At 38.1% G+C, this 72089-nt stretch overlaps 1 protein-coding gene across 1 annotated transcript; it reads left to right on the forward strand.

The window, feature by feature from the left end:
* Positions 1-12982: 12982 nt before the first annotated feature.
* tafa4b (TAFA chemokine like family member 4b) lies at positions 12983-49158 on the forward strand. The gene is made up of 4 exons (XM_055221787.1): positions 12983-13097; positions 24282-24437; positions 39506-39630; positions 49015-49158. The coding sequence occupies exons 1-4, from the start codon at positions 12983-12985 to the stop codon at positions 49156-49158; spliced, it is 540 nt and encodes a 179-aa protein (XP_055077762.1).
* The last annotated feature ends 22931 nt before the right edge of the window (positions 49159-72089 follow it).

The raw sequence follows: 72089 nt of genomic DNA on the forward strand, positions 1-72089 counted from the left end.
CATGGGGAGTAGCAACCCTGCTCACTGTAATAATTAATCATGTCCCCTGTAACTGAATAAATGATCAGATTGACCAGAAAAGTTACACAGTGCAGCGTTAATATGACCATTCCATAACATTTACTGTGATTTGATTATGCCTGTATGTTTAATGGCTTGAATAATGAAAATCAATATCCTAACACATGTCTAATGCTGATGCAGAACAATGATGTGTATGTAGCTGGATCTGTGTATGAAAATGCCGGGTTGTCAGCTCCTTGTAAAACAGTGTGTGCGTGAGGCTGTTAGAGCTCATCTCCAGGAACAGTGATACGGTGTCATGCTCCAGAGACCTGCAGACAAATTAATTCACTTATTGACACTGCTGACACGTCCCAGTGACTTTGTAAAATGAACAATTGATCAAGCTTCCTCTATCTCAGCTCTGCGTCTCCTGCCCTCGACTCCATTTTCCTCAACCGCTTTCACCTGTTCCTCGCTGGCTGCCCTATTGACAAGCACGGCACGTATAGTAATTAATATCATTACACACAAGCTGGTCATCAGCCGCAGTGGAGAGATGATCAAGATGTCTGCATATTTGAGCTAAACCTCGTAAGTGCAAACTGTAAACTAACAACTGTGTGGGGTTTTTACTCTTTTGTCCATGCTCAAACTGTTCCAAAAATGTTTAAAGGCCCCATATTACGCTGTTTTCTGGTCTATGTTATAATTTTTCCACATCACAAACATACCTGGAGTTGTGTTTTGTTTCATTCACACATGTTTAACATACAAACCCGTATTTAGGCTGTGTTCTCACAAATAGAAAACACTCTGTTCCAACCTGTGATGACATGTGGTAATACAGGAAGGGTTCCACTGTGCTTTTAAACTCCATGCACCTTCACTGCAATCATTTGGACGATTTCAGCCCTGGAGTTGCCAATTTCTACTGAACAAAAGGTAAAATGTAGTTTCGTGACATCATAAGGTGGAACAGAGCATTTTGAGCTTTGGAGACAGACCAATTACACTGAATTGTTCACACATGTGCAAATAGAGTAATAAAGAAAACACAACTCTGGATGTTTCTGAGGAGCTGGCAACATTATAACATGGATGAAAGCTCACAAGAATCCCTTTTATGTAATATAGGACCTGTAGAGTCAGGGTTTTTTATCTTGGTCTAGTACTTGGACCATCTGGCACTTATATGTTTTATGAGATAGGTAAGTATAAGTCCATTTGAACCTTGTATGGACATTTCTCTTGCATTATCCCGTCACTTTTTGTGGTCTATGTTAACAATGCATGTTGATAAAATATCTCAGATGATCATACTAACGCAACTGTTACCTGTTAGTACTGTACTGTATATCAAGGTATTGCACTTACACACAATATGCCATAATCTGTGCCAGGTTCAGCCATCAGAACGATTCAGGTCTGTGATAATTAGCTGAATGCCCTCCCTGCTCTTCATCTCCATCTTACACTATACTGTCCTGTTAAATAAATACTTCGCCAACCAAGACCACATGCTTTACAGTACTTAACGTATGTATGGAACTATCCTGTGTCCACAATTTACAATTGGCATGATCAACAGGTGCATTATCAAATCAGAGAAACTCATGGTTTGGACTATGAAACAGTGTAGAGTTCTGCAGAATCAACACACAAAGCACGAAACTCTGTAAATCTGAGGTAAAGGCAGTTAGGCGTTTTTTTTCTGAATTATACTGGAATATTTGAGAAGAGATTTCTTCTGCATTTGAGAGACACGTGCTAATTAGTATCTGTGATTGGATGGTCCTAAACTGAATAGTTGTCTGATCTGCTCTGTGGCCTAGTTCCAGACCCTCTTGTATTTGAACAGAAAGTGTGAGGGGCTGCCTCACCAAGCAAGTCAAATAAAGCCTACAGGCAGTAAACAGTATGGAGAAAAAGTAAATTGTATTCATAAGTTTCAGGTAAATGATTCCTTTTTGATTTGAAGGATTTTGCCCATTGAAAACATGCAAAAGCCTTCAAATCAGGAAGGAATCCTTATGCCTGAAACCCGTGAATAGGCTGCCAGATATTTATCTTCTAAATGTCTCCCTAACTTGATATAAGGCTGTGTAAGAGACCTAGAGCTGTATCTACTGTAACCTGGGTTGTCTAAGCAGAAATATTACCAAGGCCAAACCAATAAGAAAAACTAGCCCCCTCACATCAAGGCTGTTTATTTTCCATTAATAATAACTCCATAATTCAGAGCACAATGAACGGGAGCCAGAGACTTACCGTCAGCACGGCCACTTCATGTGGTTGGCTCTGCTCCAGTTCTCGATCACATCAGAGCCCCCCCACACACTCCCACGTCCTCCCCTTTAATTCTTGTTTTTAGTACAGAGGAATTGTGAGTGTATGTCCGGATTCGTTGTTTATTGCTCGATTAGACTGTGCAGACTCACTGTTGTGGTTCACTGCTTTTCCTGCGTCTCCTCCTCTTTTATCCATAGCTTTTTGTGGATTTAGAAAGAACAGAAAAAGTGCTGAGAAGAATGAAAGTAAAAGTAAGGATTTAAGGAAAAGAAGTGAAGCTTGCCACTCTAAATGCACCCGGCTCGTGCGGTTCCGACAATGGAAAGTGCAGAATCGTGCATTTTGGAAGCTTTGATGGTCTCTTATGGTAATAGCCCATTTGAAGTGCAAGTAAATTCAAGTGAAATGCTGTTTTGATTGGGTTTGACAAGTATTCTTCACAGTAAGTTGTCATTTTCACAAACCACATGTTTTATTGCTCTAATACAGACAAATAAACTCAGTTGGTGACATTTTAAAATGTTATGATACATACTGTGAAGAAGGGCAATTTAATGTTTTGAAAGACACATACAAGCCTAAAGTCCATGTCTACTGTGTATGGGGTATTGGGTCCACAAACTTCCATTCAAACTTGTCTTTTAAGGTCCTATATTACACAAAATTTACTCTTGTGACCTTTAAGCCATGTTATTATGTTCCTCCACAAAAACATACCTAGAATTGTGTTTTGTTTCATTCACACATGTTTGAAAAATCCTTTATTATTAGTCTGCCTGTGTTTCCAAAGGTTAAAACACTTTGTTCCACCTTGTGATGTCATGAAGCTGTAGTTTTCAAGTTAACAGCTACCTTTTACCTTTTGTTCAGTAGAGATTGATAATTCTAGGGCTGAAGTCATCCAAATGATTCTAGTGAAGTTGTGCGGAGTTGTGATTCTAGTGAAGTTGTGAAACACTTCCTGTATTACCACATGACATTACAAGGTGGAACAGAGTGTTTTCAGCCTGAGGGAAGCGTAAATATGCAGACTTTGTGTGTTAAACATGTGTGAATGAAATAAAACACTACTGCAGGTATGATTTTGATGAAGAAACATTACACCATAGATCAGAAAACAGAGTAATATGGGCCCTTTAAGTTATTTTTACTGACAAAAATCCTTTCTGCAATTTTTGAAGCTATTTTTTTCCTGATAGAGAAATTATGAAACTTAATTGAAATTTTAGTTTCATGTGGATAGACCCAGTAACAATAAACCAGATCAAACCATCCGCAATGTGACTGTGAAGGTCAATCTGCCGTCTTCCCTTCCTCTCATTGTTTCAGCAGTACAATGTTGTGATTTCATGTGATAATTGATGTTTGTTTAAACACTATTTAAAAAGCAACAGACCATGTGTATTGTGTAAATGAATTAGTAAACAATTGTAATAAATAAGACGTAGTCACTGTCAGATGATTAGAGGACCTGTACCTGATTCAGGAAGAGGTTTTAGTTTGAACTTTTAGCTTCACCCACTTAGTCCTTTCTGTTTCTGGGATATTGAACCATGACACAGAAACAACTATCTGGGATAGTTTCATGTGGGTGTTTCGTGGAGGTGTTTCAATCTCTGCCTTGTATTGGCTGTTTCAACACATAAATGCACCATGACAGGGAATCAGGTGTGAAAGAATCAGGCAGTTAGCTTCCCATGATTTTTTTGTAACAATGCGCCTGATTGTAGTGATGGGTCATTTGGCTCTTTTATGGGATCTGAATCTTGGATCAGATCATTTCAAAATCCAATTCTAAAAACTGACTCTTTTGCTATTTATTTGTATAACAGAAGCCAATGTGAAAATTCATTTTTAACAAGAAACTAATCAGAGAGAGAAATGACCAAGGCTTAAATGTGTTTAAAATGGTTCAAACTGAGAGTGGGAGTGTATTCACCCTTCGCAATAAAAAAAAAACAAAAAAACATTTTCAAACTAAATGTTATTACGATGCCAAATATGCTTTTTGTGCACAAAGCTCTCACTCGGGTCGCCTGCTCTCCTTCAGAGCTCATTCTTGTGTTGGTTCAGTGTTAATCAGTATAAAAACGCATACAAATTAGAAAGGAAAAAGATTTAGCTCTTTTAAAAAAGAGATCTGGATCCAACTGCTCACATTAAGGAACCATTCCAAAGAGCCAACTCATTCACAAACACCACATCACTTGTAGCTTATGCATTAGTTATTACCCAACAAAATGCATTAAAAATGATTAGATTATACTTTGCAGTGTCATATTTTTCTTATTTAGCAGATTTTGGCATACCATGCATGATGGAAACAGCATTTATCTTGACAAGAATCAGTTCAAATCAGTTTCAGGCCCTTTAAGGATACTACGACAATTTTAATTTCCTAAAGGCGGGGTATGTGACATGTCTGGGTGAACCTCTTCACCTGTCCATCCATCTTCTGGAGCTGTGGTGCTGTATGGCCTTTTATGGCATTATTAGAGTGTGTGAGATTTATGGCGGGCTCCGCTGCTCCCTCTGTCCCTGTGTGTGGCCAAGGCTTTTCAGGACACTCCTTCTGATCTATGTGGCTGTGTTTGCCTCGCAAACTACAGGCCTGTAAACTGCTAACTTTTACCAGCCAGTGAACGCCCATGCTGACTCCATCTCAGTAACAAATATGAACCAAAACACAGGTGATTTCCTCCTGCATAGTATTGTATAGGGTGTTGAGTAATCTCTGTATATTTTGTCATAATCTGCTGATATCTTCTGCTATTTTGAAATGTGTTACCATTTATTTTGCTCTTGTTATTATATTGCAGTGTGGGAGCTACTGTGTCATTTTTCTTGTGGATCAATAATGTTTGTGTAAGTCAAAGACTAAAGTGCAATAAAAGTAAGCAGGGAATTAGGAGACAGTGAATCTGTACTGCAAAAGCCCAAATATAAACTGTGGTTAATGTGGCTAGACTTGCTGTGCATTAAAATATTACATGATGATTAGAATTAAAATGTATTTATTCAATTTAGCAAATGAAGTCATAAAGTACAAATGTTTCATTATACTTTTATAGACAGATAAAGCATAAAATAATGTGTCTGTTCATGATTAATTATGAATAACAGTGCTTTCCTAGAGAGTCAACAGAAAAGTTTGAAATAATTGGTTTAATTTTATTTGTAGATAAGGTTTACTTTTTGCATAGGCATTTTTTTTAGGTCTAAATTGTAAAATGTCAAAGAGATAGAAGCTCAAACCCAAGTTCCCTCCTCGCAGGCTGCTGTGGTCTGTGGACCTCCATCCCCGTCCAGTGGAACAGGTGGATTTGGACTTAAGTGTAGAGCCATCACTCAGCTGTAATGGCACCTCAGGCTCCAGTCGATACCCAGCCCACGGAATGCTTCTGGGCCTCTACTCTCACCACTCTGCTATCTCTCTAACCAACAGACCACATGATGTCATGGTGTGTCGGCTGGTTCAAAAAAAAGAAGAAGAAAAAAACATGATTGAGATTGATTTTGAGTATACACACATTCTGAGGATTCATTTTACTGTTCATTTCAGTAATGACATACATGAATAAAATAAGCTATTACATTCATTCAAGAAATCAAAATATTCCAAAACCAATTTAACATACTTACGAACAATTAAAGTTGCCATTACTGTCTTAAAAATGTGAAAAACAGCTAGTTAATTTTAAACGGTTTGCAGTGGTCCAAAGTTATTCAACACTTTATTTTAAGCATCAGCACATCCTAATTATTCACCAAGATGAATCTATAAATGTGTTTCACAACTTTAAGAGACGAGAGCGGGATTAAGCTAACACCAACTAACATGTACAGGCTCTTATCTATATTTGGAGCAATGTTTTTTTCAATACGTTATAAACACGATTTGTTTTGTGTGTTTTTTCCAAGATACTAATGAATAAATGTACAAGGTTGAACTCTGAACGTAAGAAACCTTAATCCACTTAGGATCTATAAATAAGTGTTCCAAAAAATCTGAAGTATTTTTTTTTTTTTACATTCAAATATGGCGGAGAGTGTATGCCAAAAGAAAATGGATTATACACAAAGGCAGGCAAATATAAAATCTGAACAATCCTCTCCCTAACCCAATGTTAATACTGTGCATATCGGCAGAAATCTGAAACGCTTCACGCAGGATTTCAGTGCGCTTTGAGCTTTGGCCTGTTTCATTTCCAATATCTCCTGGCCTGAGGGGGGGACACTTTGTTTTACACTGATATGCACTCGGTGTGTGTGTGTGTTCTGTCTTTGGGCACATGATGAGAGCAGGCTCCATTGGGTGGTCCGTAAGCCTCTTGCATCACTCTTTGAAATGTAACCCAATTTTCTAGGTGCATACATTTTGAAGAAGAACAAGACGATAGATACTCAATATAAAGTTTAGAATAAGCCAGGTCTAAATGGATTTGTAAAATTCCGCTTTCACCCTTTTTTCTCCCCCCAAATCAAAACAGTATGTCATTAACTAGGCAGAATTTAACAAAAGTCATTTATATTCCAAATAAAGTGTATAACATTAATCACTGTGGCATTTATTGAATTACAGTTGCTCTTACTGTAAAGCAAATTACATTGACAAAGCCGATTATTGTAAGATGGGTCGTTTTTCGATAGTTCTGACTTGTAGTTTAATGCCATACTGAGGAGCATTCCAGTCAAATAACCTGCTTATCTGCACAGCTTTATGGAGAGAATCAGGTGGATAAGTTGTGTGTGTATTTAATTGTATAAAAATGCACGTTTCCTTTATATACTTTTCCAGTACCTTGAATGGTCCACCTATATTGTATTGAATCATAGATCATATTACAAAAAAGTGTTTCTTGCTCTATACTGGTTTTTTTTTTTTTTTTTTTTTTTTGTCTGTGTATTCCCGTACCCGTAGTTGTCCATGTATGATCCACAGTAAAAAAAAAAATCTAATCTGTCAACTGGATTGTGCTAGAATAAGTACCTAAGTATGACGCAGGTACAGTTCAGCCTTATTGCAGCTGATTAGACCTAGCCTAAAAAACAATAGCTGTGTAAACAATAGCTGCGATAGTTTCAACGTAGCTCCTCCCTTTAGACAGATATAAGGCAGTGTCCAGGAATAATCTGCCCAGAACTGAAGAAGCGGCTTGGATGAGCAGCAAAAAGTCTTCACTCCTACAACCTTTTGTCCAGTTGACAGATTTGAATTTTTCTTTTACTATGCTGTTTTCATGTTTCACCCAATAAACTACATAAACATTACACTTGGGTCGCTAATTTCAATCTACTTTTAAAACAGCACATCATTTCCTGCACTGCATTTTACTCATCGGTTTTCATCTGAGATCTTGGCGCCATTTATACTTGGTGTTCTCAGATCATTTTGTTGGTGTAAATTGTAGCCTATTAAACATTAGCACGTATTCTTACTATCTGATGTGAGGTTTCTTAACAAGCAGCTACGATTCTTTTCTTGAATAACACAGGAAATAAAACTCTTTAAGGATAAAACAGCTACAGATAATTTACTCATTAATTAACTTGTACTATTACTATGCTTAAAACTCAAAACTAAATCAATACATTAAATAAACAGTTAATGTAGTGATCATTTTTTCCTTGTTGCTTGATTTGTTTTTATAACTTTTCTACACAAACATTTGCATAATTGTCTTAGTGGATCAAATATTCACTCATCAAACAGAAGAAAGCTGGTTCAACACTTTCCATATGATATAACTCTGTATTTAGAGTTGTGAATTTTCAACACTAAATAATAGTAGTTTCTGTAAAAAAGGTTATGCAAACTTGATTTTTTGAACTTTCTATCATGTTATTGTTTCCTCATCAAAAACATGTCTGAAGAGGTTTTAGATGTTATCATGCATGTTTGATTAATTTAGCGATCTCTTCGGGGCCCTATTTGATTCCTCCTTACGGTTAGCTGTAAGATTGTGTTCAATACTCCGCCCATAAGCCTACGTCACCCATGCTCGCAGTGACTTTTTTCATTTAATTTGATTTATCTTTATTTATCCAGTGAGTGCCCTGTTAAAATACAAGCAATACAAATAAAAACAAACAAATAACTATACAGGTCCATTTAAAACATTAAAAACAAACAAGTGTAGGTGAGATTATGAATGTTTGTCACCAGATTAAATCCATTATTCATACAAGTGTATCCAGTTTTACAGTTTTGCATGGAGAACAAAGGGAGGTGGGGCTCAGAAAGTCAAAAAAGTGAAACTTACAAAACATATTAATAGACTGTTTTCAGCAAATGTAGCATTTTTGAAACATTATGAAATGAAAGTGAACATTGTGATCTAAACATGTTCTGTGTTATAGGTTACTACTCCAAAGAAGTAAAATACAACTGTTGATACTGGTCTTAGTATCAGTTAGTATCTGATTATCAGATTTGTTTGGAAAAGATGGTTCAGGCTGGAAGGGCATCAGGCATAAAACATGTCAAATCACTAAGCAAAAAGACTTGTTCTATTGTGCCCTCATGCCACACATTAGTAGTGATGAAACAAATTATTTCCTAAACAGTCTGTTTGTAGAAGCAGATCAGGTGACACTGTGAGTGTGGCTTTTAGGTCACTGTGTTCCTGAAGTCCTTCCCAAAGTGAGACAACAAACATGCACTCTAATACACACGTGCACTCTAATACACACGTGCACTCTAATACACACGTGCACTCTCACACACTCTCCTACACACACTCACACATTCACTATATTACACACGTGCACTCTCACACACACTATCATACACACACTCACACATGCACTCTAATACACACATGCACTCTCACACACACTCTCATACACACACTCACACATGCACTCTAATACACACATGCACTCTCACACACACTCTCATACACACACTCACACATGCACTCTAATACACACACTCACACATGCACTCTAATACACACGTGCACTCTCATACACACACTCACACATGCACTCTAATACACACTCTCATACATACACTCACACATGCACTCTAATACACACATGCACTCTCACACACACTCTCATACACACACTCACACATGCACTCTCACACCCACACACGCACTCTCATACACACACTCACACACGCACTCTCATACACACATGCACTCTCACACACTCTCATACACACACTCACACATGCACTCTCATACACACATGCACTCTCACACACACTCTCATACACACACTCACACCCCTACACACTCTCATACACACATTCTCACATGCACTCTCACACACTCTCTCACACTCGCTCTCATACACACTCTCACTCATGCACGCTCACATGCACTCTCATACACTCTCATACACAACCTCACATGCACTCACACACGTACTCTAAGAGACACTGTCACACATGCACTCACACACACATGCACTCACACACACATGCACTCACACACACATGCACTCTCACTGTATGTACATGTGCCCTCTCACATGCACTCTCAAAAACACTCTCACATGTGTACACTCACATGCACTTTCACATGCACTCTTGCACACACTCTGTTCATGCTAATGAGAATATGGGAGAACAAAGCTGATCAGAATGCATGTCATGACTCAACCCTTTAAAGAGAATTAGAAATGTGTGAGAGTGTCATGCGGCATGCCCGGCAACTTCACACAGTCAGCAGTCAGCACAAACGGTTTGCATCACTGCTCACTCTGCAAGTAAAAACCATAAACATGTATGCAAGAAGTGAATTAAGATGCTAAATATAGAGCCAAATATAAATCTCACATACGTTTTAACTACTTCACAATGATCCACTTTTGAACAACAGTTCATAAATCATAGAATATGCAAAGTGTTAACAAAGTGAATACTTTGTTACTTTTTACTCTTACAGTTGTTTTTTTTTTTGCATTACTGTTGAAAATTTGACTCACTTAAGTAACCAGACATTTGAAAAAAAAAAAAAATATTGTTTTTTCAATATTTTAAGATCTGTCATAAGAACAGTTTCAGACTTGTTCTATATAATGGAGTAACTGGATCAAAACCTGGTGTGTAAAGTAACAATATGCATAAACAATAATTTTCAAATTGACCAGCAATGCATTTAAAGAACCATTACATGAATTCTTTTTTACCAAGCATTCCTACACAATTAGTGATTGCAGTACTTGATCATATCAGCCCTACATGTTGCTGTAGTAGTATTTTTTCTGTAGTAATTCCAGTCATCTAATGCGGGAATAAATATTTCATTATTCCATTTGTGTAAGATTGTTAGTGAATTTCTCTAGATCCTCATTTCTTTCCTTCTGGACTTACTCGGCACTGTTGCGTTTCCTGGCCACTTGGGGGCAGAAGCATCACGTCTGGAGGCAGAGTCGCTGACGCTCCCTGGACATTCCTGATCTGGAGTTCCACACTGAGCTGAATATCAATGCTTCATGATGAATAATGAAGGTTTGGGAGAGAGGAGAGGGCCATTTTGTTATTAATGCCAATCTGTTGTCTTTCATTTTGTCCGCAGAGTTTAGTCCGCTTGTAAAACGAACCATGTTGACGCTCTTTTACTTTGGGAAGGTAATTTACTGTGTGTGTGAGCGCATTAGGAGCTGTCTCTCAAATGTAATTAGGGAAACTCTCTCCCCATGTCTCTTGCTTCCCTGACGTTGACTGAATTTATGTTGTCACTCCAGTGTGCTGCGAATAAGGGCTCCGCAATTTTGAGAAAAGGAAAAAAACAACAACCAAACAACCGAATTACATTTTTTTCTGTCAAGAATTGTGATTATTATAATTAGATTTGCGACATGTTTAAAACGTGAGAATCCAAGATATGAACTGATACATTAATCCAATAATCCAATGTATTTCAGAACATGTTTGCACAAGTCTGGCAGTATTTTCAGTAAAAATACAGGATATCTTGTTATTTGCAGAGGACATTCTATTATCTAGACTAAATTGCTGCAAATTGCACCATTGCTCAAATTGCTACTTCAGTTCTATTGCGATATATTGCGCACCTTTCTGCAAATATCTTTACTGCACGTGAATGCCAAGTGATGTTTGCTCCATGGTTGATTATCCATACGTTTATCCACGCGGTTGGTTGTTTTTTTTGGCGGGATTTCCTACGCGTTCTCGTTTTGCGCTCGTGTTGGGGCCATGTTGTGCGCGCGCGGAGCAGTAGGTGTCCACGCGCTCGTACGCCAGCGAACGTGTGACCGGGGGAGGTTGTTTCTGATGTGGGGGGTCACGTTCAGCCCGCGGGTAGGTGAACCAATTGTAAACAATGGATCTGACAGAATCTAGGCCTTCACATCTCTGGCACCACGTGTGCGCATGTTTTTGTGTGTTTGTGTGTCTGTAGTGGGTATTTATAACACTGTGAGGAGTGAAATGTGTGCACATGCTCACATCAAGGGGGTAAATCCTTTATTATTAGATCAACAGAGTGGTTTAAAGTTCAGATATGGGTTAAAATAGGTTCAGATTTAGGATTTAGGTTAAGACATCACTGTGTGCCTGTTTAAGCAAAATCTAGACTAAAAATGCAGGTTTTATTGTTTCATTTTGGATGTTTTTATTGCACTAAAAAGAAAACATAGCTGTCTTTCTTCTGCTTGTCTCCATGGAATTGTTGATCCTTCCTTTAATGTTGTTCTTTCCTTTAATATTCCACAGTATGGCACATCCTTCAGAAAGTTACAGTGTTGCTTTGAGGTTTGGTAAGTAGTAACTACGGCTAAGGTTAGGCTCAATCTTCAGGAAATTAGCCAATGCAAAGTCCCCACGAAGCTTGGAAATCTAACGTGTGAGTGCGCGGGAGTGTACATGTGTGTGTAGACCTCTCCACCTGGGAAAACAGAGCGATGCAACTCCAAAGACTGCACACAACAGCCCCTGACCTAATGTCTTTGTGTCTCTTTTCTCCAGGGTTTTCTGCTTTTTGAGCTGAGGAAGAGGAGAAGCAGGTATTGAGAGAGAGGAGCAGAGGAAGGGCGCACGGAGAAGAGAGAAAGAGGAGCGACGTGAATGAAACCATGACTGCTGGTGCCCCCTGGTCATAGAGGAGATCAGGACTGGACCAATACAGTCAACAGGTAAGCATATGGATCATAGCAGCTACGTACTTACAGCACATTCTGTTATGTTTGTGTAAAAAATAATAAACTTCAGTCGAACTAAATTGTGAAATGTGAAATTAAAACAATTGCTAGCTACACAATGAAATCAGAGACACAGCAGGATGCAAGCTGATTAAAAGATTTCATGGCCATAGAAATGTCACTTGAAAAGGAAAAAAAAATAATAAGGGAAACCAAATTTTCCAGAACTCAGTGTGGTCACGCAAAATAATAACAATAATTAAAAATAGTGCAAATCAAGTGCGAATTGTGTTGATGGGAACAAAAGAAAAAAAAATGTTTTTGGACAAATCTGCCACTCATCCTGTTGTGTAACTTTGAAAACTTTGTGCCACAGTTAGTTATTTTCTGTACTGTAGTGGTAGAAAATTCTCCACAGTTTTTCCACTTTGTCATTTTGTGCCGTGACCTTAACGCCTCACCCCTCACACTGTTTGTTTGTGGAAAATACTGTATTTTTTGTTTGTGCTGCTGTGCTGGGTTTTTTAACCTATCCTCTCCCTGTGCCCTCTGCTCCCCTCACTCTCTCAGGATGAAACTGTTGTGGAGGTCAGAGTGGCCTTTGCAGGTGGCCTTCCTCGTTGCCGTGGTGATGCTCTACATTGACCCCGTGTCCAGTGGCAACCGTAACCATCGGGGACCGACAGGTATGGCGGGTCTCACTCTGAACCCCCCCTCCTCTGCCCCGCAATAGGTTAATTACACTGTCACAGCAGAGAGACAACACATGCTCCCTACGCTGTGGAGCTGTCCCGGGGTCCTGAGCGTCCATTGTCTCTCATCGTGTTACATTGTGATCCTGACACGGACAGATTTCGGCCTTGAATGCAGACTGTTTAAAGGATATAGTCTGCATAGGTAGACACACCACTTAAGCTGTCACGAGCTGTCAACACAAAGACATCAGGACAGCGGGATCAGATCCATTCACTGCAATGGAGACAACTGCAATAAGACTGAGTTGGTTCTAAATATGTAGGCTATTTTTAATATTCACATCGCACAGCAGAGGAAACGCTGAGCCGGTGAAATAAAACACCGATTAATAATTAGCTTGCATAAATGTGAGAAAGACAGATGACAGAATGGATTGAACCACTCATTTAGAATATATCTTTGTATTAAACTACAAAGTAAATAGGTCACAGTTGTGCATGTTTCGGTCATGAAATTGTAAAGAATCGCTTGTAAAAAACAGAGATGACACTGCATACAGATACAACAAACTGTGATGGAATTAAAAGGCAAGAAAATGTGTAATTGGATCTAATGTATGTATGTAAAAGTGTGAGTGAAGCAGAAGGTTATGCAGGTTGCGCACCGACCGGAGGGTAAACAGTTTGATTGGTGCCCGGGTTTTTTGGCCAAGGAAATAAGTTACCAAATAACTGTGTGGTCTTCTGTAACCAGGGGATAAAGTAGTTCTTGCTTTGACAATTCAATAAACTGTCTCACGAGCTAACAAACTGATAAAGTGGCTTTTAATATAACTGCGTACACAGTAATAGCATTTTCACCTAAATAAGTCCTTGAACAAGACCCACGCCTTCATTTGGACTGTCCCTAATTTGTGTATTTTTTCCAACAATTCCCACTGATAACTCGACACTGTTTATAAATCTGCAAAAGTTCCCTCTCGCCCCTCAACTTGTTAGCGCAACCCCCCCTCCTCTCTCCTTGTCCCCAATTATCACCATTTCCTTAATTACACGCGTGTCTTTGCAAGGTGACCTTTGAGTGGCACAGAAATGCTAGCAGCACCCGGCCTGCGCTCTGACTGATGCTATTAGTTTGCGTTTGATGCAGAGGAGGCAGCGCGCTTACAGCGGGACACGGCTAATTGCTGGGACAGTGCGTTGTGAAGGTCAAACTGGATGCCCCCCTCCTCTCTCCTCCTTCTCTTGCTCTTCACTCCAGCTGTGAAACAAGATGACATGCCCCCGTGGACCTCCTTTATTACAGCTTTAGTTTAATTGGAGAAGTTTTGGACTTGTGGTAAGGGGCAGTATTATGTCTCACAGAAATATTTAGTGGTTCTAAACTTAGAAAGAACTGATTGCTTATATGTTATAGCTTAGTGTTGTAGCTAGTGTTGTCGTGATACTAAATTTTCAAATTCGATTTCATTAGTAAGGGAAAGGCTCGATGAGATTTTGATACCACAGTGCAAAATCTTTATACGGGCATGCAATTTTCGACAAAAATAACTGTAATTTCTTTAATAATATGATGTGGTATTAAACTAGTTCTGATACAGATCAAGAGATTTTCTTAAAATGTGAAACTGTCTTATTTATTAGATTTATTTCACCATTGATATTTGAAATGAGTATCTAGTTTATCTTTACATACTAGTTTTAGTATTGAGTATCTAAGTTTTGATACTTTTGACAGCCCTGTAGTACTGAATGATAATCTGTTATAATGGCTCCTAAGGCCAGGCACAGATTCACAGTGCCTGTTGTCCCTTCTTGCTACCACTTGGTGGCTCTATAGGTCCAAAAATGGTGAAAGTGGTATTAAAGCCATGTTTCAGATCTCTCAAAATTGTTCGTTTTGCAGTTTTAATAAAGGCATTTATTGTCTATAAAATTTTTTCCTGACCAAGTAAAGCAGTTACTAGAAATTACGTTAATTCATAAAAACGCATTATAATTCAATTCATTAATTCTTTTTCTTTTTTCTTTTTTTTTTTTGCAATATAAAAAAAAAGTTATTACGTATCATATAACAAGTTGATTGTTGATTGGGCTCTGCTTTGACAATCAGCAACCTGCAAGTGAACATTTTACCTGTGTAAAGTTATGACTTGTGAAAGCTTCTACCTGTCAAATTATTCACTGGCTCATGTTGCTATTCAGTGACATCCCCACTGCATTTGATAAGCATATGATGTTTATTTAGCTCATTCATTTTACTGCATTACTCCAACCCTTTGAGAGAACTTATAAACATACAGTTTTAGTACTCCTTAATTAGGGGTTCAGGGTTATAGTTAGGGTATTAATGAAGTCGTTACTTAGCCAATCATCCTTAATAAACTATTTGTTCATTATGGATTAAAGCAAAAAATCTGGTAGAGCCTGATGTTGACTTAAAATGTGCAAACAGAACTGATTCATTTTACAAGTTTTGTGGTGGTCCTTTGTAGTGGATTTTTGGATAATGAAAAATACTTTATATTTAGATGCAGTCAGCCTGACTTATTTTGACCTTTTATAATATGAACATACTGGGGCAAGACACATTTAGCTCAAATACATGGGGGAAAAATCAGGTACAGGCCCTTTAAGACCTGCGTGAGACTAATAAAGACAGTAAAGAGTAAAGTTACTGAAGTTTCTCCTCACAAATGACTTAAAATTGAAAAAAGACTGCACTTGCTTAAAATATACATATTAATTTTATTCACATTACGGTTGCTGCAGCTTGTTTTTATTGCACCTTTAACAGTAACAGCACGAGTGTAGAAGTCTGCATCAGTGACGTCAGTAGAGGGCTGTCCTGTGACTAGGCATGGGACGATATTGAAACTTTCTGTCACGATTATCAGGGCCAAAATAATTGCGATAAACGATTATATCACAATAATTGCTCAATGTTTAAATAACTGGTATAGTATTACACTTTGTTATCAGTGAAAACAACTAGACTTTAGCAGAGAATATTATGGATGAGTAGGGCCGTTGACTGAAATTTGGGCCCGGGGCAATAAGCCTCACATGGGCCCCCCCCTCTAATACAAATTAACAGGAAGAGGCTCCAATTCTGCGCCCCTTTGTCCCACCCGTCGACTCCCCTGTGAATAAATAGTTTTTTCTGCACGTTCTGGTGACATAATGGGGATTATCTTTGTCGGCGATTATATAAAATGTCCCATGAACGATTATTGTCAACCCCTTTTATCACGATAAACAATATCATTTTTGTTTATTGCCCCATCCCTACCAGTAACACCAATGAATTACTGCAGTACATGTTCTACAGTCCATATATGGGAGTTTTATGTTATTATTTGTTTAAAAAAAATACTCAAATACTCAGTTTCACCGAGGGCCACATCAGCAAAATGCCCTCAAATTTGCATGGATGGAAATAATATGACTGTGTAACTGCGTATCTTCTGATAAATTTACATTTTAAGACAGTAAAACATCTTAATTTACCTTGTCCAATTTACCTTGTCCACATAAAATGACGTGGCGGGCAACATTTGGCCCCTGGGCCTTGAGTTTGACACGTGTCCTACAGTGTACAGTAATGTCCTGATGTATTGCTTAATGGCATTTATTATTCTAAAGTGAAGAAAGACAGTTTGGTTTGACATTTGGACCACTGTTGCTATAGTGCTTTAGGTGCTTCTGTTTGCACATTTGATGGTGAAAAATACGTACAAGTAGAGATTTAATAAAGTTAAGCAAACAAGCCATTTTTAAAATACTGCACTATAATATGCAGATAATTCATTGCTGAAACATTAGTGAAGAGAAGTCAGTTTGAAAAAAGAAGTGAATTTATCAGTTTCTTTTTAATTTGGATTTGATGATTTGCACCTTAGATTTCTAACATAAGTATAGGAAGATATTTATTATTTATTTTTATTCTATCATCAAATCACTGTCAAATTCCTGGTTGTTGAAGTTGCAGCTGAAGTGCAGAAATGTGACACAATTAGAGTAAATATAAAAAAGAATCCACTTCATAAAACAGTGCAGCGGTCTATCTCTTCAAAGCTTTTTTTTTTCTATTAATCATTATCTGAAAGTGAACCAATACACCATCCATTCACACAACATCCCTCCATCTAACGCTAACGCTAATATAGCTCTCGATAACTTCATAACGAGATACGTCCCTTTAATGCGGAGGAGACTGGAGCTCACAATAAAGAGGCGAGATGGGTGACCTCTGTGACCTTATTATACCGCTGAGGATTCTTTGTAGTCTAATTTTATTTTATTTTTTTATTTTTTAGTGCAGTCCATTTCCTTTTAACAAGCCGTCTATCGAGATGTGCTGATTGACCACTGTATGTGCGGTAATGGATTCCACAAATGCGTTTATCAAGAGGCAGATTAAAATAGCTCTGGGAGATGTTTGTGTGCGGCTCCTCACTGTTTAAATTACAGGGATTTGTGTTTCATTGTGATGAGGATATTTGTGTGTTTTGGTGGATGTGTGCAAAGAGAGAGAGAGAAAGAGAGAGGAGGGGTGGAAGAAAGAGAGAGAGAAAGAAGAGACAGGGAGAGAAAAAGAAGAGATAGAGAGACAACAAAGATAGAGAAAAGGAGGGGAGATATATGTGTGTGTGTATATATATATATATATATATATATATATATATATATATATATATATATATATATATATATATATATATATATAGAGAGAGAGAGAGAGAGAGAGAGAGAGAGAGAGAGAGAGGGAGAGAGAGAGAGAGAATACATATATAATACATAATACATATATAGAGAAGTGGGAGAGAGTTGAAGAGGAGAAGTAAAGAGAAAAGGAAGAGAGAAAGAAGGGAGAGAAAAGCAAGAGAGAAGAGAAAGAAGGTGTAAGAAAGAAAAAAACATGACTAACAGAAGGATAGAAGAAATAAAGAGAAGGGGAGGGACAGGGAGAGAATGATAGATAAAACATAGAGAGAGAAGAGCAAGAGAGTGGAAATGAAGAGAGAGAATAAGATAAATAGAAACAGATGGAGAATATATATTTTATCATGAAAGGTGAGGAAGAGAAGAGATAGAGAGAGAAAGGGATGAGAGATAGGGAAAAAGCAGGGGAGAGAAAAAGGAGAGAAAAGGAAGAGAGAGTGAAGAAAGAATTGATCGAGAAGAGAAAGACAGGAAGAAAGCAAAAGAAAGAGATAAGATTAGTAAGAGAAGGAAGAGAGAGATGAGATAGAAAGTGAAAAGGAAGAGAGAAAGGGAAGAGATTGGGAGAGAAAGATAGATAAAAAAGAGAGATAAGAGATAGAGAGTGAAAAGGAAAAGAGAGGGAGAGAAAGATAATAAATGAAGAGAGAGAGAGGGAAGATATAGGAGAGAAAGAGATAAAAAAGAGAGATAAGAGATAGAGTGAAAAGGAAAAGAGAGGGAGAGAAAGATAATAAATGAAGAGAGAAAGTGAAGACATAGGAGAGATCAATAGATAAAAAAGAGAGAGAAGTGATAGAGAGTGGAAAGGAAGAGATAGGGAGAGAAAGCTAGAAAAGGAAGAGCAAGAAAGGAGAGAGGGAATTGAAGAAAATGAAAACAGAGGGATGATATGGGAGCGGCGCCCTCCAAGAGCAAGGGATCATTGATGGGGCTCTCTGGAGGAGAGAACAAACAAACTTTAAATCAGAAAAGATGAGAGAGGCCATGGCCCGCCAAAATGGAACCCAGTCCTGTATGTGTGTATGTGTGCGCGCGTGTGTGTGCGCGCGTGTGTGTGCGTGCATGTGTTTCGTGTGTGGCAACGGACGCTTATTTTGAACGTGTACCACTTTGAGAGTGTGGCCGGCGTCACGTACCTAAATGCTACAGGGACTTACAGTGTAGTTCAGGTGAGGCGACAGAGAGGATTATGGGTAGTAATGTTAGTCGGATGTAGCGGTGATGAAGACTTGGAGGATGTCGCGTTTCAAGAGCGCAAATAGATATAGATAAGACTCCTGGATTCTGTTCATGAGCCATAAGCAAAGATTCGATTCACTGAACATCTGCGGTCGCTCCTGGTTTGGGCCCCTTAAGTTATAAAACCTTTCCCTGAAGAAATGTGTGAGCGTAATGTGCCGGAACGTGATATTGCAGAGGCCTCTTCACAGCGTTGTAGTGGAGGAAGTACACAGGCAGATGTGCTGATCTTGTGTGACTCTCCTTGTCAGAAGTGTTAGCAGGAAAATGAGGCCATATGCGTCGTGTGTTCTCTAAATAGTACAGGGATGGTGATATGTAGACAATGGGCTGCAACACTTAAATACAGTAAGGTGTATTCACAAATATGGCGTATATGGATGTAAAGTATGAACAGACGTAGGACATGGCATTTTTTATCGTGATATTAAAGAGAAAAAGTGATAACGATCTGATTTTGAACTTGTTTAAGGTCTTACAGGTCATATATTACACAAAATTGACTCTTGTGAGCTTTAAGACAAGTTATGATTTTGTAAGCTCGTCAAAAACATACCTGGAGTTGTGTTTTGTTTCATTCACACACCTCTGTCTACATCTGCTCTGTTCCACCTCATGATGTCATGAAGCGGTAGTTTTCAAGTAAGTGACCTTTCACCTTTAGTTTAGTAGAGATGGGTAATTCTCGGACAGAAATTATCCAAATGATTCTAGTGAAGGTGGAACATAGTGGAGCATTTCCTGTGTTGACACATGACATCACAAGGTGGAATAGAGTGTTTTCTGAACTCCTAAATATGCAGAATTTGTGTGTTAAACATGGTTAATGAAACAAAACAAAACTCCAGGTATGTCTGTCATGAGGAAACATAATAACAGATAAAAAAAATGCACCGTTTAAAGCCGCTATACCTGATTTTTACTATCTTAAGAAACATTTGCAGAATTTTGCAGGCTAATTACGCGCTTCCTGATTCTCTTAGGATATAATGCTTTATAATTAAATCCAGACACTACACAGCTTACTTATTTTGATCTGAAGAGCTGCTTATACAATATGTCTGTACTGGGGCAGAAGTTTGCTCAAACACATGGGGAAAATTTGCGTACAGACCCTTTAAGTTAGACTCTGGGCTTTGATGGTGGCAATTAGCTGTACTCTCTACGTGCCTTCCCTTGAAACTGAGAGAAAAATCTGCCTCAGTGCCTGCGCATTCAAATCACAATATTAAAAAATTCATATTTGCCTTAAAGCAAATGACAATACCATCAGGGAAACCATAAGAGACATAGCCATTATTGCGGATTTTGTGGTTCCTCTTAGTGCACATATAATTGCTGAAATAAATACACAGTCACTCGCTCAGAAAATAAACTAATCTCTTAAAATGATTTTATATTGTACATTTTAACTAATATTTTGTGATTTCCACATGAGAAAAGTGATCTACATTAATTTTCTCTTCTTCTGCTACATGTTAAGATAAGATGAGCCTTTACTGTCTCCAAATTCAACTGACTGAGAGCTACACAAACCACACACACAACTGCCCGTGTTATCAATGACACAGATAAAATCCATTTGAAACTTAAAACTTTGAAGAATACTCTGTTCCAACTTGAGTACAGGACATCTGGTGAAAAAAAAAAAACATGTTTTCAGCTTGTCAGTGTTCATTTATTCATTATTTTGTACAGACAAAATTAAACCATCTCACATTCCCACAGTTTGTGTTATCCACAAAGACAGGCTCTCTCCTTCCATATGTTCTGCCAGGGCCTGTTTTATCTCCACCACACTCATGCACCTAATTATCATTGCACCGACAACAGCGGCAAAGACAGAAAAGTTTAGGTTAAACTATGCTTTATACAGCGTGTGTCCTTGTGTCCTATTACTGTCAAGCTAGTGTTATAATTAAGGCCGTGACAGCCCCCGGAGAGGAGTGATCACCGCATTAGGTCCTACGTGTGTGTTCGGGCCTGTCAGCGGCTCCACAAATACTCTAAATATCCTGGCACCTGTAATGAATGACTTACACACCAGGAGAAGGGCTGCGAGAAAGAGCTCCTCCTCTTTCTGCAGAGATGTGTCCTAATAATATACTTTACACCTTGTGAAATATCAACTTTTATGTTTTTCTGAGATGAGAGATGCCAGTGTATTTGTACTAAGGTTTATTTGTTCAGCCTTATGTCAAAGTCCACAGGGTTACTAATCCAACCAGATCTGTAAGCTTAAAGCCAGAGTGTGTAACTTTTAGCCAAAAAATGGACTGCAATAATAGCATGTTTTAGTTTTTTTTTTTTTTTTGTTTGTTTGTTTTTTTTTACATTTTGGTTGTTTATGCGTTGAAATATTTGCACTTGAAATACTAAAACATGCATGCTTACTCCGAGTGGGCTTGCATCTCCACAAACCTGACTCTTATTTGCAGGGATCCAGGTTTTTGAGTCCCGATACCGATATCATTACTTTGCCTATTCCCAAAATTAACCAATACCAGTGTAGGGAAAAAAATGACATTTATTTCCTAAAAAACACAGCTCACTTATTACACAAAACTGTTATTTCTCCTTCAAATAATTACAGAACCACTTTGAATGAATAAGTTATTAGACAATCTAGGCCAAAATCAGACTGTAAATAGTGTTATTACATCCAATTAACGGCGAAAGCATGGAGCCGATACTCAATCCAGCCAGTTTTTCAGTATCACCACTAGTATTCAATGCCAGTATTGGTATTGGTTCGTCGATATTTGGTCTCCTGCTTGTTTCCATGAAAATGTTGTTGCTTTGGCTATAATCTTCCACACTAGGCCATGAAATTTCTATCTCCAAGGAGAATGTTCTAATGTATGGTCTTAACTTTCCATGTAATTAATCCTGCAGGTGACGTGCAACCTCCAAAAATGTTACATCATGATACTGATAGGAGAGAAACAAACAAGAAAAAAAAAAACAACAGCTCTCAGGTATGGTTGTTAATTCAGTGATTAACATGCGTGCGTTCAGGGCTGTCAGCGGCTGCACAGATACTGTAAATATCCTGGCACACATAATGAATGACTTACACGCCAGGAAAAGAGCTGCAGAGATGTGTCCTATTAATATACTTTACACTCCATCAACTCAGCAATATTCTTTCATCTTACTAATACATGATAATGTACATTTTATTTATGTAGCGCCTTGAAAACACACCACATCAATACTGTGTCTAAACTAGGACTCAACCCACAACTAAACCAGGACTAGGAATAAACCGGAACGAGACCAGGTCTAGACTAGGACTAAACCAGAACAAGACCGGGACTAAATTGGGTTTAGAGCAGGACTACACCAAGACTAAACCAGGATTAAACCAGAACTAAAGCAGAAGTAGACTGAGACGAAATCGGGACTAGACCAGGACCAAACAAGGACTAGACCAGGACTAGACCTCAACTAAATTGGGACTAGACCAGGACCAAACAAGAACTAGACCAGGACTAGACCTCAACTAAATTGGGACTAGACCAGGACCAAACAAGAACTAGACCGTGACTAAATCGGGACTAGACCAGGACTAGACTAGGACTAGACCAGGACTAAACCAGAACTAGGCCGGGACAAAATCGGGTTTAGAGCAGGTCTACACCAGGGCTAAACCAGGATTAACCAGAACTAAAGCAGAAGTAGACCGAGACGAAATCGGGACTAGACCAGGACCAAACAAGGACTAGACCAGGACTAGACCACAACTAAATTGGGACTAGACCAAGACTAGACCAGGACCAAACAAGGACTAGACCACGACTAAATCGAGACTAGACCAGGACTAGACTAGGACTAGACCAGGACTAGACTAGGACTAGACCAGGACTAGACTAGGACTAGACCAGGACTAGACTGGGACTAGACCAGGACTACACCAAGACTAAACCAGGATCAAACCAGGATTAAACCAGAACTAAGCTGCAACTACATCAGGACTAGACCAGGACTAAACCAGAACTAGGCCGGGACAAAATCGGGTTTAGAGCAGACCAAGACTAAACCAGGACTAAACCAGGTCTAAACCAGGTCTAAACCAGAAGTAGACCGAAACTAAATTGGGACTAGACCAGGACTAGACGAGGACTAGACCAGAACTAGACCACGATTAAATTGGGACTAGACCAGGACTAGACTAGGAGTAGACAAGGACTAGACTGGGACTAGACCAGGACTACACCAAGACTAAACCAGGTTTAAATCAGGACTAAACCAGAACTAGATTGCAACTAAATCGTGACTAGACCAGGACTAGACTAGGACTAGAACCAGACCAAATCAAGTTTAAAAACCTTAATTTTTGACTGTTTTCAAGGCCATTTCCTTCTACTTGCTGTTCTTTATTTCCTCTCAAACTCCTGTGCGTACCATCGAGGCATCGCTCACATCAATCCCCTCACTGTTTCTGAGCGCCATCCAAGAGAAAACGTCTTGATTTCCCATGCCCTGCTCCTCTTGTGTGGTTTTACAACGACGACAGACGAGGAGCGTGTGTGACAAAGTTAATGAGGGCACTGGGCTCACAATGAAAGCAAGAGAGCTGCTAAAGACTTGTTTTCTTGTGAATCAAAGACGCCGGGCCCGGAATAAACCAAAGACTCTATACAAGTGTAAATAATTCAGCCGAGTGAGTTTATCCTCCTCCCGGTGGCTGCTGTGCTAGATATTTGCCTATTTGTCAAAGCGATTTGTTTGAATTTTAAACCCAGGAGAATAATCATCAAAACAGCACCCAGGCGCTCTGAAAACGTTTCTTGTTAAAGAGCCTGTACCAGATTTTTTTTCCATGTATTTGAGCAAAATGTGTCTTGCCCCAGTACAGATATATTGTGTAAGCAGCTCAAAATAAGTCCACTGTGTACTCTCTGCATCTAATTATACTGCATATTATTGTCTGATAATTAGGAAGTGCACGGTTAGTAAGTTAGTTGTTTTTAGCATTTCCGTGACTGCAAAATGCTGCTATGGTTATAAAAAGCTTATAAACTCATTGCAGTGAATAATTTAGATGCTCAGAATGAATAATATAAGGTCAAGTGAGGAATAAGTTTGGACCACTGCAAACCATTTAAAATGAACTAGTTCTGCTTTTCTGTAAAAATCAGGTACGGTGCGTTTAATCCTTTTCCTCCTCTCTGTGTCTCTGTGTCTCTGTGTTGTGTGTTGCAGTTGCTTACCAGGTGAAGCAGGGCACATGTGAAGTGGTGGCAGTGCATCGCTGCTGTAATAAGAACAAGATTGAAGAGCGCTCCCAGACGGTCAAGTGCTCGTGCTTCCCGGGACAGGTTGCTGGCACCACCAGAGCCAGGCCCTCCTGTGTGGAAGGTAAAACTCACACTGTGGATGTTTATGGTGTGAGTGTGTGTGTGAATATGAGCAGGAAGGCAGCCCAAATACTACTGCTGGAATAAACTAATTTAGTAGTCAGGTAGTAATTGATTAATTAATCTTTTTTTTTTATTAGTTGACTAGTTGACCAGTAGGTCCCCCAATAAATGTAGTCCTCTACATAATGTGTATGTGTTTCTCTGTAGTCAAGCTTATTCATGCTGACTAAAGGCTTTTAGAGGGAGAATATTTAAGAATAAGATGTGCTATTAATAAAAGAAAAATAATGTATTCTTTTTTGACATATTGATTTAATAATGCTGCTGTCTTAGTTATAAAACATCTTTTAGCTTGTGTTTTAGACTAGAGTCTGTAAAAAGTGTGTTTTTTACTGTATATTGCTGATATACATTATTATTCAGTCTCAATCAAAGACATACATTTATACTGTTTAAAAAAAGGTTCACAATTTTAGGCTGACCAATAACTATATGAACTATATTACACATTACTAAAAGGTAATACTATGCTAGAGTATGCCAGCATACTTTACTCTTTTGCATGTGCTTTTCATTCAAGTCAGCACCATGGACAGCAACAACATGCCTCTGCCAAAAATGAAATTCTTATTTATTAAGCAATATTAATGAACTTCACCTGATAGATGGAGTAAAAGATACATGCTATAACATATTCATTCATTCTTATATTTGTATTTAGAGCTATAGTCAGACAGTAGACATCCCCTCATGCAGCGGGTAATGTTACCTGAAGGTCCTAGACATTGCAGCAGCAGATAATCAGAGGAGCCCAGTGTGTGGTGCTCTGTCTCACTCCCCTGTGTCTTATGAATGAACACATGACATCTGTCCACACCACACAGGAAAGGCACATCATACTTTATAGAGGTTGTTTTATTTGTAACAGATTTTTTTTTAATATCATGTCTAGACAGAATTTGTAAATACAGAACAGGTGGTGATGGACTGTTAAACTTTTATAAGATTCAAAGATAAGGGCAGTAGTTTTGGAACAAATTTTATTATCACATCTAGAAGAAATCATTAAAAATATTTGAAAATATATTGAAAACAAATCTTAATGAAAAAGTAAAAGTTTTCATTGTGGTATTTTAGGACTTCCTCATTCATTGCATCAACCTATAGGCAATTGGTATATCAAAATAAAAGTAAAGAGAACATTTTCAGTGTGCAGTCAGTGGGCTTGAGTCAAGTAGTCATAGAGGGGGCCTACCAGTAGTGTTCTTGGATGCTTGTTAGAATTTCAGTAATTACTGGTACTTTCCGTGGTACTTACTGCCGTTTGTACTGGTAATTACTGGTACTTTCTCTCTCTAAAACCTTCAAATCAGGCTAGAAATCTAGGGGTAACAATGGACTCAGACTTGAACTTTAACAGCCACATCAAATCAATAACATCTGCAGCTTTTTACCACCTAAAACATTGAAAAATCAAAGGTATACTGTCAAAGCCAGACTTAGAGAGACTTATCCATGCATTTGTCTCCAGTAGGTTAGACTACTGTAACGTCCTGCTCACTGGCCTCTCCAAACGAGCGTTAACACAGCTGCAGTACATCCAGAACGCTGCTGCTCAGGTTCTGACTAGAACCAGGAAGTACGAGCACATAAGTCCTGTGCTCAGGTCTCTGCACTGGCTTCCTGTAGCTCAGAGAATAAACTTTAAAGCAGCTCTGCTTATGTATAAGTCTCCCCATTGCCTAGGTCCAAAGTACATCTTCCACATGTTAGTGCCATATGAACCATCTCACACTCTGAGGACTTCAGGGACCGGCCTCCTGCTGGTGCCCAGAGTCAGGACTAAACATGGGGAATCAGCGTTTCAGTTTTATGCAGCAAAAACTTGGAACAGTCTTCCTGAAGATGTGAGACAGGACTCTACTTTGACAATATTTAAATCCAGGCTGTTTAGCTGTGCATACGACTGAAAGGTTTTTATTCTGCACTCTTCTCCTTTAATGGTAATTAAAGAAACATGGACCGACAGACTTTTATTAGACATAGTAAAGTGACAGGAAAGTATTTGAGAAGTGACAGGAAAGTTTTGTAAAGTAATGGGAAAGTTCTCAAACTGAGCAAGACAGTGTTTAAAGAGTGCGAGAAAGAGTTTTTAAAGGGTGCAAACGAGTGGGTGAGAGAGTTGCAGATTGGGTGATTATTTATGTTTTGATTTGTGTGATTTGAATGTCTTTCTTATTCTGTAAAGCACTTTGAATTACCTTGTGTACGAATTGTGCTATACACATAAACTTGCCTTGCCTTGCCCTGCCTTTCCGTGGTACTTACTGCTGTTTGTACCGGTAATTACCGTAACAGTTACCAGTGAGACCGGACTGTATTTTAAAGCGAGACATTATGGTAGTTGTGCTGGTAATTACTGGTATTTTCTGTAATACTTACTACATTTTGTACCGGTAAGTATTAAAATAGTTACCACTGAGACCAGACTGTATTTTAAAGCAAGACATTATGGTAGTTGCACTAGTAATTACTGAATCTTTCCGTAGTACTTACTACTGTTTGTACTGGTAATTACTGGTACTTTCTGTAGTACTTACTGCTGTTTGTACCGGTAATTACTGGTACTTTCCGTGGTACTTACTGCTGTTTGTAGTGGTAATTACTGGTACTTTCCGTAGTACTTACTACTGTTTGTACTGTTAATTACCATAGCAGTTACCAGTGAGACCGGACTGTATTTTAAAGCGAGACATTACAGTAGTTGCACTGGTAATTACTGGTATTTTCTGTAGTACTTACTGCTGTTTGTAGAGGTAATTACTTCTTATAGAAATGTGGTCGTTCTTGCATTTGTGAATTAGTTGGATTTTTAACTTAAATGGGAAAAAAATCCTGGTTATTTTGCTTTCTTGAAATTGAATATATTTCAAGGACATGTAAAACTGGATACTTTGGAGCCACAGATGCACTTTAATAATCTGGTGACAAACATTTATACTCACACCTGCTCCTGTTTTAATGTTTTAAATAGACATATGTACTCATTTGGTTTATTTGGTTTTTTTTTTTTAAGTTTTTAGTTGTAGTCTGAGTTCTCTCATTGGGCTCTCCCTGTGTAAATTAAATTAAATTGCATGGTAATAGTGATATTTTTCTGACTTTTTTTCTGACCTAGGTTCATATTATTACTAAGAAACTCCTAAAAACTTTCCCGATCATTCAAAGTCTTCATGCTGAGTTAGGAGTAATCGTAATACTATGAAGTCCCAGATGTATCTTTTCCAATCTGTAGTTAATTCCCATAGCTACACTTTCAGTTATCATAGCAATTACACCCTACATACTGCTGCTATAAAGGTAAACACTGCCTCTAAATTCCAAATCTGTGAGACGTTGCTGTTCTTACATTTGACCAGTAGAAGGCACTTTCACATTGTGCCATAAACACATCAGCTCTTTTCATTGTTGCACTATTTCCCCTCAAGAGAATCAACTCATTTTGTTGTTTAACCCTGTGATAAAATAAATGATGGAAACAGTTGTTAGATAATGATCCAATTAGTCAACCATGGCAGAGATGACTGTTTTTGTAATAGAGTTTTGGGAGGAATAGGTAACTGGGTGAAAAGTTTTAAACCTTTTCAGATAGGAGTTTAGCTTTTTATTTAAGTAAGTATAAACAAACTTTGACTTAGAATTGCATAATATATATTGTTGTAATTATCACGATGCAAATTCTTCCCTGGTTTATGTTTTATAATGAAGTTTCTACACATACAACTGTACACCAACTCATGTAATAGACCATCTTATATTATGTCAAAGCCACTATACCATCTGCGCTGTATTTCCTTACCATTCCCATTGTTTATCCTAGTTACCACTTATTTTTTGTTATTGTAATGTGAATTCTACGGTGCCAAAGTAATTTCCCTTGTGGACCAATAAAAGCTGTCTAAGTCTAATCACAAAGGCATGCCGCTTGAAAGTGCTGTTAGCCACAAGATAAATAGAAAGTTTCTTTGTGGACCCAATGTCTAATAATAATACGTTGCAATATTTACAGAAAGTTTGCAGTTCCTCATTAAAGTTCTTCATAAACACTATGTCATTTTCTGGATTTCGCACACCACCTGCCTGATTCCATGGAAAAAGAAAGTTCAAACCCTACTTTTCTTATCACATTCTCCACAGAGATAATATTTTTTGCCAAAATTATAGCCAAAGGAACAACATTTACATGGATACAAGCAGGTACAGGCTCAAAAAAGGCCAAAAACGAATCAGGTTTGTGGAGATGCAAGCCTGCTCAGAGTAAGGAGCAATTTTTCAGTGCAATAAAACCAACCAACATATATTTATTGTACTGTATATTCTCTTTCGTGACTAAAAAGTTACATACTGAAGCTTTAGCTACAGCCACCTCCACATGTTATTATTATTATTATTTCAGTGTTGTCATGTCATATTTGTCTCTCATCTGTTCTTCTCACCTCCTCTTGTGCCCTGATCCACAGCACTTTCTCCATGAGCCTCATCTCACACACACATGCACGCACGTATACACACATACACACATGTACGCACACGTAAACTATTCACCTTTTAGACTGGGGCTCATACTGCAGACAGGATACTGCTCTCACTGAATGGTCTTTGTAAGCATCAGTGTAAATGGACTCATCATGAATAGACACGAAAAAGAGGAAAATGGCAGCAGAATTTGAGTGTGTTATGATCAGAGGCTGTTTATTCTCACTTTATTAAATCCTATGTTTTTCTAGTAAGCTAATGTTTATCCTATCGGACTATAGCGGCGTTTAAGAGGTTATCACACTGTCAGTGCTAGTGTGAAATGCTTGATGACTAAATCCCATTACGCAGAGTAAAATTGACAGGGTGACTACGTGTTTGTGTCGGTGAAGTTAGTTGTTATATTCATTTAAGTAGTAAAATAGTTCCAGATTCAACATGGAAAACAGTCCCAAGCCTGGAAAAATTGAAATCACTCTGGTAAAGATAACCCCTGTGACATTTAAAGGTATAGTAGTACATTTTTCTCAAACATTTCATCAACATTTTACCTATTTGTGTCTTAAACAATGATGTGAACGTGCCAAATCAAATATACATTGTACACTCACTACTTCAGAGAGTGAATTCTGGGATTTCACGTGGTACTTGGTTAAAGCATTGGCAACCCAGGCTTAGCTGTGAATTTAAACCAGTAAATTAAGTACTGTACATGTATTTTTCATTACTACTACTGAAGCATTGACTCATTTATTAGTAATGTTTTGGGATTCATGTTTTAAAAGCCAGTGTACATTAGATGAGTGGCTTTGTTCCAGGTTTTGTAGGGTGCAACAAGCTCCCGTATCAATTAGAAATGAGAACAGAGTTTAACAAAAACTGTAATCTCAAGTGAAATGTAATAACTGCACAAACACTGTATGCAAATTATAATGCATTGTTTTTGGTTTAGTTTTCTCCTACGCCAACTATCCAGATTATTTTTAGCTTTAGAATTCAGGAGGTAGTCTGACTTTTAAAAAAATATTGATCTTTGCTACAAATTATTTATACAAATCTTTAAATTCTATACAATCAAAGAGCTGTGATAGCTGTGTTTTTTAATGTTTTATTCAAAGCAGATGGTGGTTGCTTTGGTATGTTAATTTGGTGAACATTATTAATCATTTCAGAACATGCATAACTTGCTGATGTTCACCATGTGTGATATCCCGTTCTGCTATGTCCCTGTCGTTGGTAGCATTTTGAGCAATAGCTTAGGACGTGTATAAGCTTTTCTCCGACAGGTTTTTGAGCAGAGCGCGTTGTTGTGTTCTGGTCATGCGTAGCTGGGTGTGCTGCCACGCTGAGGTAAGCCTGAGCAGCAGAGACACACTGTATTAGTAAATCAGCGTGGAAGGAGATGGATGGCCCTCTCCCTGTGCGCCCGCTCTACTGAGACTAGCCAGTGGAACAATGCCTCCAGGAGGAACCTTGTGTGTGTGCATGTGTGTGTGGACTTTATATTGACCCAAACAGAAATGACCTGGGGTAGGGGTAGTGGTCAAGTGGTCATTCTTACAGTTGAATGAGTCTATTCTGGAAGGGGTTCAATAAAATTGTCCCCTAGAAGGTTTTATTTGTATTCTGGGTAGTTCTGAGATGTTGAGGTTTAAAGTTCGGAGCACTCATAGAGCACAATCGAATCGAGAAATGTTGTTTTGCTTATATAAAGAAAATGACCCAACCCTACAATACTTATACCTTAGTAACATAGCTTAAAAGGCATATTGTGGACATTTTCTTGGAGACAAGCAGGTGGTGGACCCTCCAACTTTTCCTCTAGAAAAGTTACAAGGCATATAAAATTGTGAAATATCAAATGGTGACGGGTTATTCTGGAAAAATTATGTCATAATTGATTAATTTTCTGTTCAATATAGACAGAATTGAAATTGTTCAGTCCCATCCCTTGTCATTAATGTTTTGCAAATAAATTCTATCTTAGTATAATTTGGGTTTAGCGGGGAAAATCTGTATTTATAGACCTTTAATTTAACAACTATTTTTCTTTAGTATTAAAACTAGTGTGGGTAGTGAAACTTCATACTTCTACTATATACTATCATAGTAACAGTACAGAATTATACAATTTTTACCTTAGAAGAAGTCCTCCCTTGTAAGTGTTATTGCCTTGCCTGGAGTGCTCCACATGTATTCCTCTTCTATTTATTCAAATACTGGCGTGTTTTACCTGCGTTCTTATTCTTAAAGGGGTCACCATGCTGCAGATCTGACCTGTAACTTGGCCTGGTGGCATCATCTGCGTCCATGGAGACAAATCCAGGAAAAGCAATAATATCTCTTAGGGGACAAGCAGGTGGTGGACTCTCCACCAGAAATGTTGTACCGGGACATGTCTATGCATTTACTGTAATCTAGACAACAGGTATATAAAAATAGACACTGTTATTGATTGGGTTATCATCACAACATGTCTCTAGACAATTTGGCAAACATGGAATTTGGAAGGATACTGTTTCTAGAGAAACAGAAACATTTTACTTAAAGAACTCCACAATGTGTAGTATTATATTATCCTACGTATGGTCTGGTAAATCTCTTAAAAACATGTTTAGTTTATGCAGTGTTAACAGGCTGATTTTTATTTTTGCACACATAGTTAACACTGCACAAAGTAATGTGAGATTGTGTGGAATAAGCTCAAAATGTGGTGTTGCTTCTAATTATAAACTACATAGCTGTGGTGAAGAGGAACACAATAACTTCATGCATCAAGTGTTAATTGGCAACAGTCAGGTTGTTCTCACTATTAACATAATTGTGTCTGTTTAGTCACATACCTTGAAAAACAGTTTAAATTACTCTGTGATGGAGGTGCAGTTTTCAATATGGCCACTTGATGTCACAAACATTACAAAGACTACGCAGAGGAGAGCAGCAGCAATCGTTACAGTCCAGTCAAATATAGAGCTACTAAAAGCATTTGTGGGCGTTTCTCTGTCTAATGCTTGTCAAACTGATCATCTGTTCTATGTTGAAGCAGGTTTATGGCTCATTGGTCTTTGATGACCCCAAGTATAATGTTGTTAAGAAGTTAGCAAAACAATGCTTCAAAATCAATAAGGTGTGGAGGCTATCAAGCATTGTTATAGTCACAGGGAGGGCTTTGAATGCACTACAATTACTCTACTGGTATTAGAGTAAAGTACTGTCGAAATCAGTACGCAGATACTAAGTGATGCTAAAACTAGTATTGAAACTACACACTCATTTGAACAAGACATCAGCACAGGAAACAAATAAATAGGACAAAATGTTTTAGTTTTCGAATGTGATCTAGATTTCTTGATGATATTGACTTTATGGAGGTGGCATGATTCCATGGAAATAGAAAGTTAAATCCATAGTACAGAATCTTTTCCCTTGGAGATAGAAAGGTTTTATGCCATATGGAACATTTCAGCAAAAGGAGCAACATTTCTGTGCAACCAAGAAGGAACAGGCCCTCCTTCAGAGTCAGGTTTGTGGAGATGCAAGCCTGCTGACAGTAAGGATGCATATTTTTCTTCATTTTTCATTGCAATAAACACTGAAAAAACATGCTTTTATTATCATCATTTATAAAGGATTGAGCCTGAAATTATACTACGGAGACAACACAAACTGGCATCATGTGTATCTTTTCTATATTACAGAAAATGCAATTAACTTGTGGAGTCAAGCAACCACGCGTGATGCATTCAGTTTTCAAAAATGCATTGTAAAACTCAACACAACACAGACTGCTTGGGGAAAATCAAGCCCTAGATCATTTAAGTTTTGCATCTATAATAATAAGACCAACTTTCTGTCCTTATTACTGTGTAGTTTGGGATTTACCTGACTGCATTTACACAAATAACCTCACTCTTACAAACCAATTACTTTTATTTCATTGATTTTCAGATGCAATACAAAGTGTTATCCCAAGTCTCTGAACAGACTGTAGGTTATAAGTTTAAACAATGTGAAACTCAGAGCAACCTTGAAGGAAGACATTTTGAGAGTTCAGTGTTATGAGCCGATTGTAATAACAAGCTCACCACAGCTGTAAACCTTTTTAATGAACACGCTGTGCCACTGGATCATAAATTGACAAAAAGATCAATGTAATTATGAAGGGCATAAGTATAAAGCATAATTCTTCATTTATTTTTCTACGCTCCTCCTGAATGTAACATGTAACAGTGGGGAATACTAGAGGATATAGAGACAAGTCAGGAAGTGCAAGATTATAATCAATCTACACCTTTGATATAGTGTTAGTAAGTAATAAACCTTACCAACTCAGAGTTTAAAATTAGATTTTAGTCTGCACTGCTGCTACATAGAATCACCTGCTGAGTGAAAACTGTGATTATTATTTTACAGGCTTGTTCCTTAAAACTGATGTTGCTCATATGGCAGTAAAAGAATGTAAGTAAAAAAATAAAATAAAATACTAGAACAAAAGCTGAAAGAGTAGTAAACTAATGTGCTGAAACAACTATCTGGTGTATATGTAATTGTAATAACAAACCGTGCAGACATCTGAACCAAACAAACAGTAAACGGAAAAAAACCCCAAAACATATTTAAACTTGTTACTTATTGAGTGAGGAGAATGTAAAGATAAGTTGGAATATTATTAAACCCTAATAAAAGTAGACATTACACCCAAAAAGCAGAAATTACACCCAACAACTATGAAATTACACCCAAAACTATGAAATTACACCCAAAAACTATGTTAGTCAAGGTAATGTAACTCATTCCTACTGTTTAGGTCAGATGCATAGCGTGTTTACCAATTGTGTAATAAATACATTTGTTTGTAGGAGAAGAAGAAAGACCTTTTTGGACCTTCTGCTGTTTTGTCACTATTAGTATTTAAGAAAGTGTTTAAAAGACACTACTTGTAATGTAGTTTAGACTAATACAATTATCATCATTCCACAAGCACAATGTTCCATACCATAAAATCAAGAAAACTTAGCTTTTTTGATCTTTAAGTCTGCATGTTTGAGAAGATAATTTGTTCAAATATGGCGATTGATCTAACTATTGCTATTATCCAAGGTTTAAAGAACAGTATATGTGCTTTGTATAGTCTCAGGGAGAAGATGGAACCTCTTACCAACACTGACAGAAACAAACAGACTAGGAAAGGACATGATTCACACATTGGTGATCGCAGTGCTTACATTCTACCATTGTTGCTAAAGGTGCACTATGTAACTTTTCTGCTGGAGGGTCCACCACCACTTGTCTCCATTGTCTCCACACTACAGAATTTTACACTCTACAGAATTTTGCATGTACATTTATTTATTTATACCCTTTTTTATCATTAAACATGCATTCTTACTCTGTGTCACATCTCCACAGATCTGACCCGTAACCTGGCCTGGTGGCGTTACCTCTTTTAATCCATAGAGACAGACATATTGTATAACATTCCAGGCCAAGTCATAACATCTCAAAGCAGAAGAAGCATCTTAAACTTTCAGTCCCAAGTGTATGTGGACTTTTGCTTTCACTTTTGCACTTTTTATTTAACTAGCACGGATTATGTAACGTCCACTGCAGACTGTAGAGGATACTGGAGTTATCCTAGGACAACTCTGTGTGCTTGTCCTTTCTGCACCTGGCTCTCCCTCTTTGCTTTTAGTAGGCCACCACCGTTAATGATGGCCCTAAAGGTTGACGCACTCCGAACGGTCCCAGCCACAGTCTAAGCACCCTTTTCACCCTTTTACGACGCGCCCTCTGAGTTATGGGTGACACCGCAAGCCGTGTCAGGTGCTTGGGTGTCACGTGAGGGGCTGTAACTTGATCAAGGCAGTCCCGGGCTGTGACCACTAGCTGTAAATAAGTCCCTCTATGGCTGCTAACACTATAATGGTGGCATTAACGAGAATTACACAGCCACTGGTTTTAAAGGGCCTGAGCGCGTGCATCATAACAGCTCTCAATATTACACTCCTCCGTGGCTGCGAGCGCTTTATCCACGCTGTCTTCTCCCTTCTCCCTTTATGTGGAGCCTATTTTCCACTCGGCTTCAAATCGCTCCCCATTTTTCCACGTTGTATTTTTGTTCCTTTAGCTCATCCACTCTTGCTGATAGTCATCTAAAACGCTCAATTCGGACACTACAAAGATGTGTTTTTTTCACTCCCCTCCTTATTCTGCTGTTTTTCAGATGTTTGGTGTCACATGTAAACACTTTTTGCATCATACGTTTTAACATCAGTGTGGTATTGATCGTCACCAGAGATCAAGTTTTCAGTAATGAAGCTTGAAGACCTGGCTACGTTTTTCTTCATGCTTTATTCATGCTTTATTAACGGAACTCTATGTAATTTGACCTATGTGTCCCCAGATACATCATGTTCAAATCATATATAGATTTTCTTAATGCTGATGTATTCTCAGTTAACATCCAATCAGAAAGCAGAACAAGTCTTATTTGGGTTGCCAGTTTCAATGCTGAAATCCAGTTATTTTAAACCTAAAAGGATTCTCTCTGATATGAATCATCACTACCTAAACCTCAGCACCTGCACCCAATGGTTATTGAGTGCTAGTGCAGCCTCTGCAGCTCAGTGAGTGAATTCTGGAGGTTCTGAGCTTTCAAATTGTCCTGTCCATATACTGAGAAAAAAAATTAAAATACTCTGTGTACTCCGTTTGCATGTTTAAGTACTGGCAACTCAGGTTTAGGTGTGACTTTAGTACAGTGGTCCCTCGTTTATCGCGGGGGTTATGTTCTAAAAATAACCTGCAATAGGCGAAATCCACGAAGTAGACAACTTTATTTTTTACAATTATATATGTTTTAAGGCTGTAAAACCCCTCACGACACACTTTTTTACATATTTCTCAGACAGGCATTAACATTTTCTCACATTTCTCTCTCAAAGTTCAAACCTTCATAGAAAAAAATAAAGTACAGTATTATAGAAACCAAAGATCCATAGATTTCTCAAACATTTGTTTGAGAAATAAAAATATAAAGGTTTTCCTATACTGTAAATAAAAATGATAGCTTTTGAGAAATACTGCAAGAATTTTAATGATCAACCTACGAGGTTGGACACATAAGAAATTATTAATAGTGACTCACTCGACCGCCACCCTGTCAGTGCAGAACGTTTCATCGACATTGTGGGTTTTGTCGGGGAGAAAACCTGCAAACATACAGCACTTCAGAGTCACACTGTGATCCAACATTTATGTAAATTTGGCTGAACACATTCTGTACTGTACAGGAGACACGGCACAGAGGAGACTGATGGACAATGGTCTACAGTCCCTTAGCCAATCAGGACACAGAACACAATGCACGTTCATATGCTGTAAAAAAAAGCATGTAAAATTGCATGAAAAAAATCCGTGAAACAGTGAAACCGCGAAAGGCGAACCACATTATAGTGAGGGACAACTGTACTTTTTTTTTTTTTTTACTGTAAGGCTACATACTCTTCCTTTAAGGCTGATTAAGGTGTAGTATGAAGTGTAACCAGGTTTTCTTGTGAACATCTGTATACTGAGATTTGTCCTTTTATCCTCTCCCCTACACCCTCAGAGGAGCAAGAAAAGTAAATTAAGTTATTCTCCGCTGCCTCCTGTCTAGACGGCGGGTCAGTTGATCTATGAGATTTGAGTGTCAACTGTGAGACGTGGGGTTTAAGTCTAGATTAAGGATTGAAGCTACAGAGTTGTAAAAGACGATTTATCCTGTTGGAACACTGTAGACAATTGCTACTTATTCTTGTAATTGAGTGGCAATCTCAGTAGACATGTCGCTTCAAAATCCCTTTTATTGAGTTCACACCAGGAGTCAAATAGTGTCAGAGCCTCATTTGGAAAGATAATGCCTAGTCTCTTGAACTAATATTTTGTTGAGTAGCAAATTATTTCAGTAACCTTGGATTAAGAAGGTATTGTCATTGGTGCATGTCTGAAAAGTACAACATAATGTGATAACCCATAATAATCCATACTCCATAATGTGGAAACTATGTGGATGTGATTCATAGAGAGTTAGAAGATGTGTGAAAATCTGTGAAAGTTACATGTACTTAGTTAATTATGATAGTTGCAGCATTCTTTCTTGTACAAGTTCAAATAATATTGCAATATCTTGTACCGCTAAAACGTATCAGCCATTACTTGTACAAATAACCAGTCACTACCAACATGCTTATTACTTTTTAGTTCATTGACAATGTTTTTCTACCTATAAGTTTGCTTTTTTCTTGTATAAAATATACAAGACAGTATTTTTTCTTTTTAAAGTGCATATAACAGACTCAACTTCCCATTTCACTAAACCATACCTTACTTTTAAGATTTTTACATTAGTTTTTCTTACAGTTTATAATGTTACTCATTGGTTGGACATGGACAGCAGGTCTGACAGGCGCAGAGGTAATTTCAGAAACCATTTTTGTGAACAAAGGCTAAACCGTGTGTAATTTACCTGATGTAATGACGTGAAGAATAAAACACCTGTATTTTTTGTAAATAAATATTCAAACTCTAAACTCTTAAAACAATGTGTCCCTACAGGGTGTAATTACCCCTGTAGTTTGATGGAATTTTGTGTATTGAGATATGAACTCAACTTCCCAATAATGTAATGTAATGTAATGTTCAACCTATTAATTTCAGCTTTTTCTTTTTTTTTTTTTTTTTTTTCCACTCGACTAATGTAAAACCATGATAAATATTCACCACAGGTACTATACCACCAGACAAAGTACTTAAAAAATAAATTCATGAAACAACAATTCTCATCCAAAATATATTCCTTGCCCTCTCTTTGAAAGGGGACAGTGCAGTTTCTTAGAACGCATGATTAAACATGAGTAAAGAAAAGCCAGGGAGGCTGTTTTGCATGTTTGGTCCCCTGGTTGAATATTCTTCAAAGAAAATGACTAATACTGCCTTGGTTTTACAACACAATCTCCCAAGCTTCATGTCTCCAATATCTCCGTTAATTCTTGCTTGCCTGACTCAAGCAGGATTTAAGATCTCATGTCGAGGGATCATAATAATCTGATTAAAATGAAAAAGGTAACCGTTATACAATTAGACTGCAGTGAACACCACATTCATCACATTAAAGATAAAACTGTGCTGAGATAAACATCACTATGAGCAGAAGCACATTGTTGCTGTCCGTGGTGCTGATGTGAATGTGTTTCGTCTCCATGGGGATGTTGTTGCTTTGTCTGAAATGCTCCATGGTATGGCATTAAACTTATAGCAGAAACATTGAGTCAATTACAGGTCTTTTTATTACTCAAACATACCTTTAGAAATATGCATCCTTACTTGCAGCGGAGTCGCCTTTCCACAGATCTGACTGGTAACTTGCTCTGGTGACATCACCTGTCTGTTTCTCTGGAGATCGATACAGTGGGTGTCATACTGTGGAACATTCCAGACAAAGCAATAACATCTCCGCAGAGAAAAGCAAGTGACCAGAAAGTTACTTAGCTTAAAGAGCCCAAAATACACTGTTGTCTGGTCTATGTTATAATGTTGTTTCCTCATCAAAAACAGACCTGGTGATGTGTTTTTGTTTCATTCACATATATGTAACACACAATATGTAGCACAGAAACAGAAAACACTTGACGTCATGTGGTAATACACGGGGGTGCTGCACTGTTTTACCTCCACACACCTTCACTACAATCATTTGGGTAAGTTCCATCCTGGAATTGCCAAACTCTACTGAATTAAAGGCTGTTAACTTTTAAACTACCGCTTCATGACATCACAAGGTGAAACAGGGTATTTTGAGCTTTGGAGATGTAGACAGACTAATAATAAAGGGTTACTTTTACCTTTAAAAATCAGTGTTATTCATCTCTGTTTCATCAGACATTATCGTAAAAGGAGGTTGGAGATACTATGGAGAATAGGAGAGAGGTTAAGGTCAAGTCCACAGCAGAAACAGACATAGAGCCTGAATTCAGTCTAGTGGCGCTGTCCATGGTGCTGATATGGCTATTTGATGGAAAAAAGTAGTTTGGATATGAATGTGTGAGATATATATAAAACAAAATGATTATATTGCATATGTTATTTTACAAAACAAAGATTATTGCTAGGGGTGAACAATATTGAAAAAAAAAATCTCATTTTCTCTACATTAGCTCAATAATAATATTCAGACAATATTTAACTGTGCATCAGGAATGTGCTAAAATGTGCCTGTAAATAGGTTCAAGTATTCCACAAAACGTGAATAGACCATACAATTAACCACAAATAGCTATAGTCTATAAAGTTATAGCTATAAAGTCATAGTCTTATTTGGAACATTTCAATAAAATGTCCTAATGTTCCCAGCTCTTTTTTGTTGTCATTTTTAATAGTTTTATTTATAGACAATGTGTAATATTCTAATTCTGAATATTTCCAGAACAACAACTGTGATGAGCCTATTGTAAAATATGTGATCATTTTATTGTGCTTTTGTTTCTCTGGTAGCCTCCATCGTAGCTCAGAAGTGGTGGTGCCAGATGGAGCCGTGCATGGAGGGCGAGGAGTGTAAAGTCCTGCCCGATCTGACTGGCTGGTCCTGCAGCACTGGCAACAAGGTCAAGACCACCAAGGTGAGACCAATCGACCAATACTGTTCACCAAGTGCACCTCAGGGATCAAATGACCTTTAGATAGGAACTGAAACATCTCATCTTTAGGCCTTTCCAAAGTAATGCAACTACATTACAAACACACTCAGCTGTTACAGGAGAGCTATAAAGTATATACTGTAAAGTGCAAGTGAGTGTTTGAGATTGGACATTTTTTACATGTCTGTGATATTTAACAGACATTAGCAGTAAAATAAAAACAAAAAATCAAATTAACCTCCTAAGACCACATTTTTTTGTCTAGGCCACAATGAAAATTTTCAGAAGAACTGCATAAAAGAACAGCAACAATGCAAAAATGTTCAATTTAGAATCTTTTAAGACTTTAGAATGTTTATAATATATATATTTTTTTTTTTTTGTAAAAGCACATGTCTTGCTGCACCTGTCAGCAGCACTTCACATGAGACACATTGTTCCAAGAGGCACAATTGTTGTTTCTCGTTTTGTTTTTGCATTCAGAACAAATGTTGCTGTGTTCAGGCACTTAATAGTTTTTGCAAATCATTATTCAAATGTTTTATCAAAGTGATTAAAACCTCCACATAAGAGGACATTGGTTTTACACCACTTTTCTCAGAAACTACATCATGTAAAAAGATAATTCTTTGTATTTACACTCATCAGGTCCCAATCAGCCCAAATAACAAAGAGAAATTAATAAAGCATGTCATGCAAGAGCTCAGGTCTTAAGAGGTTAAAATAAAAAATAATAATAATAATAATTATATATATATATATATATATATATATATGATCAGATATATTTTTGGTGTATATTTTAGCAATCAAACACTAATTGAATAAATTGAAGGAATTTGTTTAATACCATACTGTGGCACTTTCCCAGCAAAGCAATATAATTTCGAGCCTCTACCAGATATGCTACATCGTACACCTTTGATTTCACTACCGAACATAATTGTAGACATAGTATAAAGTCTAACCATTATGTTTAACGTGTTTATTCACCTCGTTGAATAAAGCACATATCTTTCCCCTACAATATAAACAGAAGTACTTCACATGGTCACTACTCTAAATGAATTCCTCCTGAGTCTGCTTTGTTCACACCTCTGAATGTGAGCAGTAAACAAACATTCAGCTCGACAACTCTTACATTTGTCGTTCACACTTAGAATAGCTCCATTTAAAAGTGCAGAGCAGGCAAACAACCTCTGATGTAACGGACAAGGACTCATTGACTCATCAATATGTCTGGAGAAATTCAGTCACCAAAGTCCTTTCTGTGATGTATTAACTGAAATGAGCTGAATGAGAAGTAGCCACTCAAGGGACTGGCAGACACATAGACGGTGCTTGATGCTTTGTTGTTTTGTGAGCAGATTTTATAAAACTATAGTGTTCATTGTATACACTCATTTAGTGTTTGATAAGGTTTATTTGACTTCAATTTAGATATGAATGAATTTATTTTTATATATATTTTTTACTATTTGTGTAATTGTATTATAATTACTTTCCCCTTATTCATTTTTACCTTGTTTTACAAGGGAATGGGATTGATATATGGGTAAAAATCCTTCATAGTCGTACTAGTTTAGTTGGCCAGTGCTAATGTTATGTCTTGATCTGTATTTGAGTCCTGTTGCACTGTGGATTCGGTCATAGTTTAGCCTAGTTTAGTCTATCAGTACTAGTTTAGACTGGTAATACACACAACATAAACTGACATTTATATATCTATCATATTTGGGAAACCGGTCTTGCTTCTGACTGGTCACATTCATCAATCATTGCCCTCTCAAAATGACTTTTCCTTAATGTCAGAAGTCAGGCTAACTTGTTGGGAAAAGTTAATCCGGCTAGCACATTCAATCACAAATGGAAAAACACTTCTGACATGATTTGTAAAGCCAGAAGGTCATTTTAATTGAGAATATAAAACATCTCACGCACTTACGACTGTTTAATTAAAGTCACATATAAACACTTCCTTGATCAGTGTAAATGATATGTTCATTTACACTTTATTTGTTTTAACTCAGGCACTTGTGAGCGGCAAATATTGTGGGACTGCGCAGGTGCCATTGATGTACAGGTGATATATAAAGGAACAACAGTTGTGAAGGAAGAGTAATTCCTCCAGAGATGGCATAACAGCACAACATCTGTCGCATTCATTAGGACACATTATGGCGGGGGCCTTCCTCGGAGTTCTACAATTAACAGTCATAATTAAATTGGCGAGTGGGATCGGCTGAGGAGGAGCCTGGGCGCTGTTTGGCTTTGCAGTGGAATTAATGGGACTCCTTGGAACAATTACCCCATCTCGTTCTCCTTGTTTTTCTCCCCATCGGTTTGTCAACTCGAGGGTGCAGCGATGGCGTGCGTCAGTGGACATTAATTGTGCATTGTCAGGTGCTTTGGGATCAGGGTGTAGTTACTTAGAGACTCGGTGGCAGCAGATGTCATGGAGGATAGTTGCAGTGGATGCGCCCATCTCCTGGCAACGGTTCCCGCGGCCTTGCCCCCCCTGACACTGGGTTTTTCTGTGCATCGCTCCTTTATGTGTTTGTGTAGCGTCTTCTCTCTCTGACCGCGACTCGCATTCACCGCCTCTGCGTCTCATTCAACTGAAGACGATCCGGAGAGATGTCTGTCTTCTGCTTGTGTATTCACTCCCACACACGGCGTAGGAGTGTAGAGGAATGCATAGACTGAGCATTCGAGCACAATGTTACTGTATAGAGTTAATATTGCTGTTTTTGGTGTTGCAGTTAGCTTCAGGTTTTGCTTGTTAGGGAAGTGTCACAAATCATTATCGGTACAATGTGGAGAATGGATTACTAAAGATCTGTAATCAAGTGTTTGGTATAACTGGTGATCGTATTTCGTTAAAGTAAAGTCGTCAAAACCCAAAAACTAATAAATACTAGAACTAGTATTTTTTTATTTTAATAGATTCTATTGTTGCTATGACGTGTCTGGTCACAGCAACATCACATGACCACTCTGACGAAGGCCGTTTAGAGTCAAAACTGGATAACTGTATTGACTTTATCAGAACTAGTATAATGATAACACACTATATACACACTATATTAGAAACCATGTGACCATTTTAGTGACCAAATTTTCTGATTATATAAATTGCACACTTTTGCCATTTAAAGGTGCTGTAGCTGATTTTTTACTTAAAAACGTGAAATAATATACAATAAAATACTTTCTAATTAGATGCAGACAGCATGCACTGGTCTTATTTTGACCTCAAAGGCTTCTTATATAATATATCTGCAGTGGGACAAGACACATTTAATTAGTGATTATCTCTGCCTGTATTACTGCTGCTGCAAAGAGAAGGAAAAAAACTTCAGGTTGTGATGTCTAAGAATGATTTTTGTTTGAGAAACTTAAAAAAAAAAAAAAACACCTTTAAAATATATTGAATTCTTTTATTTTTAACCTGTGGACACTGAACTACAGCATAAAAGTATAATTCACTCTCACTTTTGTTCAAAATCACAATTAGTACAGTACATGTAGTACATATTCAAATACTATATAGGCCTATGGTTTGATGAATCTGAACTCAGCCCGAAGTCAGTCCTCTATCCAAATGCCACTCATATTTGTCTTGTACTAATGCAATGACCTATTTCACTTTTTTGTGTGTTTCAGGTGACACGATAGCAACAGAGTCCTCCAACCACGAAGACGTCTAATCTTAAACATATTTATTCTATGATGGATACACATTTAAAGACATGAACTGCTTTAGGGCTATTCACAAGTTCACTATAGGACAATATGTACTCACCATCAACTGTGGACATACTCACTGCATCTTTCCTATGCCGTGAGGGACCAGTGGACATCCAGGGTACAACGGAACATCTCCCAATCGTGGAACCAATGTGAGCTGATTAAGACTGGTCAACTGCAAACATGGATTAAGCATTTTAAAGTATATAGTAAAGCATTTATGGATGAGTGTGCTTCTAGGGCTGCAGTACAACATCCCCGGCTGTCTGTATGTAGTGCTTAGAATGGAAGCGACATGAGCAAATTGAAAGAGGTAGCAGCTCATAACTAGCAAATAGCAAATTAGCATCAAATTGCTCTTGTGGGTCAAGTCACTATCACAATGAGACTGTATACTGGCATTGTTTTGCAGTTCTCATTAGGAATTGCAATGTAGGAACATAACTGCATATTAAAGATTCATGTGAGATATTTGCACTAGTTACAAAAGAAGTGTTTTTATTCTGCCCATTTCTTTGCTGTGGATGTAACATGAAATTAAATCAAAACAAGCTTTTTTGTAAAATGTTTGAGACTTGAGGAATGTTTAAATTAGGGTGCAGTTTATCACGTCTTATTTTAGTTTAGAAAACCAAAACAGTAGGGCTGCACGATTGTGGTAACATTCTGTTTGCTCTGCCGTTGCATTAGGATTTTAATGGTTGTTGTTTGTTTTTTTTTTTGGTTTTTTTAAATTAAAGAACAGATATGATGCCAAATTGACCTTTATTGACCTTTTAACCATTGATGTCTCCTCATAAAAACATACCTGGACTTGCATTTTGCTTCTTTCATCCTTATTTCATTACTCTGTTAGTCCAGAGTTGTCTTCTCTGAGCACTCAAAAATGGTCCATTCACGCTTTGCCCAGATTGTTGTGTCATAGGTAAAAATATTTTCCACAGCTTTAAGTTCACAAACCACCACCAAAATATGTGATCAAAAATAATGTGTGGCTTCATCAGCAAACCACTTATGGAGCCTAAGGTATTTTTTTATTTCCCATTTAGAGTAACTACACTTTAAATAGCCTTAATTCTTTAACTCTAAGTAGCTACTAAGACCCGAACCCTTTTTTATTTTATTTTATAGCAAATCAAGTCTCTGTTCATGATTTATTTAGACTAATTAAGGCGTAATTGTTAAAACATGAACTGCTTGCACTAATCATATGAGTAGTATAAGAAAAATTTCAATTCTGTCAACTGGACAAAACGTTATTTGAGTGAACTTCGGTTTCCTTGTGTCGTTTCAACTGACTTGCGGCTATGAAGTTGTTAATCCTTTGAAATATTTCACTCAAATAACTCTTTATCCAGTTGGTAGAATAGAATTGTTCTTTTACAATGGATCATACTTGGACAACTGAGAGATTACACACATCTAATACAAGATTCAGAACTTGTCTAAAGTACAGGGTTAGCTGACATAACAAGACATTTTGCAGAACATGTTTTTTTTTTTTTTTTTTAATAGCCTTAGCGAATTGTGACTTTTCAAATTACGATTTTGATTTGATTGTGATTAATCTTGCAGCCCTACAGTGCTGGCTTCAAAATGGCACCTCTTTGATCAAGTCCTGACAATGTGTTCCCGCTTTGAATACATAAAATTTGCTCCATGAAGAGAAGTTGTTGCTGCTTTATTCTCCCGTTACCAACTGTTTCCAAATCAGTAAATACAGCCTTTTAACTTTCTTCACAGCAATACAGTATGTTTATATGCACACAACGCCCATTGATTTCCTCACAGACTCCTCCACATCAATGCTAGGCTGAAATACGCAGTAGTAATTGCCACAGATAATGGTGGTTCAACATGTTATTTTTCCTACAGAGCTCGATCATTATACTGAGCGGAGTACAATAACGCAGCTCCCCAAACATCTCTCAATTATCACGGCCCATTCTCGCTCACACTCCCACTATTCTGCTCCTCCTTATTTTCCAACACAATATCAGTCACATAAAAGATGGCGCACTTCCAAGAGCGGTCTTCATCTTTAAATTTCCGAAACTATATTTCTCAATATGACACAGTGAACACTTTGTAAGATCATTTAGTAAGTGTAAAGGTTTACGGGAATAAAAGAAAGTGTTGTCTCAAGGTAAACTATGGATATATTCTCTGCGCTGGGACTTATAGGTCACTGTTAATATTACTTTGAAGTGCTTCTCATAATTTGAGTGTAGAACTACAGATCGTGTACAATTTGTAGTTTGACACTACAGATTGTGAAAAGGGGGTCTGCCTCCTGCTTGTATGCATAGATTAGTTATTGCTGTGCCTGGAATATTCCACAGTATGACATTATGGCAACATATTCTCTTACACATATGTATACAAAATTTTGCCTGAAATAGTAAACGTGAGGCAAGTTGGACATTGTGGTGGGACATAATGTGGGAGTTATAATAAATTCAAGTTCACAGATAAACATTGCTTTAAAACTTAATCATTTTCTATGTTTAGCCCTTAAACACATTAAAAAAGTGTGGAATAGTAAGAGATCACTTGCTTGCGATCCAGAATACACACTTCTCAAACACTCACACTGAAGATGTGAGTCTGATCACCAATGAATCTCTGGTCTGTCTGTGTAAAAAAAAAAATATATATATATATATATATATATATATATATATGAAAAGGAAGTTGTAACTTTGCAGATTTGTGTGGAATCAATGAGCAAAGGTGACAGGAGGTGAGATAAATTGTATTTTGTTCACAAGTATAGGTGACCAATGAGGTCAATGAGTGGTGACCACAGATCATATCGTATTACAAGAGAATGACTAGATCTCCAAAAAGTGATGTTTTATTGCAAGGAATTTGTTATTTTGTTCTATATGTGAATATCACAATGTTATATACTGTATACTATCCCTGTGACAGCACTCAATTAAGTGGAATAAGTGGGACGAGGAAGGTGGGCCTCAATGCCTGTGTGGGACAACTAAAAGAGAGACAGGTGGATAGTCTTGTTTTCTTTTTTTTTTTATTAGATTAAAGTTCAATGAAACATCTAACCATTGAATGATTATCAAATATTACCAGGAAATATCAAACATTTCCTTAAAATCTTTTTGTTTCTGATCTGTCATCACAAGCCAGATGTGAAAATTGGCTCCACATTGGCCTCTGTATTGAAGGCAAAACTGAACTCGATGTGACACAATTTGGAACATGCAAATTGAAATTTTGATGAGTGCTGTATCTATCAATCTCTGCATTAGTTTTAAAGTCAAATGTGAGATATTCAGGGATGGTGGTTCTATTTTAAAGAATTTTATACATAAAAATATATATTTAGTAGTTATTAATATCATAAATATTAAGAATGTTTATTTTGATGAATAAATTAGCTGAAGATGAGTTGCAATTCTAACAAAACGTTTTTGCACCATTAATATTTTGTTCAGAGCATGCTCTTTCTATTATCTATCTATCGTATTTCAAATTAATCCATTTCTATTTTAAGGCTAGTTAGAAATGTTTTTTTGCCCCCAAAAGATTATGATTATGATTATATATATATATATATATATATATATATATATAAATTTTTTTTTTTTTTTTAAAGAGATAATTTCTTCATTTTGAACCATTTGTCATGAGCAGATAATCCAGTATTGGTTTGTTTTATTAGTGCAATGAAGTTTAAATTAGATATGAATAAAGTAGTATCATCAGAAAATATTATTGTGGTAAGATTTTGAGATATAGAATATGAGCTGTATATGTATAATAATAATATACATTATATTATTTATTAAAATAATAAAGGACCCAATATGGACCCCTGAGGGACTCCACGCTGTACATCAGCTCTATCAGAAATGATTTTTCATCCATTTATACAAACAAACTGGGATTGACTATAAATAACCTTAACCCACTTTTTTATGAAAACTATATTTATGCAAGTTCTACTTAATATAATTAAGTAGAACTGTATCAAAAACTTTTGATAAGTCAAAAACATACTACAAATAGATTGATGGTTGTCTAATGCAGAGGTCTTCTCATCTAACAAATTAACTAAAGCCATGTAAGTACTGTGATTTTTATATAAACCGTACTATAAAGTTTATAAAGAATTGAATTATTATCTATATGAAAAAAATAACCTTTTTATCTTCTTTGCTTCCTCAATCTATCTCACATAGGAAATTTGGTATCATTCACCATATCGTCCTCTTTTCTTTTAGCTTTCCAATTATATTTTCTTGATGATCCAACAGAAGTGAAGCGACTTTTTCCTAAGTGTCTGTGTCTGCCGTGTGATGTGCGAGCGTGCCCGGAGGTGAGGCCGCTGGGGGCTGCTCCTCGCCCAATGAGGCCCTGTGCTTCCAGACGAGCTGCTTTTTGAGCTATGATAAATCTGCAGCAGCTCCAGTGCTGAGCTCCGAGCCGGTGGGAGCCAGGGGGACAGCTAGGCTACCAGTGGCAGGCGCCTCAGCTCTCTCATTACAGAGAGGCCTGGATAGCACTGGGCTCCTCTCGGGAACACTGACAAGGAATATTTTTAGGCCTACAGTGCAGCAATGCAGTTAGGCCAGTCACACTACAATGGCCTCTATCCATTTAGAAAAGAAGATATGATGACATTTTTCAGCTGCAGTACGTCTTTTGAAGGATCCATATTTAAGATTCTTTTTTTAATTATTATTATTTTAAATTAACATTAACATTACCAAACTGTGTCCTAAGATATAAAGTAGATGTGTTCAAATCAAATACAGCTCTTACTGGTAATAATTGTAATCCTGATTTATTCTTAATTACAAAGACAATGAACATGATAGCCAAGTTGTTTGTTTTAATTTGATGTTTTGGTTCTCAAGATGATTATCCAATCAGAAAGCAGCGTCACAAATCTCTCATTTGGGTTGCCGGTTCAAATGTCTAAATCTAGTTGACAATGCAGGCTCAGCTGTGATTGTCCCTTTAAACTTCAATTACTTACAGATGAAATATGAAATTAATTACAGACATATACATGAATCAGTCTGTTTACTACACTACTAAATCTTCCTGTTTTCATTTTGTTGATGTCCAAAATTCATGTAAAATGTACTACAAAGAACATTTTCAGATTCAAAATACTCTTTCACCATCTTTTATAACCACAAATCATTCAAAGTACCCTCTTGATCTGTACTTGCGTTGCCCAAGGGTCCCCATACCCCTAAAATAATTACAAGAAACACAAATGTTTGAATCTCCTCCAAACGTCTAGACATTTTAAAACTTTCGCTCCACAGTATGGCTTCTTTTAAAATATGGCTCAAATACAAAGTTGAAAGTGTCCTCAACTAAACTTAAAATAGTATTACCAATAAAACTAGCAAACATCAAACCTTATATGTCCTTAAAGTCCCCTCTCCTCCTCTGTGTTCCCCTGGAGATTTCAGGGCTTATAGATGAGCCTGGTCCCCTTCTCTCTTTCCGTCCTACATGCTTCACCGCGGCAGAATCAATATTTGAGGACAATTTGCGTTGCTCTGCTCCCGGTGGATGGAGTTTACCGCTGTAGATCTAACTTTCTTGTCCCGCCAACGTGCAGACAGAAAGCAAACTCGAAATACGCAGCCTTACTCCGGATCACTGTTTATCTGGGACAAAATTGTGGGTATATGTTTAAGATGTATGCCAGAACTCCTGCGGAAGTGCCCTCTTTCGCCCTCCATCAGCTTAAAAAGACCAAACACTCCCTGAGCACTCCTCACTCTTAGCCGCTAATGAGATGTTAGCTAGCATGCTGATGTAGCGGTTCAAACGGAGCTCTATATTGCTGCGTCAAAACTCCTTGAACATTCTGAGTCCCGCTGTCTTTGATAATAATGAGGGAAATGTATTTACTGTGCACGCCACACTGGCAGACAGTCTAAATATCGACGGGGGACTAACCCTTTAAATGGCCCATTGCAGACTAAACGCTTTGATCTCTGTGGGTTAGCTGTAGCAGGGGCCCACGGGGGAAGCACCCATAGAGACAAACAAGCAGCGTGACGGAAATGGCTGTACCGTACACGCTAATCACAAGAGCTGAAATAGAAACGCGAGGAGAGATAAAAAGGCGTATAAATTGTTGGTGAGAGGGTGTATTTTTAAGTATTTGTTTATGTACTTATGTAAACTCCCAAAAGGACATTATGCTGTATGCTAAGCTATAACGATTTCCCTTAGCAAAGATTTGAAACGTTGGAAATTAGAAATGTCTGGAAACTTTTAGAACTTTTAATAGCCTTAATAAAGCATCAAATGTACACAGACTAATCATAATGAACAAATAGTTTATAAAAAATACTGTACTTCAGGGTTAGTAACTACTTGAAGGCCCTGTACACAATTTTTTCTTAAATCTGTCTTGCCCCAGCACAGATTTAACTCATAAGCAGGTGTAATGTCAAAATAAGTTTATTGTGTACTGTCTGTATCTAACTGTAAAACATTTTATTGTCCAATCACCAGGAAGTGACGCCAAACTCCTCTCTGGCCTCTGAAAGTTGTGAAAAGTGAGTATAAACCCATAGCGGTGAATGATTAATATGCTCTGAATTCATAAGGTAAGTGAGAGAACTTTGGACCACTGCAAACATTTAAATTGAACTAGCTCTGTTTTTCATGTTTTAAGACAGTAAAAATCAGATACAGCACTAGTCAGTATTCCGGGTGCATGGAATTTGGAAAGTTTGGAATGTTTTTAGGGCACTCGTTTGTGGATTATTGATGTAATCTCTCATTCCCAGGAGTGGTCCATGGTATCAACAGTTTAAAGTCTTCTGGATGATGTTTTTAAGCCCAAGATGTCATTCTGTTGGCATTATCAGGCGAGCGTTATCAAACCAAATGTACTGTTCTGAAGAGTTCTTTTCAGTTTTTACAGTAATTGAATGGATGCAATAACTGGAGCACTTCAGTTCTGCAATAAAGTTGAGGGTTCAGTCTTCTTAAGTACCGTGGCTTCTTCTATGTCGTTCTCTGGTATTCAGAAACTCTTCAAAGACAGTCCATTGAAAACGTAGTCACCCATTCACATAAATTGATCTAAGTGGTTTATGTAATCCCTCAGTCATCCAGGACAGATTGAGTATTTAATGTATAGTTTTCCACTAAGTTTCCATAAGGCCTGTTCTTGTCATCCATCATGAAGCAGCTGATGTGAGAGAATCAAATAAATGCATAAAACTCAATTGCCCGGGCTTATGCATCATTTCTTTGCCAAGTCCAATTTGTATTAGCCCAGAGCCCAGTCGTTGCAAATACAGGTAGGATTCGTGTTCAGTGAAAACGGTAATGTTCAGATGAAGTGAGCCGCAGAAATGTGTGACAACTTGAGTCAGCTCTTAGAGAGGAGAGCTTTGTCACAGCGCAGAAACAGGCCATAGCTTGTGACATTGATTTAATATAAGTGAGGAGCAGATTAGCTGATGAAGGAGATAGGATCAGTCTTATCGGAGCCAGTGTGCCGTCGCTCTGTCTTGTCTCTGTCACTTTGCGGAGGACAAATCAACTCCAAACCAATGGGCTTCTATCAAATCGGCTGCTCAATAACCCGTGACATATTATTAGTCAGAACGGCACAAAAGATTTCTTCGAGCTTGGTTTATTGTATTGTAGTCTCGTATTTTCAGAATGCCCAGGAATGCAATATTCATTTATAGGAATCATTCATTTTAATATGGTCCCCTCCACTGATATGGGCACGTTTGGTGAATACAAAATATTCAGAGGTCATTGGAGATATTATTGTTTTAAATGGGCTGTGTGTGAGTAAAATTTGTTTTGGCCCAGTACAGATGTATTGTAAATGAAGCTCTGTAGGATCAAAATTTGCTGTGTGCATCAAATTATAAGAGTGGCTCGGCGCTCCCTTAGAGTTCGGGGATAGAGACGCTGCTCCTTTACGTTGAGAGGAGCCAGCTAAGGTGGTTCAGACATCTGTGCCTCCTGGACATTTCCCTAGGGAGGTGTTCCGGGCATGTCCCAGGAGGAGGCTCTAGGGAAGATCCAGGACACGCTGGAGGGACTATGTCTCCTGTCTGGCCTGGGAACACCTCGGGGTCTCACCAGAGGAGCAGAAAGAAGTGTCTGGGGTGAGGGTAGTCTGTGTAGCATGCTAGCTGTGATGGCAGTTACTGTGATTGGAGAATTATAAGTTGACAAAAACGTGAGCTACAAATAACAACACCCGGATATGAATTTGAGTCATTATATAATCTTGTTTATCTTTTACTCTATTTCAAGTTCCAAAATCTGACATTATAATTTCTAGGTTACTGATGACAAAATAAAAAACAAAATACAAAAACAGCTGTAGCTACTTCTGCAATACACCTGTTTTATTAGTTGTAGCAGCTTTCAAGTCTCAGTCTATTGAGTTGGGAATCGTCCTCTCTTCCTCAACATTGAATGGAATGTGACCAACCCCACTACACCAACAATTAACATTCAATAAAACCCACTTACAGAAATCCACAATTACAATATTCATTTTGAGACAGGCCTGCAGCTGGTGATATTGACGCCGCAGTGAACGGAGGATTCATTAGAGGCTCTTCCTCCCATAGAGCTGCTCCTTGCTGCGTCGTCAAACCCACTTATCTCACACAAGCAATTAGCCACTGGAGGCTCCATTGACCTGGGCTTTTGTTGAACTAGCGGGCTACATTAGCATGGCCATATTAGCCTAGCGGTCTTGGCAGGGATGGTGTCTTGGCCAATGTGAGCTGTGCTGATAAAACAAGCCCTGAAGTGTGTGTGTTCTGGGTGCAAAGATGTTGGCTGCTTATCACTATTCCATACTGGGAACCTATACCATTGCACGTTATGTAGATGGATATTGAGAGGAACCCATCTGTTATGAAAGTGGCTTCTAACAATGTGACAATTTCATGTTGTGGGCGTTTTGGAATACATTTATTTGTTATGAATGTGCGATAACATTGAAAATAGCTATTCCACCAATAATGTACATTTCAGTGTTTGCTTATTCTATTGTAAAGCAAAGCAGTGACTCAGATAGAATTTCCAACTGAAGCAATAACATACTGTCATGACAATGGCGTGTCACTGGATACTGTACAGTGTTTATAGCCCTGGGCGTTCACTGAGGAACATGCTATATGCCAACAGTTGTATAGAAAATGTCTTTTATAAGCTGCCATTAAGGTAGAAATGAGGCTGCTGTGTGTGTCAGGATGCGTGTTGTTATAATGCTAGTTGTTGATAGCATTACCATGATGACAAAACTATGATCTGGTCTCTTTTTAAACATTCTTATACACAAGGGAAAAATTAGGCCTGCTTGGAATGAATGAAGAATAAGTACAGACAGTGTAACAAACTACTTGTGCTTTTAAAGTTTGTCTGAAATCTGATACAGCTCCATTAAGTTTGTTTCATAAAATATAGCTGCCATGTTTGTTGCTTTAAGGCAACATCAGAGTGCATATATTAATGTAACATAACTACAAAGTGTCAAGCACTTAGTTCAAGCTGGAAGTAAGTGTTAAATTGTGCATTTTTCATAATAGTCTGATCACCCTCTATTCTAAATGAATGGTTTATTTTTCTACACAACCGTGCCCGTCTGGAGTGTTGGAGGGAAAACTGTGTCCTCATAAATTTCCTTGGCAGGTGAAGTATGGAGTCAGCCGTGAGACAGAACAAGGAGGATCAAACACACAAACCATTAGTTCCACAGCTGCTGCAGCTCCTCAGGATATTTACTACATGAAAATCAGCCCAGACACACTCCGGCTGACAGTTTGGAGAAACCAACAGTGTGGCTCAGTTTTCCACAAGAACTGAAGTAAATAAGTATATATGCAACTATGAAACAAATTACATAACAGTTGTATTGAACTGAATAATAAAGCCATTTGCCGTGGAGATATGTTTTATGCTATAATGTGAAATATTATACCCAAAGGAACAACATTTCCATGGAAACAAGCAATAGAAGGCCCTCCGTCAGGCCATTAAGAGTCAGGTTTCTGGAGATGCATGCCCACTCACAGTAAAGACATATGTTTTTATGTTCTATTTGGATCTATTTTTTGGTTAAAAATGTACTTAGTGGTTTTAAATTATGACTTTCTCCTGCCCCTCCACCTTTAGTAAACTGCGGTATATTGAAACAGATGTATGCCTCTGACACAGTAACCTCAAAGCAGTATTATCCCCCAAAAAGATTCTAAAAGTGTATTATCACAAGAAATGAATTGCAATATATAAATAGCAGAATGAAACGGTTACTTTGCATCTATATTAAGTCTTAGATGTTATTTATTCAGCCTTTTAAAGCTAAAATCTTATCCTAGCACAGAAAAAATAACAAAAAATTCCCATCCAAAAAAGTACCCATGATAAATATTGACCCCCCCCCCCCCCCCCCCCCCCAAAATGATTGCTCCATCTATCATGTATTGAACGATAAGTCAATACAGTAATTATCATGACAGGCTACACTCAGCACTTCCTCGACTCCCTTGGTCCCCTTATCACCTTTTCTCCTTTCTCACTCTTTAGAGGACTTTCCTGGACAAGCCAAAGTACATCAATGCCAAAAAGTCAGATGCCCCGTCACCTCAGATATGATAACTGCACAAGAAGAACCAAAATAGTGAATTTCGACATGCGTTTGTAATCAAATTGCGTAATCAACATGCACAGCAGCTGGCCAGGCAGTCCTTGTAAACAGGAGTGATTGTACAAAAGAGGTTGGCTGAATAATTGATAGGCTGTAAGAGGATCTGACTTCGGGGGATTTCGGAGCATTGATTCTGAGGGCAAAGAGCCACGTGTCTGCTGCTAACCTCAGTTTCCCTTTTTTTTTTAGCTCCTGTCTCAGAAATTCTCAGCTTTACCTGGTTCGTTTTACATGCACCAATATTCAATTCTTCCGTGATTCCCTCATGCAATGCTCCTGTGTTTGTGTGTGATGGGAGAGCTCAGCAGTCATGCCAACAGCTAGAAGAAAACAAAACACAGGTACGTGAAAGCAAAATATTCCAGACTTCTGTTGTTAAAAGAAAATAAAATTGCTGTTGTGGAGGAGTTGAGGGGGTTGCATCTGAACATAAAAATAACTTTCAGGCAGCACCAAAACACAACACAATTATAGCTAAAGTCAAAACATTTCCTTACCAGATCTGCAGAAGAACCTGCCACACGTTTTGGTCCCAATACCAACTGCAATTTTGTTAATGAACATGATCAAAAAATAAATATAATCCATATACTTAATGTTTTAAGCATATTGAACCTTGAATCTTTTTTTTGTAAGAAATGCTATTGTATCTCAAAAAACAAAACAAAACACTCAACCATTTGCAATCACGTCTAAAAAAATGATTCATACAAGCAAACCTCTTGATAAGGTCACAGTAAATTTCTTAAGCACAGTAGGTAATGGTCATAGACTGTATAAAGAAGTGGACTAAGTGTCTTGCTTTGCTATGGGTGATGTCACACTCAAATTTATTTCTATAGCACAATTATAATTATAGTGCAGCGCTTTGAGAGGCTTTGACAAGCCTGTAAAGTGCGTTACAAGTGTAAGGCATTATTATTATTATTATTATTATTAATTCGTACACAAGGTAATTCAAAGTGCTTTACAGAATAAAAAAAAAAACCATTAAAATCACAATACAACAAATCAAAACATAAATAATCACAAATAATCATCATAAAATGAACATTAAAGGAGAAAAGTGCAGAATAAAAACCTTTCAGTCAAATGCACAGATAAACAGAACTGTTTTGAGCCTGGATTTAAACATTGTCAAAGTAGAGACCTGTCTCACAACTTCAGGAAGACTGTTCCAGGTTTTTGCTGCATAAAACTGAAATGCTGATTCCCCATGTTTAGTCCTGACTCTGGGCACCAGCAGGAGGCCAGTCCCTGAAGTCCTCAAAGTGTGAGAGTGTTCATAGGGCACCAACATGTTGGAGATGAACTTTGGTGATAAAGACGAAGTTTAAATCTGTCAACTGGACAAATCGTTGTAACAGTGAAGACGCTCATTGGGAGAGGCCAGTGAGCAGACCGCTACCATAGTCTGACCTACTGGAGACAAATGCATAGCTTTCTGCTCCAGTCAAATGAAGCTCATCGAGGTTAGCAGTTATAGGAGTGAATCTGGAGCGGAGTTCCATATTTGGAATTTTGAAAGTGAGAATCATAGAAACCAAACAGCCAATCCAGAGAGACTGTTGAAGGCCTCTTCCTGCCCGCACCGCTGGTTTAGCACGGAGTGGGCACTTAGCAACACTGTCAGTCAAACCTGTTGCTAACTCGAGCAGGAGAGACCTCGGGGAAAGAAGGCACCTGATTTGTCTGTTATTAATGTTAATATGTTGATTTACAGACACAATAGCAAAATAAAAATACAAGGATCATGTAGACTGGGTTTTAAGACTAAAATGATGAGGCTCACTGCAGCAGTTACAGAGAGAGGGGTGATAATTTTTCAATGTAAAGTGAATTGGAACTAGAGTTGATGGAGCTGGAAGCGCACGCATGATCACTTCCTATTTGGAACAAGGTGACTAGCGGGTTAGCTGCATCCATTTGTATTACCGGTCTATGGTAATGGTAAAGACTCCTGTAGATTTGGGCTTAGATGGACTGATTTTATGATTCTGTTGATGGTTTTTAAATGTCTCCATGGGTTGCCCCCCATCCCCCCTCTCTCTCTCTCTGAGCTTCTGTCTGTCCATTTTCCCAATAAAACTTTGAGATCAGCAGACCAGATGATTTTGGATGTTCCAAAGTCCTGGCTAAAAACTAGAGGGAACCGGGCTTTTGCTGTAGCTGGTCCCAGACTCTGGAACAGTCTTCCTCTGGGAATTAGAATAGCCCAAACTTTAAATATGTTTAAATCTTTGTTGAAAACTAATTTGTTTACACTGGGTTTTAACACAAGCTACGCAGGAGTCTTGTATTGTATTATTTTATCATGTTTTGCTTTATAAGATTTACTTTATATTGCGTTTGCACAGCACATTGGGCAGCTATGGTTGTTTTTAAATGTAGTTTATAATTAAATTTGACTTGACTTTGCTCCATTATTATATATCCATTCCACTATCTGTATCAGTGACATCAGACGGTTTTCACAGATATCAGCCTGAAATTTAAAATCAGAGCCATGTTTTTGTCGCTATTTTTCTTATACTCGTTTCTGTGTAGACTCTTCACACCTGACTGGGCGACAGGTGCGTTGGAGGAGAGGCACTTGACTGAAAGGTTTTAAGAAGACTCCCACACACTATCACTCTCGGTTCACTTTTATTACTAGGTTTTGATCCCTGTGACCTTCCTCGGGCACATCCTCATAGCGTCTTGTGCCCATGTGTGATTTTCATTTTGCAGTTTTCAGTGCATCGGATTTGTCTTTTTAAATCGACTGAAATAGAAGAGCAATTGTGTCTTGGAATGGCTTCTTAACCCAAAGCAAATATCAAACAGTGGTAAATATTGGTGGCAGATATTGTTATTTGCTGAAAAAAAACCCAAAAAAACTAAACAAATCCTAGAAATAATTACACTTTATCGAAGAGTATTGTCTTTGCACCCCTTTGAAACTCCAGTTCAAGTTTATGACACCTACTTGATGCACTTGACGAATGCATCTATAGCCGCTTTTCTGCTTTCACCTGAGCAGATCATCAACATTCCACTACAGCTCAGTGAAATTACGGCTATGCTCATGCTTTGACTCCTTTTTGGCAACTGCTCTGTTTGTTTTCCCCTGCATCTGAAGAAGCTCAAAAGAAACGGGGCTTTGTTTGTGATTTTGTCTTGCTCGGGGATTCGCTTTATCTTTACTTCAAATACGCTGTGTTTTGGAGTAAGTGAGTGTGGCTCCTCGCGGACAGCAGACATGTGTTTGTCTGGCAGAGGGTAGGTGGGTTACATCACCGCACAGTCCGTCTGATGGCCACGCGCTCCTCTGTGCTGACACAAAGACAGCGCGCTAAGACCGTCATCAGAGGAAATTAGCTCAGTAGCGTTGAGAGCGCCGCTTCGCACAATAGCCAGTGGCCATGCTAAATCATTAGCCTGTCACAGTGTTGGGGTTGAGTCCAATTATTCCCTCAGTCCGCCTCCAAACCAAATTGCATTATTACAATTATATCCATTGCATGACATATTGTTGTGCTGAGGGTGTATTAGGGACAGAGAGAGAAGGGTCACAAAATGAAGAAGATTGAGGGTGGATCATTTCGGTGGCATTATCAAGCACAAGTACTGTCAACGTACGAGAGGACTATTCAGAGGTCTATTGATTGTGCTTTTTGCCGCTTTGGATGTCGGTGTTTACTAAAACTAAACAATTGATTCAAGGTTTCCACATCAAACGTGTAAAAAGCCAGTTTTCTGAACAGCAAATTATTTTCAAAGTGTGCAATAACACAAAAACTCAAAGTTGATTTTGATTTTGTCGTTCAAGATCACACTGTTCACGAAAGGTCAGATTTGTCTTTGATACTTCAATTTGTTCAGATTCGTTTCTACTACTCTTGATACTAGTTTTATTATCAGTTAGAACCTCATTTTTGATACGCTTGACAGCCCTATGTAGAATGACATTGTAAAAGCCAGACTAATCTATAATCACACTTCAGTAAACTCACCCTAAAGATTAAATTATATATAGTTGTTATATGAATGCTGACTTCCAAAATTATGTTACAACAACGCAAAAATCCAGTCACCGCTGAATCCACTTCTCCCATGCGTCTTTACTCAATATAATGATGATTACATTTACACATTTTTGCTGTGACATAATCGCATAATGCATCTGGATCTTGCTTGTGTATTGCCTTCTCACATTGAGCTGTGCTGTCATCAGGCTGTCAGTGTTAATCAGAACAGGGTGCTGCCCATCACTGACTCTCAGATCATTACCTGCTCTCTCCAGTGTGATGAAGTCCACAGCCTCACAGTCTGTCAGGAGCACTGAGCCGGTGGTCCTGCCGTCACCTGCCGTCACCCGCCTGAACTGCAGATCAGAGCTGGAACAGAGCACAGACCTGTCACAAACATGGAGAGTTTCCCTCTTGAGCGTGGATACTGCCACATGAGGGACACCTCACAGGGACAATAGGACATTCTTGTCACCATAGTATATATTTATTATGTCTAATTGGGCCGTGTTTTGGGCAAACCAGGCAATAACAATATATCACGACTGTTACAATGTATTGCGAGGAGCTGCTGACAAGACATTCATAAAAATACAGCATTGCCACAGTAATACCAGTCTTTAGCGCTCCCTTATGACAGTTGTACTTACTTCTTCTGCACCCTGGCATGTTTAAACAATCTATGACAGCTAGTGTGATGTGTCTTTATCGGCTTTTGTTTATAGCCTGACAGAAATGATAGGTCCACAAGACTGACCATGTTTCTGAGGTGTCGAAGGTGTGGAAAGAACACCTGATTTGTCTCATACACAAGAACTTTATAATTATTGCATTGTTATCATATTGTTTTCCCGTCATCAAATACAGACCTGGAATTGTATGTATTTGATGGGCTACTGATACATTTATCCATTGCTCTAAAATTGTCTTTGCTTTACACTCAAAAATGCTCCATTCATATTTTGTCCAAATTGTTACGTCACAGGTAAATATCTGGAATTCACCTACACCGTTTTTAAGCCAAAAGTCCATCTACGGATTCGTTATAAGGTCAAATTGTCTTCACAACAAACATGTGTCTGAAACATTAGCATAGCAGTCACGTTACCTCAAGGCTCCATTTGCTTATTTTCCTGTTGTTTGTTCCAAATGCTGACAACAGATGGCGCTCAAATGTCTAAATGCATAATTGGACTTGAATATGTAGTTATTAAACTGTGTTCTTCAAGTGTAGACATTGTTTTAAGATGTATTTAAGAATCTGAAATACTGAAATACTTATCCTATGGTGGTTAAAAGAGAATTAAAACCATAAAAATGCATACTATGTGTACCTTAAACATAAAAAAAGACTAAATGCATCATTATGTTTGATCTTTGTGCGCTCTTGGTTCCCCTATTATTCAATTTCCGTGGGCCCAAATGTGATTAGACCTGGTAATGCCGTGGCCCGTTTACAGTTCAAGCCCTTGCTAATGATAAATGTACTTGACTTGTATGTAGCCCACACCGCTACCTCCGCTCTCAACTACTGGTAATGTATGACTTATTTACACAGCCAACCGTGTTCTCAGAGGCACAGCCCTGACCACAGTCCAGACAGCTGCTGACTAATCACTCCCGAATTTTTGTACGCTTCCCCCGAATCAAGTGAAACCCCCCAATTAAATGACAGATGCATCTACCAGCTGTTGCATTTTGCTGAAGCAGAGTGTTTCTTTAGTGGATGGCCTAACACTTAATAGAGCTACTTTTTCCGGCGTACTCAGAGCTGCATTGCTGACAGATGTGATGCGGTCTCTATGCGTTTAACCCTGGCGCTGATCCAGTAGGTTGATATTAGCTGAGGAGGAGGAGGGAGCGGACCACTGACCACCTGCTTTTCCACTGCACTGGGGTCACTGCGGACTTACTTGCGCTCGCTCGGTTGTTATGGGGGTGTCATGGCCGGGCTTGTTCCATTGTGAAATGACAGCGTGGTTGGGCAGAGCATCTGTGGACCCCCTGTTCCTCTGTTGCGTGACCTTTGACTGTCTTTAGGTGTTACACAAGCAGAAAATCCAAGCACAGGGCCTCAAGGGCAGTTATGATACATTGGAGAGTTGGCATAATGTTAGTATGTGCATAAAATGTGGGCAAATGTTTCTTCCCTCCAGCTGGGTCAGATATTTGGGATTCATGGACTATACTTGAATGGAATAAATGTTGATGTTTCCGCAATGGAGATATGCTTTGAAAACTGATTAAAAGTATTATCTTAATCGCCTAAGGGACTGAAGTATGGCATCACACGTCATCAAAACACAAAAAAAAGGGAATGCGTTTGTACTTGATCTTCCAACAGTATTGATTGAAATAAACATTCATTTTTAGGCCTGGATTAAAATGTTAAATCATGCATGGAAGTATTTGCAGAGCACAGCATCTGTCATCCGTTTTTAAATTTTTATTGTAGTACTAGTTGAACAATATTTCTTTCTCCCCATTTGCAGATATATTGCGTAAACAGCTCTTAAATAAAAGGAAATAGAAATGAGACCACTGTTTTCTGCATCTAATAATAATTCCTGATTTATCCTCCAAGCACCAGGAAGCTAGCAAGCTGCTAGCATGCTAGTTCTTATTAGTATTACCATTATAGCAAAACTCCATTCTGGGCTCTGAAAGCTTTTTAAAGCACTTACCCATTTTGGTGAATAATTTGTCAAAGTTTCTTAAATTAATAAGTTGTGTTTTTTTCACATTTATGAGTCTTTTTTAATTAGCTCTAACAGTCCATATAACCTCAACTGGAATATTGATTAATTAGTTTAAAGACGCACGATGTAGGCGAAGGTAAGCAGAAGGCTGATTTTAATGGAATACACAGAGAAGAAACACGAGCGAAATGGGACAAAGTGCGACATAGAATGGACGGGTTGTGGAGTAGTAGCCTGGGATGGGCCTTGGGTCTTTTTGGGTGGGGGACTAGCTCCGGCTGGCATAGATGCATGTATGTGTGTATAGTATATTTTGTGCGTGTGTGTGTGCATGTGTGTATGTACATGTATTTGTGACAAAGTGTGCTTTTGTCCCTTTAATATCACCATAATTTTGTTTATATTCACACATTTGTTCATTTCCTCCAGGTTTGTTTTGTTTAGTCTTTCAGTCTACCTTTAATTTAAACATCACACACCTTACATATGTTAAATGGTTATACTTAGTCAATTCAGTTTAACACATGCATCTGCTCTTACCTGAATCTCCACATGGTCCAAACAAAGAGGGGGCGTGTCCTATGTCGGCCATTTTTAAAGCCTTGGGTGTGGTCATGGGCTGGACCATGTGGAGGGGAGAACTGGGTTAAGTTCTTTTTTTGTTTCGATGTCTTTATGCATTTTGTTTAAATGTTTAAGTGTTTATAGTTTATTTTTTTAGACACTTTTTGAGTTTAAGGGATTTATACCCTCATAAGTCTGCAGTGTATGATGAGATCCTGCTAAAGTTGTATTACAGCACCTGTGAAGTAAATGGTGTTTACCTGGGGGAGGTACTTCTGGTTTAAGAGGTATATAAGCAGGGTAAGTCAGTTTTTCGGGGAGAATCAGTATAGCTGGACACATGTGGGGCTTTTCCTTAGTTTCTTAATTTTGGTTATGTTTGCTTTAGCTGAGCACTGTTAGTTTTTGTAAATATGTATTATTTTTCCACAGAATACCACAGTGAGCTCCAATAATTTTCATTAATTGGACATTTTTCTGAGTCTGTCTCCTACTTCAACCACAGGGCCAGGTTCCCCACAGTTTTCTTTTTTGTCTTTTTTGGCTTTTCCATCATCATAATTATAACCTTTACAGTTGCGTCTCCCCCTTTACTTTGACAAGTACTTCTACAAACTACAAACCTATGTCTTGCATCCCATATTTCCCTCACTTTTGTCTATCCAGGTAATGTTCCTTTCTCATTTGTAAATATTGATGTTTGAAAAAAGATGTAACTTTTCCACAGTATGACTTTAACATATCCATTTTCCCTTTATTTCCTCATGGGTGTGTACTCTGAGTGACGAACATTCCAAGTAAATAGAGGTAAAGAGTCGTAGGTGCCATACCCTTCTCCAGAAAAGTCGCCTAGCGTGCCTTTAATTACGCTAGACCAATTTGACAGAATATTACAACATGATTTTTATTTCAACATGGACAGCATATGAGCCTTACCCTCCCTGCTCCTGTCTCCTCGGGGGGGAGCAGACTTTTACTGGCTTTGATTCCTTCTCAACACTGTGTTAATGAGAGAAAAAAAACTGTCACTTCAGAGCACTAATTTGAGCGTAATATCCCAAAGTCAGCCAATCCACAGCAGAGAGGAGAAAGGGAAAATTAAGCATCTGCTTCATTTCCCTAACTGGCCGTAGCCCGACTCATTAACAAGAGCTATGTTCATACAACGAGGCTCCATCAGGGCTGTGGCGTGCACCCAAACTAGCTCACAGTTAGCAACAAAAGCACGTAGCACCCTATTGTCTACTTGAGGAGGGGGAGATCTGAGAGCAAAATGACAGGGGACAGCAGATCAGTGGCAGCCAAGCACATTCAACTGACAGAGGCCTTTGAAATATAGCACCAGGGCCTTCCCTCTATCATTACCTCAAGATGGCAAGACTAGCGGCACACTCACACCATGTAGCTGTGCTGGAGTCTGGGACGGGTCTGGGTCCTATGTTTAGAGTGTCGTTCTAGTGATTGCCTTGTTTTAGTACTTTTACACAATATTAAAGAGCCCGTTTTACGCGATTTTCGACTCTGTGTTATACTGCTGTTTCCTCATCAAAATCAGGAGTTGTTTTTTGTTTCATTCACACGTTTAAGACACAAACTTAGGCTGTGTTCTCCTCTCAAACAGAAAACACTCTTTCCCGCCTTGTGATGTCATGTGGTAATTGTGGTTTTTAAACTCCATACACCTTTACTAGAATCATTTTGTTCATTTCTGACCTGGAATTTCAAATGTCTACTAAACAAACAGTAAAAGGTAGCTGTTTACATGAACTACCACTTCATGACATCACAAGCTGGTTTGAGTTTTAGCAATGTAGATATAATATTAAAGGATTACTTAGGCATGTCTGAGTAAAACAAAAAAACACAACTCCAGGTATGTTTTTTGAGGAGGTAACAGCATTCTAACATGGATTTAAGCTCACAAGAGTCATTTTTGCATAATTTTGGACCTTTAAACTATGTACATTCTTATGGAGGTGCCTTACTTCTTGGAAACAGGTGTTGCAAATGAGTGTTGCCATGGTGCTTTTACTGTTGGGCGAACTGCATGAGAAACCTGTCCAATGTCCAATGACATGCCATAGAGATCAGGGCATGCTAGAGTTAGCCTGGTCCTGTAGCATCAATATGGAACAGCAGATGTAGAGGATAAAATGAACGTTTTTCTTGTTTTAAGAAGTTTGAGGAATCACATAGCTTTTATTAATATGTGCCTGTGTAATTGTAAAGGAACAATGAACCAGTAATTGCGTCTGTAATAATGAATATACTTAGAGCTAAAGAACACATGTCATCAGCTAATGGGGTATAACTGTTGGAGTTGATACAATTTGAGGTTTTATAATGAACAATGAAAAAAATACACCCTTCACGCCATCTGTAGTCTATTCACTTTCTTTTTCCATTTTCTTTTCAACGGAACAATGACAACAGAGCAGATCACATAGCAATGACAATGGACTTCTAAGAAGCTAGTTTAACTTTCAAAATATTCTGCAAAACAGGTGTTCAGTCCCAGTTTGAGTAGAAAGCAATAGAGCCTTATTATTATGGTTTGTCGAGTAGGGCTGTGGTTGACTAAAGACATGTTCTGCTGATCGACTGATTGACTAAAAAGGGATGGTGGCAAAAGTTCTCAAAACTATTGTGTATCCTCATGTAACTAACCCAAACTGCAATCACAAGATTACACCTGAACGCGAGTTCATGCAAAAACAACTATTAATGCAGAAAAAGGTACTAAGAAACTTGCATAAAGGCAGATTAAAATTTTGAATCCGTGTATCTGCCTTTTTACTAAATACTTACTGAAGACCTACAGCCTTATTGTTAAGCGTTGTCAGTGCCAATATGTCATGTTTTTGTACCATTTCCTTGCCCAAAACTTGACTTTGCAGTATTGTGGATTCAATCAATGGTGGAACGTACCAAAGTAAAATTAGTAAAGTACTGTACTTAAGTGAAAAATTTAGATATCTACTTAGATATATACTTTACTTAAGTAGAAAAGTGGATGCTTTTTACTTTTCTCTCCACTATATTTTTTTTAACTGGACTGAAAAGTTTTTTTATTTTTTTTATTGTTATTATATTAGATCTGTGGAAAAGGCTGAGGGTTTATTTTTTAAGACTTTCACAATTTTAATAACCAAAGATATACAAATAAAAACAGCTAGGAAAAAACGATCGATTCAATTGCTCCTGTTGAAAAAAAATCAACACAAATCTTTATCAAAACCACAACATTGGAAGTTTTATTACATCTCAAAATCTGCATGAAATACTTTTACTTTTTACTCCTTCTGTCTATTTTTGAACAGGTACTTTAATTTTACTTAAGTCGATTTTTTCATGTGATACTTTTACTTTTACTCAAGTATTTTTTGGCTCTGGTATCTGTAAGTAACACATACCGGGTTCAATAACTAACAAATCTAGTTGAACCTAAATATGGTGGTGTGGTTTGTGGATACGCTCTTTGTACATTGAGCCTGCTGGACTAGTGCAGTCTAAACAGCAGTGTACAGAGGAGGGTTGCCTTGTGGGTGGCATATCCATCTTGTCAGGAAGATGTTTTGAGAAGTGCCAGGCCCTAGAGACAGCTCTGTGCCCACACTCATCCGTCCAAGATTTGGGCTAACACCTGAGCACAACACAAGGTCATCCAGCACATGAGAACCTATATCTGCTGAAATCCCATCTCTGTGCTGTATGATTTTAGTTTTGTTCAGAAGGACAAAGATATGATTAAATAGATACATGGCTAAATAGATAAATATAGAGATAGTTTAGTATGGGTCAAACATTTTCCGCTTAGTTTGAGTTCTTAGGTTTTTGTCTGGATGAACTTTACCTTAAATAAGCCTCACAAATGAGTTAATTTCCCACATATGTAATAACAATTCTCCACCACAAACATAATAATCAAATTCCCCACAAACATAATACCTGTTACATTTGTGGTAGTTTATTCCATTTGTTGAAGTGCATTACATTTGTGGGAGTTTATCACATGTGGGTGCAGACATGTTGTTCTGCAAATGTAATAACTCTTCACAAACATAATACAATGTTGACTGGTGAATTATGAGCTTATTTATCGTATAGTATTATGGCTGCTAACCCACTGAACTGTAACTTCACAGTTTGATCCAGGCTACAAGAATAGTGCAAACTGCTTTGAGTATTTAGGAAAGACATTTAGGCCTGTACTCTTTTTGAACCCCCATAATAAACCTGAAAGAGGAACGCAGTATCCATAAGTAACAGCACTAAAATTTCATATATTTATACTACTAATATTCCTGTCCAAAAATGCAACTGAGTTTTGCTTGAGTTACTTTGTATCCTTGGAAATTTCAATCTACATTGTCATCATGGAATTGATTGCCTATAAAACTGTCCATATTTCAATGTTTATGGAGCTTTAGGCTTGGATTCTCCTCAACAGTTTGTGTAGCATATTGCTCTAAACCAACACATAATAGCATTTGTAAGACTTTAGTGCCAATAAACGCGTTCTCAGATTCATAAAGCTGGAGTTAGGTAGGCCAGTATTGCCGATGTGTAGCCTAATATTAACTTTAAGACTGCACAGATCATTGTGACAACTTGGCTGCAGCCACAGCCTACACTTTATGAAGAAAACTGGAACAAAGGAAACATCTCTGTCCAGTATTCAGACACAGTGTGGTTAGTTCAGACAAAATTGAGCCTTTTGTATAAAGATAAGTGGTAACAGTATTCAGCAAAGAGAGGGTGAAGGTGAGCATGATTTAAGTTTGGAAGGAGTTTGTTGCTCAGCACATTGAAAAAGTGCAGCAGATTCAACAAGAACAGCATGTGATACAGTTCAGAAAGAGAGTCCAGAAGACCTACTGAGCAACTCCCTTTTCATCCCATTGAGATTGTATCCCATATTATACAGCACACCCTCCATCAGGATAAGTCAGTGTTAGGCACTCTGAACAGAGGATGTGAATTGTTCAGAGATGTGACTGTCAGGCCCCTCCCATCTATTTAAATTAGGCCACAGCGAGCAACACAACTTAGCATAAGTCAGCAGCATGACACCGATATCAGTGTCCTTAAAATATATATGATGACATTTTATCACCTTAATTTTGGCCATTCACTGTAGCATTGTTGCTGGGTTAAAATTTGAAACTGGATTTTAATAGTAAGAAAAAACTTGATACTTGATACCAATTTCAATTCCACAAACAAACAAACAAACAAAGATGCTTGCTTTTATACTGGTGTTGATAAAGATTACTATATTACTTAACTGTTCAAGAAAGGTCAAATTTTGTCATGTTTATGAGATTTTTTAGTACAGATACTAAATTGAGTATCTATTTTCGACACTGGTTTTAGTATCGATGACCCACCCTGAAAATCTCACATGCTGTGAAAGCTGTGAAAGACTTTTTTCAAAGTGACTTTCCAGTTTATAAATTAGGTACATTTACATTTTTAAATTCATAGTAAAATGTTTAATTAAAAGAGAGCTTTTTGTTTTAACAATCAGAATACATTCCCTGTCCCATTTCTTGTAAATGAAGAAAGATCTGGAATCGTGAACATATCTGAATAACACATTTTCCGTTTTCTCTTGTTCTGCACTGACGCTGAGATTGAAATGATAAGAATGCTTTTGAGACCAAGAAAAATGTAAAAGTTAAAATACGGTTTCATTCATATTGCCAAAGACAAGAGTGCCAACCTGTGATGGGCATTAATGGGTTTTTGAGGACCATTCATTTGAATATTTTGTGTAAAATTGTCAATTGCTATGGCAACAATGTTGTTGGGGAGACAGTGGCTCAGTGGTTAGAGTGTTGGTCCCCCAACCCAAAGGTCAGAGGATCGAGTCCCACTCGGACCAACTTCTGTCTTTGTGTCCTTAGGCAAGACACTTCACCCACATTGCTGAGTATGAAAGTGGTGTGTGCGCGAATGAGTGAATAATGACTATAGTGTAGAGCTTTGAAAAGCACATTACAAGTGTAAACCATTATTATTTTCTTTTATGCAGTTATGTTTCCTTCTTTGTAATTTAGGAAATGGGAGATGTCCAGTATACATCTATCTCTTTATATCTGTATGTTCAGTGTGGACGCTCAGCTATACAGCATCTACCAGGTAATTGAAGACCCTTAGGAAATAACTGTTATGTATAAGGCAGGTATTGTAAAATAAAACCCCCAGCTGTGATCAAGGAAAGTACAACCTCTCATTTGAAAATGTGTTAGCACAAGATGTCCACTGGGGAAGTCGTAAACCATATCCTCATTACTCCCTTTGCCTGACTGAAGTATAGTCCGTGGTGGTGTTAGTGTCTGGCCTGCTCTCATACTGTCCTGTCAGATTCACTAACATGTGGATGGGTGTCCTTGGATAACCCTCGGGTGGACTGCAGAAGATGTCCCATTATATGATGTAAGATGGTGCAAACGCAGAGTCCTTGGGGCGAGTTTGGGAAATAACTTGACAAAGTGAGCGTGGATGCTAGCTGCAGCTAATACTGTATATTAGTGTCAAAATACATTTGTCCCATCTTTATTAAAGGTGCACTGTGTACCTTTTCTAGTGGAGGGGCCTGCCACCTATTTGTGTCCACAGAGATGCTTTAGCTTTGCCTGGAATGTTCCACATAAATCTTGCATTTGTAAAATTACTGATGTGTCTATTGCTAAAAAAAGAAGAAGAAGAAGAAAAAAAAATCTTCAAAAACAAATCTGACCTGTAACTCGGCCTGGTAGTGTCACCTACTTGTCTTGACCAACAGGTGGCAGACCCTCCACCAAAAAGTTACACAGTACACCTTAATGGGTTATACAATATTTGTTTGTTGTGTTAGGGGATATAGATAGCATCATTTCATTCCTCAAGGTTAGAAGTTTGCATATTCTCTTTTGTCTGGATGCTCTGGTTTTCCCCAATGATCCTCAGCCTTGTACAATTTATAAATGTATATAAAAGAGGATGCATTTGAACAGTAAGAGGCCAAAGTAGTGATGTGGTAAGAATGACTAGCAACCTATTTGCAGAGAAGTGTTCAGTACTCTGCCAGTATGTACAATATTGATTTATTCCTATAAGCTGAAATTTTCTGTAGTGAGGAATGTGAACTCAAATGACATATTTCCACTTGGTTTTCCAAGGTCACAGCTCAGCAGTCTCTAGAACAACAATGGCAGCTTAATAATGCACAATCTGGCAAGAGGTGAGGGTCTCATAAAAGGCCAACACCTGCAGCTGCTGCCAGGTACTGGGCTGAGTCACACACCACAGCTTACAGCCACGGAAATCACTCCGAAGGTGAAACTTTTTATAGCGTAGGCTGTTTGTCATTGCAATTGAATGTTTGTCTCCATTTTATCAATCTTACTTGAAGTTTTAAGTTAGCATTTTTAATGTGGAATAATTTCTCTATTTTCATTTTTAACCAGTGTACCAGGACCACTACTGCACCATAAGATATTACCAGGTAAACCTTAACCATCTCCAGATTCACATATATATTTCATTGAATAATTTACCATTTTTGCAAATTTCTGATCCAAAAAAGCATAACAATCATCATTACAGCAAAGAAGTTTTTCTTAGTGTGATTTGGTAATTATCTGTGTAATCCCTCAGTGGTCCAGGTCTGATCTATAGCAAAAGAAAAAAAAATAAATCTGTCAACTGGACAAAACGTTGTAGGAGTGAAGACGTTTCGCTGCTCATCAGCCACTTCTTCAGTTCTGGTCAGATTACTGGTGGACACTGCCTTATATCTATCTGAAGGGAGGAGCTAACTACACTGAAACTCCAAACCCTATTGTTTATAGTTTCTGTTTGTAGGCTAGGTCTATTGTGCTACCCTAAGTGTGAACTGTGCCTGAGTCCTACTTAACATAGTCATTCAATGAGTGATATCACACCTATTAGCATCCAAAAGAAAGTAAAATCTTGTCCAGTTGACAGATTTAAATTTTCTTTTGCTAGTGATTTGGTAATGTAAATTTTAGTAGGTGGTGTACTGCAGAATCTTCTCAACTTAAAAAGGTTTATTATAATGTATGTGTCTTGGAAATTCTTGAAACCCATAGTTGGCAGGAATCATAACAAATCACCAGCAGAGGGCACTGGGAATGCATCTGCTAGCATTTTGAAAAGGCTTTTTTTTTTTTCTTTTTTTTTTTTGATGATGATGCATGGAAGCTATTGCCAATCTTGCCAAATTGTATTGAAGGCAAGTTGGACACTGAAACATGAAGACAAGTCTGGTGATAGACTAATATGGAGGAGCTTCATGGATAACAATGAGCTAGAGGTTTTGTTGTTTTTTAGCTCTGATAAAGGAGCTGAAACTGAAAAACAATAGCTGTTTACAGTTTCAGTGTAGTTAGCTCCTCGCTTCAGACAGATATAAGACAGTGTCCACCAGCAATCTGACCAGAACTGAAGAAGCGGCTTGGATGAGCAGCGAAACATCTTCACTCCTACAACGTTTTGTCCAGTTGACAGATTTAACTTTGGCTTTTACTATGGATCAGACCTGGACGACTGAGGGATTACACAGACTCTGAAAAGGGAGCAGGACTAAATATGCTGGAGTCAGGTTATGCCTTTTGATAAGGACACATCATTATAATATTACAAATCTAAAAGTCTATTTAAAATGGGATTAGTTTTTGAATATTTTGGTTTTGCCAGTGGCACATGTTGGCTCATTCATAAACGTGTTATACTTACCGTCAATTTCCCGTTGAGCTTCTAATCCTTTGATGAATGCATTATCGATCATTACTGTTACAATGTGCAAACTCAATACCTCCTATGAAGATACTCCAGCCAGGAAACTGTCCAAAGAATATCCACTCCACTGCGGGTTCTATTGCAACAGTCAGGCCACGACATGAGTCAAGCACCATAGCTGGAAACTGTTTACACCTCCACAACAGCTGTACGTGCTGTGTCTGACAGCTGGGCCTGCTCCGCCTCCACGTCGCCCCCTCTGTCCAGGATATGTGTACACACTTGCACTATTTCTCATCATGTCTGGTCAATACGCTTCATTATGTCCATCAGGGCTGTATTTGTGCGCAGTGGCTCGTCACTCACAGGCTGACAGAGCGGACACTGCTCTGTGGGCTGCGTCGCGTAAGGCAGGCCATGGATTGTGTCAGACTGGTTTTATTTTAGGTGAGCAGTGTGAACATCTGATTGGCACCTCCACACTTCAGCTGGGATACAGACACACTGTGTATTTCTGCAGTGGTATTACATTTATGCTGCAGTAGACATTCACAGTCATTCCTGTGGAGACGAATTATCAATGAAATATCAAGATCAGATTTCAGCAAACTGTGCATTCTGACTTATAAGTGGTCTTCACTAATTAGAAATTGGCACACTGTGAATATGAATGTAAAGGCTGTAATAAATGTCATAATTGTTAGGATATTTCAATTCCCTAAGATAAAACAAAAGTAACTAATTGTAACCTCAGAGGGGTTCAGGATTAAATGCAATCAATTTGCCAATTTTAATCAGTGGCAAATTTTAAAGAAGACCTCCTGTTCTTGTGTCTGCTATATAGTCATATAGTAGCCATATAATCTATGACACCCATGGATCATTGTGTCATAATTTGCACATTTTAAACTGCAATATTTGCCTAAAACTACTTAATGAAAGAAATAAGTCAGCTGACGTCTGTGGTGCCCAATGGGAGCTGACATCGTCCTAAACGTCATCACAACAAAGAGCCTTGTGACTGTCAGCTCCTCCTATGGACAGCTGCAGATCACACTAGCAAGTATTGAGAAAAATAAAATTGAAAACTGAAGTCAGTACGTCACAGTGGGCGTGTGCCAGTGGCGGTGAAAATGAGGATCGAATGGCAATATGGCGTCTTGAAAATAAGCAATTAAAGATTGCTTAAATGTGCGAATCACTCCAAAAACAACTTTAAGAGGTTAAATGAGAAGGGGAAACGACTGTAACATGTCTGTGTGATCCCTCAGTCATTCAGACATGATCCATAAGATGGAGAAAACATTTTTGAGTTGAGTTTCCCAAGCCTCTTCTTCAGTTCTGGTCAAATTGCTTGTGGACACTGTCTCATATTTATCTGAAAACAGAAGCTAACTACACTAAAATGAACACACCTATTTGTATATAGTTTCTGTTTGTTGGCTGTGTCTATTGAACTACACTGTCAGTTGTGCCTGCGCCTATTAGCGGCCTGAATAGTGGTAGTAGTTAGCTCCCTTCAGAGAGATATAAGGCAGTTCTGATGGTGATATAGCCTTTTTTCTTGTTTCAGGTCAAATATTAGTGTATACATGTATATTTAAATGTACACTGTGAAAAAAAATGTATTTATTTCCAATTTCAACTGGTAATTGTTAGGTTGAGACAGTAAAAATTCAGAACGGCTTAAGATTTAAAACATTTTAAGCCATTTAAAACCAACTGCTCAGTGACATCGACAGCATTTTGAAGATTTAAAATAACAGATTAATATTATTTCTAGATACAAAGTTCTCTCCACTTTTAACCAATTGACTCTTGTCGTCATTCCCTCTGGATCACATGTAGAGTTCTGTCCCTTCCCGGACCTCTTCTCTTCATGTTTTATTAATGTCATATGCTGTCGAGTTGGCTGCTCCTAACTGACTTGGCGAGTTTCCTTGTCACAAATCAGATTAGCCCGGCCTGTGA

The sequence above is a fragment of the Periophthalmus magnuspinnatus genome, chromosome 5 (genome assembly GCF_009829125.3).
Source record: "Periophthalmus magnuspinnatus isolate fPerMag1 chromosome 5, fPerMag1.2.pri, whole genome shotgun sequence".
NCBI lineage: Eukaryota > Metazoa > Chordata > Actinopteri > Gobiiformes > Gobiidae > Periophthalmus > Periophthalmus magnuspinnatus.

Coding starts and splice junctions, on each gene's coding strand:
- tafa4b (XM_055221787.1), top strand. CDS start 12,983: ATGAAACTGTTGTGGAGGTCAGAGTGGCCTTTGCAGGTGGCCTTCCTC. Junction 24,438..39,505: donor CAGGCCCTCCTGTGTGGAAG/GTAAAACTCACA, acceptor TTTCTCTGGTAG/CCTCCATCGTAGCTCAGAAG. Junction 39,631..49,014: donor ACAAGGTCAAGACCACCAAG/GTGAGACCAATC, acceptor GCAGACAGAAAG/CAAACTCGAAATACGCAGCC.